The sequence below is a fragment of the Ruditapes philippinarum genome, unplaced genomic scaffold (assembly GCF_026571515.1).
Source record: "Ruditapes philippinarum isolate M1 unplaced genomic scaffold, ASM2657151v2 ctg3361_1_1_1_1, whole genome shotgun sequence".
Classification (NCBI taxonomy): Eukaryota; Metazoa; Mollusca; class Bivalvia; order Venerida; family Veneridae; genus Ruditapes; species Ruditapes philippinarum.
Window position 1 is genome coordinate 18,859 of NW_026859734.1, and position 72,089 is coordinate 90,947.

General features: G+C 33.4%; 2 protein-coding genes across 4 annotated transcripts in view; both read right to left on the minus strand.

The window, feature by feature from the left end:
* Positions 1-2,778: 2,778 nt before the first annotated feature.
* Positions 2,779-35,231, minus strand: LOC132757707 (inactive tyrosine-protein kinase 7-like). Its single transcript, XM_060749063.1, has 14 exons — positions 34,343-35,231; positions 32,342-32,462; positions 23,604-23,731; positions 23,065-23,176; positions 14,972-15,092; positions 10,970-11,125; positions 8,324-8,543; positions 7,812-7,958; positions 7,024-7,177; positions 6,620-6,730; positions 5,833-5,902; positions 5,104-5,291; positions 3,999-4,127; positions 2,779-3,019 (listed from the first exon to the last, which is right to left on the minus strand). Exons 1-14 carry the CDS (start codon positions 34,477-34,479, stop codon positions 2,885-2,887), a joined length of 1,929 nt encoding a protein of 642 aa, XP_060605046.1. The 5' UTR covers positions 34,480-35,231; the 3' UTR covers positions 2,779-2,884.
* Positions 35,232-45,959: 10,728 nt separating this feature from the next.
* LOC132757710 (protein dispatched homolog 3-like) overlaps positions 45,960-72,089 on the minus strand; it is a 41,719-nt gene continuing 15,589 nt past the window's right edge. For all 3 annotated transcript variants that reach the window (XM_060749065.1, XM_060749066.1, XM_060749067.1), the window contains exons 5-19: positions 71,924-72,020; positions 66,956-67,227; positions 66,181-66,341; positions 61,994-62,136; positions 61,443-61,618; positions 59,765-59,929; positions 58,746-58,930; positions 57,669-57,867; positions 57,085-57,320; positions 54,761-54,914; positions 54,000-54,166; positions 51,453-51,593; positions 50,808-50,940; positions 49,845-50,005; positions 45,960-48,256 (exon numbers count right to left, since the gene is read on the minus strand). In XM_060749065.1, coding sequence (XP_060605048.1) covers positions 47,885-48,256; positions 49,845-50,005; positions 50,808-50,940; positions 51,453-51,593; positions 54,000-54,166; positions 54,761-54,914; positions 57,085-57,320; positions 57,669-57,867; positions 58,746-58,930; positions 59,765-59,929; positions 61,443-61,618; positions 61,994-62,136; positions 66,181-66,341; positions 66,956-67,227; positions 71,924-72,020 — 2,762 coding nt within the window. In that variant the 3' untranslated portion in view covers positions 45,960-47,884. The remainder of the gene's footprint in view (positions 48,257-49,844; positions 50,006-50,807; positions 50,941-51,452; positions 51,594-53,999; positions 54,167-54,760; positions 54,915-57,084; positions 57,321-57,668; positions 57,868-58,745; positions 58,931-59,764; positions 59,930-61,442; positions 61,619-61,993; positions 62,137-66,180; positions 66,342-66,955; positions 67,228-71,923; positions 72,021-72,089) is intronic.

The window sequence follows — 72,089 nt, forward strand, 5'->3', positions numbered from 1 at the left end:
ATCTAAACAAAAATAACCAGTGATAGTATTTTTTACATTGTAATTGTTGTATATATAAGATTTTATTGTTAGAAAATTAGTTTGAAAATCATTAACAACTAAATATACATAAATATATAGAGGATACTCAAGTTTTTCCTATAAATACTGGATTTTTTTTCATTGGATGGTATGAAAATAAATATTTCACAAATGACAGTAGTAAAAGTGAAATATTATAATTTTCATATCACAAGATGAAAATAAATCCTGTACTGTAGTTAAAACTTGAATTTTCTGTTTATTAAATACTTTCTCTCTTTTTTGAACTAACAATTCTTAAGACTTCTTTAATTTTGGTATTGGCTGGATTAAGAAGAAAGTAGACTGGCAAGAAACCAGCAGTGAAAATACGGAAAACATGTTTCACTGCAGTGAAAAATATTTTTTTACAGTGAAAATTTTATTTCATCAATATTTCATTTATAAGAAAATAATTAAAAAAATATTGCCTTTTTTTGCCATTATGACACCTGTCCTGAACACAACAATACATAGAGATAATTTATATATTGATAGTATTTCTTTAAAAGGTCATTTTTTACTGTAACAGTCTGCAGGCACTTCACTGAGCCCACCATCAAGGCGAGTATGGCTCTATAACCTGTTTGTGAAATTTCACGTCAATCACTCATTTAGTATTTCAAGAAAAATTATTTTACTTGTGCAAAACAACCCAAAAAAAAATAATTTCAACACTTAAAATTCAACATGTATATATGGGATAAGAATCGCACAAAAGATCGCTGCTCAATTTATTCTCAGTTTTCTTTGTAAACTTGTTTGTTTTTTATTTCCATTTTAATTTGTCCAACCTATCTACATATGAATTTCAAATTATCTGTTTTTAGGCCTTTGGGCCTCTGCGACTACCCTTAAACGAAATAGCTAATGAACTAGTTAAAAATATTTGCTATGTTAAAAAAAACTGTTGGTGTACTATTGCACTATTTAATGCAACATTCCCAGTTTTACTGGCAGAGGAAGTGATCCATTGTGGTTTCCTTTTTGCAAGAGAGAGCAAATCGGTAATTTGTATACCTTAAATAAAATGATCCGATTAAAGATTTTGATGACTAATCATGGAAAAACAACATAACTGTGGAGAATGGGGCACTATTGATCAGAAACACATTATTATTTAAAACTTATAATAGCTTTGTATTTCATACACAATACACGAAATATAGAATAATTTTGATATGAAATATACATAATATTGCATCTTTGTATGATATGAAATATATATAATATTGCATCTTTGTATTAAATACATATTAAACTGATTATTAAATGCTAATACACACTATCTTATAACACAAAGCAAAAAAGTGATTGGCGGCATTGCCGAGTGGTAAATGCATCAAACTAGTAATCTAATGATCGCTAGCCATATTGGTTCAGACCCTGGTCAGGGGCAAGTCAGGTTGTTGTTTTTTCTTGAGCAAGAAACTTTACATTCATTGCTCAGTACTGGTTGGTTCCAGGAACAGATTCTAAAGTCTATCTATAAGTTTATAGCTTCTTCCATAATCAAGCTAAAATAAATTCTGTATAAACCAAAGCGAAAAAAATATATACAACTTTGTCAGTTCAAATCAAAACATAATGTAAATAATTCATTTTTTTTTACACTTACTCAGACTCATGGCTACCCTATATCAGCAGCTGATTCTGTTAATGCCATCTAATGAAATGCAAGGAATACATTATGCCAAGTGTTGACAGTAATAAAGAAGCAGTATAAATGCAAAATTTCCTTATAGATTTTTTTTTTTAAATCACAATTTTCATAATCAAATAAGCTATACTAAAAATGTAAAGTAATTTTCACAGGAACTTGAAATTATATCAAATAACCAATATTAATGATAATATCCAAATATACCCCCTATATACTATAAATAATGTGTTTTTTTTATATAATATGGGGGTATATTTTGCATATTATCTTTAATATTGATAGGATTTCAAATTCCTGTGGTAATTTTATACACATGACTGGCTAAATGTCAAGAAGGGACTAATTTGAATTCTTCAAAACTTTGCAGCATTTGCTGTCAAAGAATTCACTAGTGCTCTGATATCATAAGTTACTTGCCCTTGATATATATGGTATCTGATTCCACATCAAAAAGAGGAAAACTACTGCTATTTTAACAAAAGTTACTTCCCCTTTATATAATTCCTCCATTTGCATCAATATTATCAAATAAAGAGGGAAACAACTCCTATTTTAATCAAAAGTTTATTTCCCTTTACATGATTTCTCCATTTGTGTCAATATTCTCAAATGAAGAGGGAAACAACTCCTGTTTTAATCAAAAGTTTCTTCCCCTTTACATTATTCCTCCATTTGTTACTTTATCAATGGAATGGAAAATTGTAACTGCTGGTTTATCACAAGTTACTTCCCCTTTGCATTTTTCCTCCATTTGTTTCAATAGTTCAATAATCATGGAAGATGAAAATATTAATAGACTACTAGTACCTTCTAACTGTTATCATAATTCTTTAGCAATTTTCCATGCACTGTAAAAACCTTGCAGGATATGCAGTCATTTTTTTTTTTTGTTCAGTCACTTTTTATTTAAATGTTATGTACGAATATAATCATAATTACAGACAAATTAATGAACACGACAGAAGTCACTCCCCTTTTGCTGACTGCACGAATGCTAGCTGTTCTCGTTGCACCAAGGACATTTTTAAAGTCCATGCATATTGTCTATTATACTCTTCTGTTGTTTTTTTTTTTCTGGCATTTATTCTTAATCCTATATCTCACACATCAGTTTGATTGCCTTGTCACATCCCATACACAGATCTAAAGTATTTCATGCAACTAGGCATTTTCATTATTTTCCGTAAAACTTACACGCATTGATTTGGAGCTTGTTCGTCTTCTATTGCTACGCTGACTTAAATCTTTCTGAAACATTTTGGCTTGATGTAGAATTTCCTTTAGTTGAACAGTTATCTAAAATAAAATAAAGGTATAACCTATGATTATTTCTTCTCTGTTTGTGGGTAAATGCCTAATTCATAGAGTTATCAATATGATTAAACAAGTAACAAAAAATGTTTCAATGAGACAAACTGTGAAACACAACCTTTAAAAAACAACTTAAATATATATGGGCATGTTCCTTTAAATATTTGTGTAAAAATAATGCAGGTGTCATACTTTACAACTGTTTAAAAATTTCCAGAAACAGGAAAGGCAAGTAAGATTTTGAGTTGCATTAAAACTAAATATGTGTGGGCAAAACATCTGGTTTCAAAATTGTAAATCATTGTCTAAGGTAATTCATTTGACAGGTGAAAAAAAATACACCAGAACATATTCTGCTTTCTGTCATTTGCCTACCAAACAATAACAATATATTAGGACAATAATTATGCAAGTCAATATGAACAGAAGCTTCCAAGTGGTTGAGATTTTTGAGACTTTGGGTCACTTTGGTCCCAAGAACTAACATAATGAAAAGACCGAAAAATGGCCGATATGTCTTAGGGGCACATTTTTGCAATGGGGATGATTTGGTTAGGGGCCGAAACATCCTGTTTGCGCTGGTTGAGAGCCTGCGCTGGTTGAGAGCCTGAGCACAAAATTGGGAAATAAATTTTTATCGCCATATGATGTCACAGAAATGATCTCAAAATAAACCAAAATTAATGATGTCATGAAAATTACTTTTCCGCGCAATGACAGTTCGATATCATTTTATTAACTCTTTCTAAAAGCTTTTTCTAACAGATAGCAATGATACGTTAGTATAATAATGCTGGTACCAAAACATGATTAGCCTTTGCCACCAGTATAGGGACAGGTCAGGTCAGCCTGCACATTCGTGTAGTCTGAACACGCTATGTACTGTTGGTTACTTAATTTATTTTAAACTAAACAACAGGAGACGGAAAGGGAATATTTCATTAAAAAAAAGTAAAAATCTTACCTGTTTAAAGCTTGGTCTTTCAGCGACAGTACTGTCCCAACATTTTGTCATTAGCAAGTTGTATGGCCTCAGTATTTTGGTACCTTGTGGCACTTCTGGTCTACCACCTGATGTTACATAATCAATCACCTTTAAAGGAAAGAAGCATTTTATTTCAAATCTTTCAATGCTAAAGGACTGAATACAGCTAGGTCAGTGAAGTCAATCACATGTAATATGTGTCAGTGCTGTGGCTAAGTGGTTCAGGTGTCTACCTCTCAACCCCAGGATCATGGACTTGAGCCGTACTGGGGTGACGATCATGTCTGATAACACACCAGCACTGGTGTAATTTCCAAGATACTGACCAGGGACTGAATCAAATAAGATTTGAGCCGCGTCATGACAAAACCAACATAATGGGTTTGCGACAAGCATGGATCCAGACCAGCCTGCGCATTGGCACAGTCTGATCAGGATCCATGTTGTTTGCTTACAAACCCTATAGCAAGTAGAGAAACTGATAGCGAACAGCATGGATCCTGATCAGATTGCGCGTATGCGTACTATGTTGGTTTTGTCATGGCGCGGCTAATTTAAAGTTTCCATTACAACTGAGCTCAAACAAAGATGTTTTAACTAAAAACAAAAACAACTGATGTTAACCCTTAACTTTGCACCATCTGATTTGTCTTGACCTTTGACCTTCAAGTTGACATGTGGCAGCAGGAGTTCTGCACATCACCTTGTTAGGGTGGACACTAGAGAATTCTTCAAGGGGTGTAGGACTGACACAAATTTATTTGACCTTTTACCTTCACGAGTGACCTGGACCTGAAGAAGGCACAGCTGGAGCATAAGTTCTGCATATTGCCTTGTTGGGTATACAGTTATTTTAGCCAATTTCAAAGAAAAAAGGTTTAAGAGGTAAAGGATTTATAGAGATCACACCGTGTAGAAGGACAGACTTACAAACAGACTGATGGAGCAAGTGTACATAATGATTCCAATATAGGCCCCTCTACAATTATCTGATGGGGAATAAAAATGGACGCTGGAAAATTCTATGTAATAAATTTAGCAGATTAATGATCAGGTATGATCACTTTACATAATGGTATCAGACCTCTTGAGCAGTATTCATCTCCTCATATGGATCATCACATAAAACAAGTTCCCACATGACCACAGCGTAGGAATACACGTCTGCTGCTGTGGTAATATACCCCTCGTTCTCCTGAGAGTTGGGATGTTCCAACACTTCTGGTGCAGTCCAACCTATCCATGGTGGACAGGCACTATACAGACCTTGACCTGGAAAAATTTAAGAAAAAAAAAAGGTTCAGGAAAGAATGTGAATTCATGTTATATACATGACTGTAGTATGCATACAGATATAAATAAGTAAAGAGGAGCAAATAGGTATGTGCATCATAAACTTATGACGGAACATTTTTCGTTCCCTTTTTTCAATTTTTCACAAGACCTCATCTGGAAAACAAGTAAAATTCCAAACCTCCTCTGGATTACACATAACCCCTTGTCGAAAGTTTCAGACTCTGTCTGGTGTAAAATCCTGAAATATTGTATTTTTTTCTATCTGTATTTTCATACAACTTAAACATTGTCCACTATGATGTCTCCATCCTATTAATTAATTAACCCTCAACCTTCTGGAACTAGAAGTGTTCAGTATTTGCCACCAGTATAGAGCCAGGCCAATCTGCACATTGATGCAGCCTGACCTGGCTCTATACTGGAATTGGTAGCTCAATTTTTGTATTTTGATATTGAAATCTGGACTGTCTCAAATTCAAAGATAACTTCCAACGTAAATACTTTTTTTTTAACTTACAACAGCAGTCCTCTAGTTGACAGCCTGTCCTCAAAGGTTGTGTTATATTCACAATGCCAAAGTCACATATCTGAAATAAAGTCAGTCTTATTGTTGAAACACAGATCTGAAATAAAGTCAGTAACATGCCGGTAGTCAACAATGCCAAAGTCACATATCTAAAATAAAATCAGTCTTAAAGTAAACCCAATACCAAAATCTGGAAACAAAGTGATCCCTCAGAAGCATTAATCACAACAGAATTACATGAAAATAGCAGACTCGGTTTGATTGAGTCTGTACACAAGGGATAATGATTAACATCCCTCATGCCCCCTAGCACCGGTTTGAGTGGTACTCTATTCTCAACACTTAATAATGCTGGCATCAATGATCCCGAAGGACCAGAAAAATATAACAACACTGAAGTGAAGTACGGGGCATCTTTTTACAGCTATCACATATCTAAAATTAATGAACACAATATCACAGTAACATATCTAAAATAAAGTCAGTAGCATAGTCAACAATGCCAAAGTCACATACATGTATCTACCAAAATCATGTACATGTATCTGAAGTAAAGTCTCAGTATCATATAAATAAATAAATCACATATAAGATCACATTTCAATGCCATACAAACATATTGAGAGTGACGAAGCTTAGGGAGAACAGAGACTGCAATGTTTCCAATTTTAGCTTGAAGGTTGATGCCTTCACACATCTATATAGAGTTGCCCATGTGATATGTTCAAGTAATGACTACTTACAGATGGAATCGAATAACAAATTTGAACCTACATACCTTGACAACGTCATTGTTTGTGATAAACAAATTTCCACAACGAAGATCTCTATGGAGTATAGGAGGTTGGGTTGAATGTAGGAAGGCCATACCGTCAGCCACTTGTGATAACTGGAAAAAGTTAGGGACATAATGTAAGACCTGTTTGCATTAAGTCAGAGCTCATCACTGAATATTGTAAGAATTCATTAGCAAATTTAAATGGCAATAGTAGCTTATTAAGGTATTAAAGGCTAATCCAAGTTGATAAAAAAATCTAAAGGAAAATTCAAGTTCATTAGCAAATTTAAATGCTAAGTGAACTTTCTTAGAAACTTTTTAGGCTAAACTACCATTTGAGAATTGTAACACTAATTCAAGTTCAATAGAGAATGCTGTAAGGCTAATTGATTTGATAAACTTACAATTTTAACTCTATGAGGCCATGTTAATTGTTCTCCAGCTGTTTTGATGAAATCTTTCAGAATTTGTCCAGTTATATATTCAGATATAATATATGGGTGCGTGGACTCGGCACAGTATCCTAGTAGAGCAACTATATTTCTATGTCTCTGCTGACTGAAAAAAAAACAATAAATTATCTCCCTTTATATATAACTTCATCTCAATTACCTCCCTTTAAATTCTCTCCCTATAAATTATCCCCCTTTATTCAATCATATTCCTCCCTTGAACATTGATAACTAGAACTACATGTATTGCTGAATTTGATTCATATCCAACCAACATCTTTGACTGAAGTTGGTTTGGATAATAAAATGGAATTATTTAATAAGTGGCAAAAATGTTAAAGAAAAAGAAATTGTTTCTAGCCAACAATAACATTATAAAGTTAATAATATTGAAAGATTTTAATTCTTCCAATTATATTTTGAACAAATAGCAATTAAACATTCAGTTGTGTCCATCGTTACAGTACTGTTAAGAAACAAAAAAGAGTTTTAAATAGCTAGTGGCATTCTTAATATAGCCTATCCGTATGTTTCGTGGGTATATTATTACCATACACAAAAGATTTTCATTCTTGCAATAAGGTTTTAAACAAATAGTAGTAAACTTTTATACATTTGCCCATTTACTAGAAATAAGAACAATAGCAAAAGAGTTAGAATAGAGGCATTTCTATATAGTCCCTTTGGTATGTTATGTGTGTTAATATAAATACCATACAGACAAACAGTAGAAATCTTACCTGAGGAAGGAAACTTGAGCTTTTAGCTGCCCTATGTTTTCCTTATCAATCTGGTATTTATGAACACTCAGTGTGATACGTTTTACAGATACAGTGATACCCGTCCATTTAGCTATATAAGTGTCGCCAAATATACTCCCACCAAGTCTGTAAAATAATTACCCTAGACACTTTCATTTTAGTTTAGTATGTAAAAAAGACACAAAGGTTCGTAATTCTGCAAAAAATGTTTGCAAGACATCCGAGTGAACAATAAAAGCCAGAGCTCTTGCTAATGCTGCTTCTGTTAAAGCCAAGTGAAAGGCAATTAAGAAATGTAGTATAGGAATTGAGCGCATAAGTGTATTTCTCTGTCTCAAAAAACAAAGGGCCATCATCTACTATTATGTTGAAGTGATCTAAAAAGAATTTGCATTTGCTTCCCTTTATCAGTAGCAGGAATCAGAATGGTTATAAGCATGCATTCAAGATTTTACAGATATGTTGTTTTTCAAAAAATCACCAGCACTGACCTTTGACCTAAAGACAAACAATCTTCTGGTATCCCACAATGCTCCAGGACAGGAAAACACACTGACTTCCTTTTAGTACTTGGAGCCCCATCTCTGAAATCAGATTTAACTGAAGATGACAACATACGACCTGGGTGGGCAGCGGAACTGATCCGGCCTGAACCGACTTGTTCATCATCATCTAGATGCCACAGTGTTGGATCTGGTACAGTACGAACTCCTTGAAATACCAAATATGAAAATGAACAATCTAAAAAATCTATTGTAGTATGTGTGATATAATTATGTGCTTTAAATGCTGGCAGTAATCACAGTCATTGACAATAATTTAATTAAAGTCTAAGACACAGTGAAATTTGTATGGTTTAATAAATAGAGCTTTCATCGTTAAAAACAATTTTGATGTATCGTTGATATTTTTTTCAAAAAGTAACCATTATGCGTTTGAAAAAAATTGCTAATTTTGACTTCAGAAACTAATTAAATGTCAAAAATTTATGAAATTTCACCTAAAACATTTACAGAACTAGGTATCCATGTCTTACACTTATATATATAATGCTGTTGTTCAGTATGAAATGGAAATATGTCATAGCAGTGATGTAAGGACAAATTCGTGCAATAGGCATTTATAAACAAGAGACATCATAATTCTATGAACAGAACATGTATTTTACTGAAATCACTTTAGCTGATATGAAAGTGAATTATAGAAAAGTAATTATAAGCAATTATTGATATATTGGTGTTTTGTCGAAATTTGTCAATACAATGTATATTCTTGATATGCATCGCACCGAATCAATGACAAGTCTGATTTAAAGTAAAGTAACTTCCTAAAAGAAGATCATAATTTATTTTAACACTTCATTCCTTTTTTGTATGTTCTGGGAAAACACTTTCAAGTTATACAATATTACTTTTTTGCACCACTTTAATTTTGACCTTCAAACAAACTGCAGGGGATTATCAATCTATGTTTTCCCCTTTTTGAACTGAAAATACAGTTCAAACTGGTTCAGATATGTTTTATTATCTAACCGACATGCACACTTGATAAACATTTTGCCACATTTAGCATGAAAATCTGAAAGGATCATAAATATTACTCTTAACATCTTTTGACTTTTTTTCTAATATATCAAACACTTCTGATACTTTGATAAAAAAGGAAATCATCTCTGCAGACAGAGATTATTGAGCAGCTTTTGTCCGATGACAATTAACGTGACATGTTTAGCAAGTTATTTGAAATATCACTGCCAGCTGAAATCTTATATTTATGGACACCAGTGAACCCGGATCTAGATATTTTAACTTACTATTTTAATGTAGAGGGGCGATTGCAAAATGTTGACAAGGGGTATTGCCTATTCCAGAGTGGGGTAGCGATTTTACTGGATTTCTAGACAGGTTGTGGCAGGATTTTCACAAGTTATTGCAGGATTTTCACCAAATCCCTGCAACAGTAAGAGAAGGGGAGTGATCAGGAATTATTACAGTAGATCATTGACCTTTAAATAATAATCTTTAATAATTTAACATCATAAAAACCCTGAGATACTTATGAATGAACATTTGCCTTAATTAGATATCCACAGATCTTTTTTTTTCTATGTTGAGATGAAACGGTTATCTGTTCACAATCATTGCATGTGTAAATGCACGTCATCACAATATCAGTGTGTCATACTTGAAAATCAAGAATTTCAATGATCCACACACTATAGAACCATGCCAGCTAGCAATATCATAACTGTTTAAATCTTTCCTCCTCTGAATTTATGTATTGATTTTCATTTCCAGTCTTTGAATTTTTGATCTGTCAACTATATATAATTTCAGACCATTTTTTTTATTTACACGCTAAAATATTCTGAAAATGTCTACAACAGTGTCATGTACAAGCCAACCAAACTGCCTAGCACCAGTATGTGTGACAGGCTTGGCATTGCTCTTAAACTTATTGTATACCACTTGTCATATAATTATACCTACTATTTTTTTTCAGCCATTAGTGTCACATTCCTACCTGTTACTCACAGGCTTTCCAATAGTTCTTGCCTGTATTAAATTTTCAACTCTTTTTTGGTTCAGCACTTAATCCACTTTACATTAAACATGCACACCATTCATAAAAGGCATTGTACATGCTTGGTACTTCGTATAATCATAATTATACACAGCTACTTGGTATTGCTGTTGCAAACATTTCAAACACTGTCAAGGTCACATGGCATTTTTCTAGCTTTTCTGGTGGAGTAAGACCTCACTGTGCCCTACTGGCATTATTTCAAGCGCATTTTACAGGCACCTAAGTTAAGAACCATCAACACTCAGCAAGCTTGCTGCAAGTTCAGCAGGTTAAATGTACATATAACCCTAATTCCACGGCCAAGTGTTAAGTATTAATGAAATGTTGACTTTAAACCACATGCCTCTCACCGCAGTGAGCCACAAAAGCGTCTTTTCATCCTTTCATGTGAAAAAGTTACTCAGGTGCCTGTTTGCAATTGTGCCTGAGATAATGTACAGAGGTGCACCTGGGGTCTTCCTCCACCAGTTAAGCTGAAAAGTCATCATATGACCTATACTGTCTTGGCTTGATGTGAAACCCAATCAAAAAGACAAAAAAGATTCACTCACCTGGAAGTTTGCTATAAAAGTCAATATGGGATCTCTTGTTGTAACACATAAACCCGATGAATCCAGCAACAAAAATAATGCCAACATTTACGCCAACTATGATCATCACCTTTGTTCTGTCTGTAGCAACTTTGTCATCCTGCAGCACTGCAACATCTAAATATAGAATAAAATAAAGGGAGGTAAATCCTGACAGTTCTGCAAGATCCCAAGTGGTAATTCTTGCAGTTACAACTAAAATATCAGATTAAAATAATTATTATATAAAACAAAGTTTGTAAAGAAGTTCTATTTATAGTTCTGTCATATCTAATAAATCAGTTGGTTTTTTTTTGGTTTTTTGTTGTTGTTTTTTTTAAGAAATGTTTGTTGTGTCTCTGAATTTTATCATTAACTTAATGGTACATTTTTTTCAAAATAATGGGAAATAGTTATTAAATTTTTTTATCAGTATCTTATCTTTGTGTCATCTATAGATTCGAGAAAGCAATTTTTAAAAAGTGGTATCGCAACATTTCAATTCTAAGCCAAGCAACGAAACATTGATATAGAAAACATTCAGAGAGGTAAAATCTTGATTGTTACAATATTGAAATCATAATAATAGTGGGGAGTAATTCTAAAGAGCTAAAATATTTAAAAATTTAAATGTAAGATAACTCTTGTACAACTTTTGTGCAAATATGCTCATAAATTAAGGGGAAGTAACTGTTGTAGTACATACTGCATAAATCTGAATATCAAGAAAAGGGGGACAACTGATGTCATGCAGTATGATATAAATATCAGTTACAGGGAAATAATTGTAGTGGCATTGCTTCATCAAAAAAGGGAGATTACTCTTGTGATAACTCATAACTGAAAAGTTTGATCTGGAAATTAAATAATCTCATTAGTAAGGAGAGAGAAACATAAAGGAGGGTAACTGTTGTATTTCTGTAACTTGTATATAAAAAACATAATGGTACAATGTAATTTAAAGACAACACAAAATATAGATTTAACAATACAGTCATGGATGTTTAAAGGCCCATTAAGCCTTAAAGTACCATTATTTCTATTTCTCTAAAACATTTATTCATGGTGTTCTGTTGCAATTTCTCATTAAATGTCTTTGGCAATTAGTACTGCTGTATTGATTTATTATTTCACATGGAAGTCAAAACTCTGAGTTTATTTATGTTGAGCTACCTGAATGTCAAACAAGTTCTCTTTCAGCACTACTTCCTTACAGTGATATGCATTTTATATGCTTTAATCTAATTACTAAATATCTTCAACCTTTCTAAAGAAAAACAAAAGAGGTATGTGTGCAATTATGCCTCCAGATTCATGCTAATTTTCATGAAAGTTTTTAGTACATATTTTGAAGTAAATCATTGTGAATAGACATTATCCCAAAAACTCAGCAAATATGAGTTTTTCCCAGCAAATCCATAGGTACAAACTAGGGATGGCAACGAATACAAAAATCAATACTCGAGTACTCGGTCATTTTTCCGATCGAGTACTCGGTTACTCGGATGATTTCCAATGATCTCATAATATCAACACCGTCCGCATGCTACTTTCGTTTTCTATTTAAATTAATAGAATTCGTAACTATAAATAGGACTGCACGGGAGACAAATTAAACAACATCATATTTTACAACGTTTTAATGAATCCAATTGCATCTTGAAATAATATAGACTGATCGGCGGCAACAAAGTTTAAAAAGGTGTCTAAATACTAGTTATCCTTATCGGCCTTTTTTTATTTTCAAAATAGTTACTTCCGCTACAAACTGTTACTGAATATCATAAGAGCTGGATGACATAAGCGACACAGGTGCGGGTGTCAACTGTTGATCGCCTATCATTTTCGCACCTCTGCAAGGATGTTTTGATTACATTTAACAGGTATTTAATGAAGATACATGCATATCTCCGAATTTCTGAACTAATTGGACACACCAATTCTTCTTAATGGTAAAAATATGAATTATATATTTTTTCCGAGTAATCGAATATCAATCGAGTACTCGGTTAACCGGTTACTCGTTGCCATCCCTAGTACAAACAAATTTTACTATCGTCACAATAGATTATTCAACCTGTTTCATTTATTTTCAAAGCTGTAACTGTAAAAGTTTGTTGGTACATACAGATTTAGAGCTGGAACAAAACCCAAATATTCTTGATTACAGACTTAGTCTATTGAACAAAGAACACATTACAATCCATGTAAATTACCAGATTACTGTGTAATGGTCATACAGTAGAAATATGGTGATAAATGTACAGCAAAATAAGTCATTAATCGCAGAAAACATGTAAATTATTACTCAAATCTTGAATCTTTTTACATTTCTTAAGATTTTAGTATATTTTTCTCAAGTTTGATTTTCTTGAAATATTAATTTTGGTTCATCTGGAGGCATGCAGCTTTAAATATACATGATAATATAACTTTATTACTTTATCTCTCTCAGTGAATTAGTATGAAGCATGATAAAATGATGACAATAAAACCTAGCTTGCTTAAACTAATACACAAGCCATACAAAATATCTGTGATCAGATCTTTGATTTTAAAGGGACTCCACTGAGTATTTATTTGTTTGGGTCGTCAGACCAAACAAATAATGGTAGCGAAATTTCAGAGCCTAATGCTGTTAATTGCAAATGCCTAAAGTAGTCCACTTTTTTGAAGCGGTCACTTCCCTTTATATGTACCCTCACGCCGAAAAATTCAGGGGAGATCCATGCGTAAAGATTGTCATTTGACAGGCGCATTAATTTTCAAGCAAAGTAGTTCCCGAATGGTCGAAGATTTCTAATATTGTTTCATTCTTTATAGATGTACATGCTTTCAGTAAGCTCCATGATTATTTACATCTGTGTTAGACAACAGGTTTAGCGTCGAAATAATAAGAGTTACAAACCCTCATTTAGAATAATATGGTTTTCTTCAGGCCGTTAACATATAACTTCACCGTGGCCGAAAGGTTTGCACGCTCGCTTATGAATCGAGAGGTCTGGAGTTCAATTCCCAGTTAATGCAACTATTTTTGTTTAAGTCAAATAAACATTGAATTGACTATCAGTGTTGCAATTAGTCTTATAGCCATATAACTACAGTTAAAACACTGGAAAGCATTGGTGGCACTATACAAAAACAAATTGGTTTATAATCTCACAACCTTCACCTTTCTGACATTCTGAGACCCAAACAAATTCAGCGCCTTCTGTGCTTTGATTTTTTTACATAACAGAACTGGAAATAATTTTCCAAAATTTGTCTACCATTTGATGAAGGTTTGTGTGCAAATTTTCAGATCATTACTTTATCCTGTTTTTTCCAGAATGCCAATTTTCATTGTGTAAATTGACCCAAAAATCAAAAGCGTTGCAACGCTTTTCACTCATATTGGGCTATTGAGAATTGCATAAACTAATGATTTTCAATAAAATTCTGAGTGAATTTCTTAATTTGCAAATTTTTCCATTTTAATTGTTTCACCTGATTGTTTTAAAAAATCAAATTTTATGGACATCTGAGTTGAGTTCCTTTAAAGTCAAGGCTGTCATGATTTCATTGATCTAACCTTGATACAGATAAAGAGTGACTTAAATACAAGACACATATTTTACATAATTATCTAAGTTTGACCACATGGTTTTATATCTACCAGTGTTTAAAGATAAAATAATTAATAATTAAAAAAAATAAAAAACATTACCGAACAGTTAAACATTTTCATTGCTGTTATTTAAAGTTTTATTTGCAAAACATAAGTTTCTAAAAGAAACATAATATATGGGCAATCAAATTCAACAGTAAATGAACCCAAAGGACAAAAATATCAAAAAGTGCCTGGTCAGACTACATAGTTATATAGCTGGCATGACACTGTTACTGCTGGCAAGTTAGAAAAGTAAGTCAATATTTTCTTCAGCATTAAAATTGTTTAAAAGTATCTAAACAAATGGAAAGTTTACTTTTTCAGCTTTAACTTACCTGACTCAGTGTTATTTGATCTATTGTTTGTGGTAAAATTGGACAGGTGTTCATCTTGGTCAGTGTCTTCCATTTGAAGGTATCCATCCGGACAACAGCTTACATGCTCTAATGTTGCATACTAAAATATTTCAACAACACAACTTATATAATAAAATCAAAGTTGACATACCTTTTATATCCTTGAAAAAATAGCGACCTTGAAAAATAACTAATTACTGTACAACATTCATCCTTGAAAAATAACTAATTACCTTGAAATAAAAAAAAAACACACTAATATACCATATTCAACCTTGAAAAAACTAATTAATATATGATATATAACCTTAAAACTAATTAATTTACAATATTCAACCTTGAAAAAAAAAAAATTGATGTTCAATATTCAACCTTAAAAAATAACTTATTAATGTTCAATATTCAACCTTGAAAAATAACTAATTAATGTTCAATATTCAACCGTGAAAAATAACTTTTTACTGTACAACATTCTTCCGTAAAAAATAATCAATTACTGTACAGTACAATAATCAAAACACCAATGTACAATAATTCAACCTTGAAAAAAACACCAATATACAATATTCAACCTTGAAAAAAACTAATTAATGTATGATATATAACCTTGAAAAAAAAAAATTAATTTACAATATTCAACCTTGAAAAAAAAAATAATTGATGTACAATATTCAATCTTGAAAAAAAATCCCAAATAATAAATGTACAGTATTCAACCTTGAAAAAAATTCCACCTAATTAATGTATACTATTCAACCTTGAAAAAAAAACTTGACTTACAATACTTAACCTTGGATACAATATTCAACTTTGAAAAAAAAGACTGACTTACAATATTCAACTTTGAAATAAAAACTAATGCACAATATTCAACCTTGAAAAAAATAATCAATGTGCAATATTCAACCTTGCAAAATATCTAGTGCACATTATCAAACATTGCAAAAAAAGAGAGAGTAGATTAACACATACTTGAACCACTTGCCTGTCGTGATATAATCATTATCAAACAGTGTCTAGAATAAGTTACTACATGTAAAGATGAAATAAATCATTTATTTCACTTGTAAGCTCTTGCAATGGATCTAAATTTGAAGATACAATTTCCCTATGTTTTCAGAAATGATAAAAACAAAACAAATTATTGATATATTCTTGTTTAGAACTTTCAAATGACAGAAGTAATATCCTACTGGAAGGAAACATGCCAATGAAAAGAAATGTAGATTGGTCACTGTGTTTTTTGTTACCATGGTGTCACAATTATCCATTTAAACCGGTATGGTCAGTTTTTAGGTAAACACCAGTTAGACAAGAGGGCCATGATGGCCCTGAGGTCGCTCACCTGTATATAGCCCCCCCCCCCCCCCCAGGCCAATTTTTACCAAAGGGTTTATATTTGTTTATTTGAACAGACTTGGTAGACACCCATAAGAAGATGTTTCATGCTAAACATCTAAGTTCTAGCTCATTGGGTTTTTTAAAAGAAGATTTTTAAAGTTTTTACTATACACATATAGTAAAAAACAATGACACCCCTGGGGCAGGGCCAGTTTTGACCCCCGGGCTTTTATTTGAACAAACTTTGTAGATATTTACTTAAAGATGTTTCATGCTTAATATCTAAACTCTAGCTATTTGGGTTTTTTCAAAGAAGATTTTTAAGTTTTTGCTTTACACTTATAAGGAAAATCAATGACCCCCCCCCCCCCGGGCGGGGCCAGTTTTGACCCCAGGGCTTTTATTTGAACATACTTGGTAGACACCCATTAGAACATGTTTCATGCTAAATTTCTTAGCTCTAGCTCTTTGAGTTCTTTAAAAGAAGATTTTTTAAGTTTTTACTATATGCATATAGGGAAAATCAATGACCCCCTGGGCGGGGCCAATTTTGACCCCAGGGCTTTTATTTGAACAAACTTGGTAGACACTCATTAGAAGATGTTTCATGCTAAATATCTTAGCTCTAGCTCTTTGGGTTCTTTAAAAGAAGATTTTTTTAAGTTTTTACTATATGCATATAGGGAAAATCTATGACCCCCTGGGGCGGGGTCAATTTTGACCCCAGGGCTTTTATTTGAACAAACTTGGTAGACATTCACTAGAAGATGTTTCATGCCAAATATCTAAGCTCTAGCTCTTATGGTTCTTTTAAAGAAGATTTTTTAAGTTTTTACTATATGCATATAGGGAAAATCAATGACCCCCTGGGGCGGGGCCAATTTTGACCGCATGGCTTTTGTTTGAACAAACTTGGTAGACATTCACTAGAAGATGTTTCATGCCAAATATCTAAGCTCTAGCTCTTATGGTTCTTTAAAAGAAGTTTTTTTAAGTTTTTACTATATGCATATAGGGAAAATCAATGACCCCCCTATGCGGGGCCAATTTTGACCGCATGGCTTTTATTTGAACATACTTGGTAGACACTCACTAGAAGATGTTTCATGCCAAATATCTTAGCTCTAGCTCTTTGAGTTCTTTAAAAGAAGATTTTTTAAGTTTTTACTATATGCATGCATATAGGGAAAATCAATGACCCCCTGGGGCGGGGCCAATTTTGACCCCAGGGCTTTTATTTGAACAAACTTGGTAGACACTCATTAGAAGATGTTTCATGCTAAATATCTTAGCTCTAGCTCTTTGGGTTCTTTAAAAGAAGATTTTTTAAAGTTTTTACTATATGCATATAGGGAAAATCTATGACCCCCTGGGGCGGGGTCAATTTTGACCCCAGGGCTTTTATTTGAACAAACATGGTAGACATTCACTAGAAGATGTTTCATGCCAAATATCTAAGCTCTAGCTCTTATGGTTCTTTAAAAGAAGATTTTTTAAGTTTTTACTATATGCATATAGGGAAAATCTATGACCCCCTGGGGCGGGGCCAATTTTGACCGCATGGCTTTAATTTGAACAAACTTGGTAGACATTCACTAGAAGATGTTTCATGCCAAATATCTAAGCTCTAGCTCTTATGGTTCTTTAAAAGAAGTTTTTTTAAGTTTTTACTATATGCATATAGGGAAAATCAATGACCCCCCGGGGCGGGGCCAATTTTGACCCAAGGGCTTTTATTTGAACAAACTTGGTAGACACTCACTAGAAGATGTTTCATGCCAAATATCTTAGCTCTAGCTCTTTGGGTTCTTTAAAAGAAGATTTTTTAAGTTTTTACTATATGCATATAGGGAAAATCAATGACCCCCTGGGGCGGGGCCAATTTTGACCCCAGGGCTTTTATTTGAACAAACTTGGTAGACACTCACTAGAAGATGTTTCATGCCAAATATCTAAGCTCTAACTCTTAGGGTTGTTTAAAAGAAGATATTTAAAGATTTTTCTTTCGGTTGCCATGGCAACCAGAGTTCTGCATGGAATTAAATTCTTTGAACAATTTTTAAAGGTGACCACCAAAGGAACATTCCTGTGAAGTTTGGATGAAATTGGCTCAGTGGTTTATGAGGAGATGTCATTTAAAGCAAAAGTTTACGGACGGACGACGGACGGACGGACGGACGCCGGACGAAATTCGATCACAAAAGCTCACCCTGTCACTTTGTGACAGGTGAGCTAAAAATTCAATGATAGTATTTGATAATTGATTTTAAGTTAATCTTTTTTATAACAAGATATGAAAACTTTAAGTTGCACTCAACAGGATATATTTTCTGATCTTGACGCATATGGTATGACCATATCGTAACGGATATGTATTGTAATCATTTTGAGTATAATAAAATACAAACAAGAAAATGTCTTGGCATAAATAAACAGAGTTAATGTTGAAAATCTCAACAACAAAATTATCAGTACCAACGGTTAAACGTTTTATACAGCTATAAGGCCACATACTATTTCAACAGTTAGAATTTTTCTAAGCATGACCATTTTAAAAATGTTTTTAAGGAATTTAAAATTCATCTATATAAACAAATGAATAAGGCTTTTATTGACCATCATATTTTTTAATATATGTTTAATGCAAAATACTTGGATAATTATATGGCATTTTTTTTATATATCAGATGCTCAATTAATTATGCACAGGTCATGGTTTTATCAAATGAGGTGAAAATCTGTTTCAAACACTGAATATTTATTACTTTACCCTGTATTTTTCTCCATTTGAATAAAAATTCGGTGAAACCATACCTTAAAGGCACATTATGCCTCAGAAACAAATAAATGTTTACTTCTTTAGAAAGGGCAAACATAAATTTTATAATGTTTTAATAATGGCTTTAGATGATGCTAATGTAACATGAAGAGAGTAAAGATTAATGCCAAATAATTTATCATAAAAGAAAAAAAATGTAAAGAAAATAGTATTTTGACTTACATACAAAATACCAATGTACTATTATTGTACTTATTGCCAAAAAGCAACAGATGAAAAAAGTGGATCAAGTTAAATTTGTCAATGAGAACTAATAAGTTACAAAAATTAAAAAAAAAAAAAGCTTTTGAAAAATGAATTTATATAATTTATTTTTTGAGGCATTATGGGCCTTTAAGTGAATACTGACAATTACATCAGCTAAAGAAAAAGTTAATAAATCAGCAAGTGAAGGACATTATGATCCTAAATCAAAACTTATTCTATATAAAGTAAAGCACAGTCATATATAAAAGCTTTTAAAAGCCTCTTGTCTCAAGGCAAAGCACTTACAAAATAAGTCATAAAATATGATAAATACTTGCGCAAAAATTGCAGATTGGCATAACTTTAAAGGTACCAGTGCTTTGTTTTTAAAAAAAATGACATTAACCAAAAATAATTTTAAGCTCTCAAAGTAAAACTGATCTAACTTATTTAATTTATCAAACATCAAAGTTTATAAAAAAAAATTGAGTGATAAACCAGTCCTAAAACTGTGATAAATTTTTAATTTATAAATAAAAAAAACATGCCATGCTTTATACACTTTCTAGATGTATTCTGAAATATTCTTTGAACCTTAAGTCTTATCCAAAATATCTTAAACTAACTTGCCCATCCTTCATGCGGACAAAACCTGGTTCACCATTTTAAGGTGAAATTTCAACATACCATATTGTTTCCTTTAATTAGCGTTCCCTCCACCCCCCCCCACCCCCCACCCCCTTGCCCCACATTTTATGGAAGAAAAAATCTCACTTTATAATTCATAATGAAAGAACAATTGAAAATATTCAAATATTTTTATCTTAAAAAATAACAATTAATGGCAATCCACTGAGTAATGTAAAATCATTAAAACATAAAGTCCTGTATTATATATTCGATCATATTAATGAATAATGATTTTTTATAATTGAATTGTCCCTAATAAAAAATATTTTAAAGCACATTATTATAGTTCTAATAAACGCCCAACTTTTGAAAAAAAAAATGCAAGACTCCAGGGATATTAAATGGAAACAATACAGTATATACTGATTGAATTGTGAACAAGGCCATGATCACGCAGAAGACATGGATGTGCCAGTCCTGATCTTGGTTTGCAATGGTCGTACAAACCCTGAGGTATTTGTGTGACTTGGAGAACAATGGGTAACAGTAAATTCTCTTTGATCCTATTCATTCCGTTTTTACTTGTGTGTCTTTTTTTAAGCCTTGTGTGACTAAAAATGGCTAAAAAGATCAAAGGAAAAGTCACATATTAAGTACCATTTTGTAAGTATGTCCGCATAGGTAACTGACACCAGCAGGCTTAAACAGATATAATTTTATAGGTATACAGCATTGTTTTGTTCATTACAAAAATCAACAAGAGCTGTCGGTAGGACAGCACGCTCGACTATTCTAAGTGCTTGATAATAAAAGAGCCTTGATAATGTTAAATTTTTTAAGTTCACAAAAGGGCTAATTTTTTTTTATAAATTCATGTTATAGGCCTAAGAGAGAGTCTAATTATACAGTAATGTCACAAGGGTGTTTTATTGAGTATAATAATACTAATTACCTATGAATAAATAAATTTGACAGAAAAGGTACAAAGGCTTGTTATTAAGATGTTTTATCAAGTAAATCACTGCTTTATTATTATGAATGCATAAAATTGTCCCAAAAAAGGCACAAACCTTTCAGTAGTTATTGAGATAACAGCTTACAAGCAAAACTTTACCATGAATTTCTAAGTTGAAAAAGGGGAGAAAAATCAGCCTAAATGCAAGATAGAATTATGGATCTTTGTCAGTGACCTACAATTATGACCCTAAATGCATATGTGAAGTTTTAAATAAATATCTTTAATAGTTATTGAGATATGTAAAACTTGCATGTAAACATTAACCAAAAGACTAAGTAGAAAAGGGGATATGAATCAGCCTTAATGCAAGATAGAGTTATGGAACTTGGTCAGTGACATACAATCATGACCCTCCAATTATGACCCTAAGTGCATGTGTAAAGTTTCAAGTAAATATCTTTGAAGACCTTTAATCTTTTACCAAAATTTCTAAGTTTCAAAGGGGCAAATAATTCTGCAAATATTTTAGGCAGAGTTATGCAATTTTGCAAACAGATGTACATTGTCACTATAAATAAGTATTTTAAATTTCAAGCAATCATTGAGATATTTGACTTTACAAAAAAACTTTAACCAAAATTTCTAAGTTCCAAAGGGGCATAATTCTGTCAATATTGTAGGCAGAGTTATCCAACTTGTCAATCTGATGTACCTTGTCACTATAAATAAGTATTGTAAGTTTCAATTGAATATCTCAAGCAATAATTGAGATATTTGACTTTACAAAAAACATTAACCAAAATTTCTAAGTTAAAAGGGGCGTAATTCTGTCAATATTGTAGGCAGAGTTATCCAACTTGTCAATCTGATGTACCTTGTTACTATAAATAAGTATTGTAAGTTTCAATTGAATATCTCAAGCAATCATTGAGATATTTGACTTTACAAAAAACTTTAACCAAAATTTCTAAGTTAAAAAGGGGCATAATTCTGTCAATATTGTAGGCAGAGTTATCCAACTTGTCAATCTGATGTACCTTGTTACTATAAATAAGTATTGTAAGTTTCAATTGAATATCTCAAGTAATAATTGAGATATTTGACTTTACAAAAAACTTTAACCAACGCAGACGCCGACGCGGACGCTGACGCCGATGCCGGGGCGACTACAATAGCTCTCATATTCTTCGAATAGTCGAGCTAAAAATAGAAAAATCGAAATTGGGTTTTGGTGAACAAATAATGATTTTGGTTTGAAATAAGACTTTTTTTAAACTTGTGCATTTTCTACCATCATTTTTAACATTTCTTAACATTTTTATATAAAGTGAATACATGTCATAAGTTTCTGTCGCTTGCAATTCATATTATTTTCCCTTCAAGTTGATGGTTATTTTATAATGATGATTTCTGGCAGAAAATTGTTAATGGGACTTAAGGTACTCACAGTATAGGACAAGTCTAAATGCTCTGTGTCTAAATGCTCTGTGTCTAAATGCTCTGATATACATTGCTAAAGTGAATCTACCTAGGTTTTTGCAGAATAATAATTCCATTTGCCTAAAATGACCCAAAATTGAAAAGCATTGCAATACTTTACACTCAAATCAGGATAAGAATAGCACAAAAATACATTTTTACATTTTACATTTTACATTTATTTCTGAGTATATTTTTCTTAATATTCATTTGCATATCTTTCTGTTTAAAGTGCCGTAGTTGATCTATGTAAGAAATTCAACTTTGATGCTTGGGAAATGGACAAAAGTCCTCCCGGACACAAGCTTTCCTGTCCTTAAATTACGGGAGGGATTTTGTCGGCTAGGGCTTTAATGTCCTACACTCTTGATGTTTTTAGGCTTTTGAACCTCCCTTTCGGAGACTTAGTGGTGGCATGACTGAGTGGTCAAGACATCAGACTACTGATCTAATGATCGCTAGCAGCATAGGTTTAAACCATGTCAAGCACAAGTTGTTGTTTCCTTGAGCAAAACACTTTGTATACTTATTGCTCAGTACTGGTTGGTTCCAGGAAAGGATTCGAAAGTGTGTCTATAAGCTTATAGCTTCCTAGACAATCGAACTGAAATAATTTCTGTATAAACTAAGGAGACTTACCACATTTCCTAGACCTTTCATATCTTTGAGCACAGTGAACCTTGCCTGATCTGGTAGTAATCTCTCCCTGTCACAGATTAGTCTAACATACGTCTGTTTACCTTTCATGGACCTGAAAATATAGAAATTCAAGAAACACTTTTACTTCACTGACTTAAATATGTGTTTAAACAATGTATAATTATATTAGTATGGGTATAAATATGGTTCAAATTTAATGCCAATTATATACTCTGTTCTGTTCTGTTAAATTAAACAAACAATGCTAGACTTTGAAAATGAAAATAAAAATTTGAGTCGCATCATGACAAAACCCACATAATGGGTTTGCGACCAGCATGGATCCAGACCAGCCTGCGCATCCGTGCAGTCTGATCAGGATCCATGTTGTTCGCTTAAAAACCCTATTACAAGTAGAGAAACTGATAGCGAACAGCATGGATCCTGATCAGACTGCGAAGATGCGCAGGCTGGTCTGGATCCATGCTGGTCGCAAACACATTATGTTGGTTTTGTCATGACCCGGCACATTTTTTTACCTAAATCCATCATAATAGATCAACACATTTGTATTATTGCCATCATTCTGAGCAACAAATTCAGCATCGCCATGGAAACCCAAAGTGTAATAATACTCTCTCTTGTTTTGCCGACCATACTTACATAACTGAAATATTAAACAAAATAAATTACGCTGATATAATATTGAGTTACTGATAAATAAAAAAAATCTGCAGGAAATTAACAATTTAACCATGCATTTAAACATAGTAACAGTAATTGTCACAACCTTGCGTAAGCGACATTGTATAAAAAAGCTAATCAAAGGCAAATTACCGCTCTATTAACGATGGTTAAAAATTTGACAAGGGGGCTAATATCCAGGGTTTAAAAAACCAAAGGAGTGCAAATTGTAAAGGCTCCTTCTGTCTTTGTAAATATACACAACTGTATAGGTTAAATTAGTTTAAAAGAAATTTTTTGACAGGTTTGGCCCACATAAATGATTGTTTTCCTGTAAAACCCTAGTGGCCCGAGCCCCAAAGGGCTTATAATAAAGCCCCATATAAACCCTTAATGGCAACCCAAGGCCCCCAAGGGGTTAGTATTTAAGGCCTGGATACAAACCTATCTAAAAATCTTTTAACGAAATTTATAATACACAAACTTCCCTTATTTAGAGGAAAAAGTGAGATTTTTTTTACAAAAAGAATAAACCCTGAATTAAAAAACTATATAAAAATCATGAAATTTGCCAAAAAACCTACAAAAATGCAGTAATATAAAAAAAAATGGGGAAATTTTTGGGTTTTATTCTATAAAATTTTTGTGGGGAAAACCCTTTAGGGGTAATCACTTTAAAGGGTTCCCGCAGGGGAAAGAAAAAAAACAAAAGTGAATATTTTAAATATGACAATTTACTCATTAATATGAAAATTTAGGGTAATAAAATGGAAAAACCAGGGTAATAAAAAATTTTAATTTTTTAAGTAATCAAATGGAGTAAATTTTAAAAAAAAGGGATTTTTAAAAAATTCAATTTTAAAAGTTTTAAAATGACAAACAGTTTTAAACCGTATATACAATGTGGGTCAATATATAATATAACAATTTTAGTGTCCATAATTTAGTTCATTCTTAATTTTTTTTTGGATATAATCTAGTTTTAAACCTCAGAACTTGTAAATGTATCTTGACTTACTTTATACATATTTAAAGTCAATTAATTGTATAATCTTAAAATATAGACATTTAACAAGAGCTGTCAGTAGGACAGCACGCTCGACTAAATTTCTTAGTGCTTGATAGTAAAAAAGCCTTGATAATGTAACATTTTAGTTCACAAAAGGGCCAATTTTTTTTTACAAATCCATGTTACAGTTATATGCCTTGGAGAGAGTCCAATAATGCTCTCAAAGAAGTGTATAGAATTTCAACTTGTTTCAAAGCAAGATGTCAATAAAATATGAAAATATCTGAGGTGGTACACAAACTTTAACGTAAATTCTAAGTCAAAAAAGGGGCTTTATTCTGTCAAAATGCTTAATAGAGTTACCTCCTCCTGTCTGCAGGTTGGGGTCATGATGGTGAACATTAGTGTGCAAAGTGTCAAAGCCATGTGTCAATGGACTTTGAAAATATTTTAGGTAGTACGCAATCTTTAACGTAAATTCTAAGTCGAAAAAGGGCATAATTCAGTCAAAATGCTTAATAGAGTTACCTCCTCCTATCAATGGACTTTAAAAAAATTTGAGGTGTCATAAACGGTTACGCTTACGCCGACACTGAGCCGACGCTCAGGTGACTAGGATAGCTCTACTTATTCTTATCAAATAGTCAAGCTAAAAAAACATATAAATTCTGATTATCCCTGAAATAGCGGTTAAATTTTACATAGATTTTATAATGTAATAAAGCCTAAATTTTAAGAATTTTTTGTAATATTTGTTATATGAACAGCTAATGAAACCAAATATGACATAAAAGATTTAATTTGTTATTTTGATACTTAATGTTAAAATATAAACAAGTTAGAATCTGATCCTTGACATGGATGACAATTTAAAAAATATTGCAGTATAGTTTAGCTCAGGAACAGTCGAAATCTTTAATCTTTTTGTAAGGTTTATGACCGCTTTTGAACTTATTTTGACCCAGCTTATCATTTTTAATGTAAATATTTTGAAGTTAGACCTGCACTTTAATGGCTGAGTATTAGTTAGATCAAATTCAATTATTAACAAGGCTGTCATTTAGTTTAGGTCAGACTTGTAACTTAAGTTCAATAATTGGCAAGACTGTCATCAGCTAAGGTCAGACTACTTAAGTTCAATAATTGGCAAGACTGTCATTAGCTAAGGTCAGACTACTTAAGTTCAATAATTGGCAAGACTGTCATCAGCTAAGGTCAGACTACTCAAGTTCAATAATTGGCAACACTGTCATTAGTTAAGGTCAGACTACTCAAGTTCAATAATTGACAAGACTGTCATTAGCTAAGGTCAGACTTACTCAGGTTCAATAATTTGCAACACTGTAATTAGCTAAGGTCAGGCTACTCAAGTTCAATAATTGGCAAGACTGTCATTAGCTAAGATCAGAGTACTCAAGTTCAATAATTGGCAACACTGTCATTAGCTAAGGTCAGACTACTTAAGTTCAATAGTTGGCAAGACTGTCATTAGCTAAGATCAGACTACTCAAGTTCATTAGCTAAGGTCAGACTACTCAAGTACAATAATTGGCAAGACTGTCATTAGCTAAGGTCAGACTACTCAAGTTCAATAATTGGCAAGACTGTCATTAGCTAAGGTCAGACTACTCAAGTTCAATAATTGGCAAGACTGTCATTAGCTAAGATCAGACTACTCAAGTACAATAATTGGCAACACTGTCATTAGCTAAGATCAGACTACTCAAGTTCAATAATTGGCAAGACTTTCATTAGCTAAGGTCAGACTACTCAAGTTCAATAATTGGCAAGACTGTCATTAGCTAAGATCAGACTACTCAAGTTAATAATTGGTAAGACTGTCATCAGCTAAGGTCAGACTACTCAAGTTCAATAATGGCAACACTGTCATTAGCTAAGGTCAGACTACTCAAGTACAATAATTGGCAAGACTGTCATTAGCTAAGATCAGACTACTCAAGTTCAATAATTGGTAAGACTGTCATCAGCTAAGGTCAGAACTACTCAAGTTCAATAATTGGCAAGACTGTCATCAGCTAAGGTCAGACTACTGAAGTTCAATAATTGGCAACACTGTCATTAGCTAGATCAGACTACTCAAGTTCAATATATTGGCAAGACTGTCATGAGCTAAGGTCAGACTACTGAAGTTCAATAATTGGCAACACTGTCATTAGCTAAGGTCAGACTACTGAAGTTCAATAATTGGCAACACTGTCATTAGCTAAGGTCAGACTACTCAAGTAGCAATAATTGGCAAGACTGTCATTAGCTAAGATCAGACTACTCAAGTTCAATAATTGGCAAGACTGTCATCAGCTAAGGTCAGACTACTCAAGTTCAATAATTGGCAAGACTGTCATTAGCTAAGGTCAGACTACTGAAGTTCAATAATTGGCAACACTGTCATTAGCTAAGATCAGACTACTCAAGTTCAATAATTGGCAAAGACTGTCATTAGCTAAGGTCAGACTACTGAAGTTCAATAATTGGCAACACTGTCATTAGCTAAGGTCAGACTACTCAAGTTCAATAATTGGCAACACTGTCATTAGCTAAGGTCAGACTACTCAAGTACAATGAATTGGCAAGACTTTCATTAGCTAAGGTCAGACTACTCAAGTACAATAATTGGCAAAGACTTTCATTAGCTAAGGTCAGACTACTCAAGTAATAATCATTGGCAACACTGTCATTAGCTAAGGTCAGACTACATCAAGTACAATAATTGGCAAGACTGTCATTAGCTAAGGTCAGAACTACTCAAGTACAATAATGGGCAACACTGTCATTAGCTAAGGTCAGACTACTCAAGTACAATAGATTGGCAAGACTGTCATTAGCTAAGATCAGACTACTCAAGTTCAATAATTGGTAAGACTGTCATTCAGCTAAGGTAAGACTACTCAAGTTCAATAATTGGCAAGACTGTCCATTAGCTAAGGTCAGACTACTGAAGTTCAATAATTGGCAACAACTGTCATTAGCTAAGATCAGACTTACTCAAGTTCAATAATTGGCAAGCACTGTCATTAGCTAAGGTCAGACTACTGAAAGTTCAATAATTGGCAACACTGTCATTAGCTAAGGTCAGACTAACTGAAGTTCAATAATTAGGCAACACTGTCATTAGCTAAGGTCAGACTACTCAAGTACAATAATTGGCAAGACTTTCATTAGCTAAGGTCAGACTACTCAAGTACAATAATTGGCAAGACTTTCATTAGCTAAGGTCAGACTACTCAAGTATAATCATTGGCAACACTGTCATTAGCTAAGGTCAGACTACTCAAGTACAATCATTGGCAAAACTATCATTAGCTAAGGTCAGACTACTCAAGTACAAAAATTGACAACACTGTCATTAGCAAAGGTCAGACTACTCAAGTACAATAATTGGCAAGACTGTCATTAGCTAAGGTCAGACTACTCAAGTTCAATAATTGGCAAGACTGTCATTAGCTAAGGTCAGACTACTCAAGTTCAATAATTGCAACCACTGTCATTAGCTAAGGTCAGACTAACTCAAGTTCAATAATTGGCAACACTGTCATCTAGCTAAGGTCAGACTACTCAAGTTCAATAATTGGCTTAAAGACTGTCATTAGCTAAGAATCAGACTACTCAAGTTCAATAATTGGCAAGACTGTCAATCAGCTATGGTCAGACTACTCAAGTTCAATAATTGCAAGACTGTCATTAGCTAAAGTCAGACTACTCAAGTTCAATAATTGGCAAGCACTACGTCATTAGCTAAGATCAGACTACTCAAGTCAATTATTGCAAGACTGTTCATCAGCTATGGTCAGACTACTCAAGTTCAATAATTGGCAAGCACGCGTCATCAGCTAAAGTCAGACTTACTTCAAGTTCAATAATTGGCAAGAGACGTCATTTAGCTAAAGTCAGACTACTCAAGTTCAATAATTGGCAACACTGTCATCAGCTAAGGTCAGACTACTCAAGTTCAATAATTGGCAACACTGTCATCAGCTAAGATCAGACTACTCAAGTACAATAATTGACAAGACTGTCATCAGCTATGGTCAGACTACTCAAGTTCAATAATTGGCAATACCGTCATTAGCTAAAGTCAGACTACTCAAGTTCAATAATTGGCAAGACCGTCATTAGCTAAGATCAGACTACTCAAGTACAATAATTGACAAGACTGTCATTAGTTAAGGTCAGACTACTCAAGTTCAATAATTGGCAACACTGTCATTAGCTAAGGTCAGGCTACTCAAGTACAATAATTGTCAAGACCGTCATTAGTTAAGGTCAGACTACTCAAGTTCAATAATTGGCAAGACCGTCATTAGTAAAGGTCAGACTACTCAAGTACAATAATTGGCAACACTGTCATTAGCTAAGGTCAGACTACTCAAGTTCAATAATTGGCAACACTGTCATTAGCTAAGGTCAGACTACTCAAGTACCAATCATTGGCAAGACTTGTCAATGGTTAAGGTTAGACTACTGAAAGTTCAATAATTGGCAAGACTTCGTCATTAGCTAAGGTCAGACTACTCAAGTTTAATAATCTGGCAAGACTGTCATTAGCTAAGGTTCAGACTACTCAAGTACAATAATTGGCAACACTGTCATTTTACCTAAGGTCAGGACTTCTCAAGTTCAATAATTGGCAAGACTGTCATTAGCTAAGGTCAGACTACTCAAGTACAATAATTGGCAACACTGTCATTAGCTAAGATCAGACTACTCAAGTACAATAATTGGCAAGATTGTCATTAGCTAAGGTCAGACTACTTAAGTTCAATAACTGGCAAGACTGTCATTAGCTAAGGTCAGACTACTTAAGTTCAATAATTGGCAAGACTGTCATCAGCTAAGGTCAGCCTACTTAAGTTCAATAATTGGCAAGACTGTCATTAGCTAAGGTCAGACTACTCAAGTACAATAATTGGCAACACTGTCATTAGCTAAGGTCAGACTACTCAAGTACAATCATTGGCAAGACTGTCAATGGTTAAGGTTAGACTACTGAAGTTCAATTAAACAATATTTCGAGATCTAAACATTTAGAAAATAATGACATCTCTAGATTTTAGCCATTAGCACAAATTTGTACCATTTGAATATCAATAGATTTTAGTAGTTAACAAAAAATTTATTACCTCTAGAATTTAGTAATTTATAAAAGTCAATAAATCTTTAAGATTTAGTAGTTCATAAAAATCTTGATATCGGCAGATTTAATACATTTGCAAAAATCAGGCAGTTGCTAGCTTAAAGCAGCATGTCCATACATGTGAACCCTCCCACTTTAAGCAGGAGACACCCACTTTCTGCAGCCATAGCTTCAAAGACTTTTCTTAAAATAAGGGGTATTTAGAAATCTCCCTCTTTTTGATATCAGAACATTCTTCTTTGTTTATTCCAAATTCTATAATCTCCCTCTTTTTGAAGAAAAATCTCCCACTTGATCATTGAAAAAAGTTCACATGTATAATGCATGTCTCCAAAAGTGAATAGAAAATCTATTTATAAATTGTAAGAATTTCAAAATTTTCTCTTCAACTATATAAGATAGCTAGTGGAAAGAAATCAATTTTTTTTTTTTTTAAATGTGCATATTTTGACAGACTGCTTTAAAAACATACACATCACTAGCTTTTCTTGGAGACCTAGATATACTTTTTTTTAAATTATTAAAATGAATTCCTTGCATCAAAGTTGTGTTTAGTACCACATGACAGTGGTTGAAAACTCCTATTATTGTTTTTTTAACATATAGGAAAATTAATAATTCATATTACATCAAATACATAGTGACAAAATCAAGATTTAGAATATAATTAGAGTTATCAGGTTATACCAGCCTAAATTTTGACATTTTTAAATTATTTGAAATAATTAAGATCCAGGGTCCTGGGCATCCCCAGTCCTTGGATCTTCTATATCACTGTTATGACAAAATGCCTTTAAAATCTATTAAATAAAATGTATATTTGTCAATTCCAGCACATGACTTGTACTTATCATATTATTTTTTTATATCATAAGCTGTTTTGAAAAAAAATCATATTTCAACGTCTATTATATAGATGTTGAAATAATTTTATGATTTTTTTTTTCAAAACAGCTTATATTAAGATTTTTTTGACATCATATTTGCAAGCACTCATATCTGTGTATAATACATGTATACCTTAAACCTGCTATATTGGCTGCTTATTGGTTTTATTAATGGGTTTGACCTTCTTTGAATTTTAAAAAAAGTTTATGAATTTCTGTATTAAAATTCAACAAGGGCCATCAGTGATGACACATGTCGCCCTATGATAGCCATAAATTGGCAAAAAATCATTCAACCTAAAAATTTGAGCTGTTGATCAATCCAGTGTAAAGTTTCATTGAAATTGCATAAGTGGTATAACAGGAGTTACAATAAGTCTAGACAAATTTTAAAATTAAAATCATGAAAGGGCAAAAATTCTGACAAAAATTAATGAACGGAAAAATGTTGATGTGATGCACAACAACTACTAGACACTGTATTGATCATTCCCCTAAAATTTTGATGAAATTACACCAGTAGTTTCTGAGGAAACTTCTGCGTAGCTGGCAACACAAAAAACACCTTTTTTATTCAAGGGCAATAACTCAGCCAAAAATAATTCAAGCAAAAAAACTTGTGTATAATGCACAAGTACTTGACCTACAAGTCAATCCTGTAAAGTTTCATTGAAATTGCATTAATGGCATATGAGAAGTATTCCAGACATCTAGATTTGGTATTGATCATTCCTGTAAAGTTTGGATGAAATTGCACCAGTAGTTTTTGAGAAGTAGTCCGGGTTTTTGTGTATCTGGCAACACACAGAAAAAAAACACTTTTTTTATTAAAGGGCAATAACTCGGCCAAAAATCATTCAACAGGAAAACCAGTATGCAATATGTGCAAGGACTTGAGCTACATATCAATCCATTAAAGTTTTATTGAAATTGTAGTAGTGGTATAAGAGGAGTAATCCACACAAACTTTAAAAATAAAAATTATAAAAGGGCCATAACTCGGACAAAAATCATTGAACCTGAAAATGCTAATGATATGCACATCTAGACTTGGTACTGATTATTCCTGTAAACTTTAGATGAAATTGCACCAGTAGTTTATGAGGAGTTGTCTGGACAAGATTTTTGACAGACAGACAGACAGAAATGGAATAAGGGGCCATTTCTTTTGTTATTTTCTTTTGTTTAATAGAGGGCCGATGACCCCTTACTCTATTGTTACGTATAACTCTATTGTTCTCTTTTGTTCTGTTTACAGTTAGATGGCCCCCTATCCCTATTCGGTAGTGTGGTCACACGGTTGAAGTGATCCCTATATGTCGCCACTTCTCCGTAAAGGCGACACAAAATTTATACTGGTAGCAATAGCTTAAATCACCTTCTAGCTAAAGAGGCTTAAGTGAACAGATTTTATAGTATTGCTAACCCTGTTTACTGCTCTACAATGTCAAAATTATAGCGACATTAAATGTTATGGATTTTAGCCAGAACTACTTCAGTTCCAGCAGATACAAAGAGAAAATAAAAATCATCGAATAAACTTACCGATACAGCCAAGCATTTATCACCAAACCCGTCATTGGCTCGCTCCGGTTTGCTGAACTTAAAACAAGGGTTGTAAGTATAATTCCATTGGTTAGGCTCTTCACCATATTTCCCATTTAGACTGAAATTATATACATTATTTTATCATTTTATCAATATCAATTGACAGCCTCATCCGCCTGGTTGAGAAAACACCCCTAAACGTCATGTTCTATTTTCCGATTCACTTATTTTGAATTCTTTATCATGTTTATGATATTCAATTCCATATCTCTTGAAATAAATAAATAACTTATGAAATTTGCTTATTGTTACATATTTGTATTCAAGAGTAATTTCCCTTTTTTTATATTTAACGTCAATGTCAATATTAACATCTTTTGACATCATTTATAAAATAACGCTAAGGGTCATTTTCTCAAGCTGGCGTTCAATTTATTTATATATATCATAAAAACAACTTATATAATGGCAAATGCTTTCATATATAAAAAAAGAAGCTAATTTATATTTTTATTTTATAAATTTTGACATAATCATGAACAGAATAATGCCAAGACTGTACCATTTTTATAAATCTATCATGATCATTGTGTCAGATCTCCTGAATTATATCATGGATACTTTTCACTATTTCATACTGCTTGCTGTCATCAATTTTAGAATTTTTGATACAAAAATCCCTCACATTTAAACCATGGAATGTCCCATTAATTGGCAAAAGGGCAAGTCCACTTTGAAATGTAGGTTTGCTTATACCTACTGAATTTTCGTAATCGAAGGGAACAGTGGCCAAGTGGTTAATGATGAAAGATGAAAATATGACAACATTACACAGTCATATGAATGATATAAACAACAACAAAGAATGATAAAAAATCATGTAAAAACATCATCTAAAGTACAGACAGAATAGCGCAGTATCTTCTTCAAGACTTATGGAATAATTCCTCAGTCACTAAAGATAATTATTTCCACAAACCTGTACATGCTCTCTAATAATATACTAACAATATACTGGCTGAATTTTAGTAGTAATAAATAAAACCTGACAATAATACATTACTAGTTACCTGCAAAAAATGTTTTTTATCACATGCTCTGCAAAAACATAAGCCTTATAAAATAGAGAAAGTCGTCATTAATATAATATGAACAAGATAGATGTGGTAATTTTACTAATTTATAACATTAGTACTTGTAAAGTCTGCCAAAATTGTTAACAATTGGATAATAAGGAGGTGGCCTTTTGTGAGAGGTTACTATAAAATACATGATGTATTTAGTCAGGGTGGTTTGTTTTGTAGTTTTGAATCAAATTTCTATCAAGACTTCAGTTATCAATAAAATTTTTAATTTATATGGATTCTTTCCCAAAAATTTTGCACAGGGCCTGGCTCTAAAAAAAGAATAGATGGGGTAATAAAATTAAAACATTAGAACTTAGGTAAGTCTGCAAAATTGTAAACAATTGGATTGTAATAAGGACGTGGCCTTTTGTGAGAGGTTACTACATACATGATGTATCAAGTCTGGGTTGTTTGTTTTGCAGAAAATGTAATAGGGCTTCTTTCCCATAGGGTAGGGCCTTTCTGATTTGTGGAACACTAGCATCACATTTTTTCTTGAAATTGTGAAATTTCAAAGCATTTTTTAAGGCATTTTTTCTTTAAATTGTGAGAGCAATAGCAATATGTATATACTTTGTTAAAACTTAATTTATAACTCCTTTATTTCCATGGTTAAACAAAAAACATTAGCTTGCAATACATATGTCAACTTACTCTGGCATCATAATTATGTAAAAAAATCTATTTTAACATACCGTAATTGGAAAAAATTGCTTCAAATAAAGCCTTGAAATTTTTTTGTAACACTAATTTACTTTCAGTTGTGAAGCTAGCATTTTTGGAAATGTTAAGAGGTCCTTCTTCAAGTTGTAAAAGCGGCTCACATTTATATGGATAGAAAAAATGTCTTGTGCAGTATTAGTGTCATTACCTGTGTTTGATATATTGTAAGCTGATTATTTTCCCGTCAATTTTTGCCGAACATGGAGTCAGCTGTGAAATCTCCGTTCCTCCAACAAATAAACAACACCACCATACAGTTAACAGTATATTAGAATATAACTCCATAACACCTTTCAGAATCAGTAGCACAGAAAAATTAATTCATCATAATATAAATGTTAATATCATTCAACCTTTCTGCTCTATCTATATCTTGCAAATTTATTCCAAACAATGTTATAATGTTTTTGCAATATTTCAAATTGATAAACAATTAAGATACCAGTTTGTCATCAATTACGATATCATTATTGCAATTCCTTTCAAGCAAAAATTGTGTTTTCTATTTAAAAATACAAAGCAACTAAACTATCCTTTACTTTCAATACATTTTCATACATAAGGGTATCATGAAACAAGATTAAAGTGTACGCAGATTTTAATATAATATAAATATCCATGTAGTGTAATGTTATAAACATTTATTGTTCAATATTAGGTTAACTTAAAAAGATGTTATAATAACTAGCTATACATAAATAATTCCAGATAAAAGTAATCTTAATACTTTTATAATTATAGCTTTAAAAAATTTAAACAATTCAAATGTGATGTTTCTATTATCTATCTCTGCAGAACACAATTCATGAACTTGCACACAAAATTAAATTAAAACTTCATAAGAAAATGGTCCTCTGATTAGATCATAAATTTTGCAGACACAGTCAACAGTCTGTTTGATTATAATTCACTTAGAACAGTGCTTTACTCCATTTTCTCTGCACACAATATAAATCATTAATTGAGTCGAGAGGTTAACCATAAATAACAATCCTGTGTTAAAGTTTTATAAAACATGCATCCGACTACTGTCAGCTGATAACTAGAAGTGCATATTCATTGTACATAAATTAGTACAACATGACCTACTTAGATAGCAGGATAGCTTAGTGTGACTGTAAGTGTTACCTCCCTTGATTTAGGCCAAAATATAAATAAAATTTCAATGAGGATATGGCCATCTCAACATCTGGTTTTTAAACACCAAGAACTTTGTTCATATTTATTTATTGTGGTCAGTAAAGGGTGTGGGGTGGGTGGAAAAAAAGGGATTGGGGTGGCTCGGGGTTGTCATGGCCACTGTTATAATCAATCTGTGCATAAATCAACTGAATGGTTAAGTCCAGCATGTTAACAAAAAATTAAGAATTATTTAATTAGTCCTCAATAGAGAGATTATTTATCACCATACAATACCTTTACAAACATATTAGATCACACGATAATAAAGTGTCATGGTAAAAAACTGTTTACTAATAGCAGAAGAAAACATGTTAGTCATGGTAATCAGAGGGTACCTGGCTTGAGACCCTATCAGGCTCCAAATTTTTCTCACCCAGTGTGACACATGTGCCCAACAATGGGCTTTGCTGGTTTATAGTTCCAAAGTCCATGAAAGACTTCTCTGTATCCTTGAGAAATTTGTGGAACAATTTCAATAATTTGATGAAAATTTGTCACGGTACAGAAAATTTGTCATGGTACAGACCTATATTCACTAATAAGGGGACTGATTGCTTCGTTGGTTACGAACAATGCTGCTGTAATCTCAAGGTCCCCGGTTTGAGTTCAAGTCAGGCTGCCCTATAATCTGGCACCCATCAGGGGACAGTGAATCTTTAAAGCTCTGAGTCAATTCACGTTGTCCCCCTTTTTCCAGCAGAAATTTCAGGACAATACACCTGGTCTTTTCAGTGACATTAGAAAATTCAATATCAATTCAAATGTAATTTTACTTATGCCAAGGAGTATCTTTTTGGAAACTGTAATAGAGCACTACGGTATCTATAATAAAAATCTATTGAACAATAAAAACACTAGCATTTTAGGCTTAAATGGACCAACCATTAATTAAAAAGACATCATTTTTATCTCAATTCATGGACAAGATTTTAAATAATGAAAATATCATGTCATATCAAAATCAGTAATATTGCATTTTGTACAATGTGCATCCGAGTAATTTGCTACAAAATAAGTTTCAGTTGTATTTAATCCTTGTTTAATATTACAAAAGGTAACTATACTACTATGTAAAACTTGACTGTAAGCAACACAATACATGTATTAAGTATCAAAAACAGACAAAAGAATTAGAGCAGGCATGAGTGCTTTGAAACTTCAAAGAATATAGATTGTATTGAGTTATATAAGTAAAGTATTACTTTCTATGTAACAGCTTGAATAATAAATAAAATTTTATAAGAGTCTCACACCAGTGGCATAAAGACCAGGGTCGAAGGTTATAAAAAAATTCTCTTAGCTCAAACTCAGATCTCAGGTATCTGATTGGTCAAAAAATGCCACAGAATATACACTGACCAATGGAAATCATGAGATTTGAGACAGAACTCAGAAAAAAAGTTTTATAACCTTGAGGCCAGATTTGACTGGACTCTTTTGTTTCTATGCAATTTAGCTAAAAATGCTTCTTTTCATCCTTTATTGTCATAACTTATACTTCTTTTACAATATGTCATTAGAAATTCAACTGAGTCACAGGATAATCTTGCATGAGGGTATACAGCAGTTAAACATTAGGCTCTGAAAAGAAAGTTATGTTCAAATTTCCACAACTCCCAACTAAACATTTTAAATTCAATATACTTTGCAAGAAGAAATGTCAATAAAAAAAATCCTTTTCATAATGCTTAATTAATTTTTAATCATCATTTCATCCACAGGCTTTGTTATTTTCTGTATTACAGTTACGCAAGATTACAAATTTGAACTACGCTTATTAATTGTAAAAGTTTCATGACACAGTCCCTTAAGGCTGAAATGTTAATTAACTAGTTTAAGCCAGGTTAGGTGGCAAATGGAAAAATACCTATGCAACTAGTGCAGACCAAGATCAGCCAGCATGTCTGTGTTATCTTATCATGGTCTGCACTGTTCACTATTCAGTCAATAAATATTGTTAAATTTTTGCCAAAAAATCATGGTTTTGTTAAAAGAATGAAAAATGGAAAAGTCCATTGAAGATAATGTAGCTTTGTTAGGGAAAAGGCTAATTAAGTCGCAAAAATTATATTATTTTTATTTCTCAAAAGTTTTTAATCTTTCCTGTTTTGTCATATTTTCTGAAATGTTATTAGTTGTTCATTTATCTGAATGATCTTGAATTTTATTTTTGGTCTTAATGGTTATACAAAAGTAATACTAATTTAGTATTTTGCATAGAAGAACTAGAAATGTATCCATAGGACATGGGTGCCCCCACACTCCACTGTTTTGTCAATGTTATGATTTAGGTCAAATATTTTTTAGGCAACATGTGCCACAAGTTGAAAACTAAAAATCGTTTACTAAGCCAAGGGCAAAAACTTAACAAATACTGAATAAATCCACAAGCAAACCCCAAGGTGTGCTGACCAACATTCTTGTAAACCTTCAGACCTACAGGTCAAATATTTTATGAGTTATGCATGAACAAGTTGAAAATTGCAAATTTATACCAAGTCAAGGGCAATAACTCTAACAAAACTGAAAAAAAAAACATCCACATGGCAAACCCCAGGTGCATAGCTTCACAGTGATGTTGATCATTATTCCTGTAAAGTTGGTTGATTCTAACTTGGGCACTCGAGGAACAAATAACCGGCATAATGGAGCAATTTTCACTAAGTAAAGGGCAATAAAGCTGACAAAACAGAATAAATCCACAAGTGAAACCCCAGGTGCTCAACTTCATATGCTGAGCAACAATCCTGTAAAGTTTCATGACACTAGATTAAATACTTTTTGAGTTATGTGCGCCAAAAGTTGAAAATCTTAAATTTTCAAGAAGTCAAGGGCAATAACTCTTAAAAAACTAAACATATCCACAAGAAAATACCGAGGTGCACAACTACAAATGCTGTTCATCATTACTGTAAAGTTTCATGACACTAGGTCAAATTTGTTTGAGTTATGAGCGACACAAGTTGAAAATTCTAAATTTTTACTAAGTCAAGGGCAATAACTCTAAAAATTCTAAATAAATGTGATATCCACCTGAAGTTACCCCGGTGCACATCTGCACATACTGATCAACATTTTTCTTTAAGTTTCATGATTCTATGTCAAATGCTTTTTGAGCTATGTGCGACACAATAGAGAACAGATGGACGGACGGACAAGGGTATATCTAAATGCCCCACCCCCCTAAAGTGGGGGCACACAAACAAATCATTTAACGACTATTATTTTGCTACTTTTTATGACAAATTATTTCATATTCTTCTTTCTCTTCACCTGCCCAGAGTCAAACAAGTTCCTTATGCATTATCATAAAAATGGCATGATCTGTGGCAAAATCATAAATCCTGATGTGCTGATACTTCACAGTAAACTTAAACAAGAGCTGTCGGTAGGACAGCATGCTCGACTATTCTTAGTGCTTGATAGTAAAAAAAATGCCTGATACAGTTACCTCCTCCTGTTTACAGGTTGGGGTCATGATGGTGAACAAGTGTGCAAAGTTTCAAAGCCATATGTCAATGGACTTTGAAAATATTTGAACTATTACAAAAACTTTAACGTAAATTCTAAGTCGAAAAAGGGGCATAATTCTGTCCAAATGCTTGATAGAGTTACCTCCTCCTGTCTACAGGTTGGGGTCATGATGTTGAACAAGTGTGCAAAGTTTCAAAGCCATATGTCAATGGACTTTGAAAATATTTGAACTATTACAAAAACTTTAACGTAAATTCTAAGTCGAAAAAGGGGCATAATTCTGTCAAAATGCTTAATAGAGTTACCTCCTGCTGTCTACAGGTTGGGGTCATGATGTTGAACAAGTGTGCAAAGTTTCAAAGCCATATGTCTATGGACTTTGAAAATATTTGAACTATTACAAAAACTTTAACGTAAATTCTAAGTCGAAAAAGGGGCATAATTCTGTCAAAATGCTTGATAGAGTTACCTCCTCCTGTCTACAGGTTGGGGTCATGATGGTGAACAAGTGTGCAAAGTTTCAAAGCCATATGTCAATGGACTTTGAAAATATTTGAACTATTACAAAAACTTTAACGTAAATTCTAAGTCGAAAAAGGGGCATAATTCTGTCAAAATACTTGATAGAGTTACCTCCTCCTTTCTACAGGTTGGGGTCATGATGGTGAACAAGTGTGCAAAGTTTCAAAGCCATATGTCAATGGACTTTGAAAATATTTGAACTATTACAAAAACTTTAACGTAAATTCTAAGTCGAAAAAGGGGCATAATTCTGTCAAAATGCTTGATAGAGTTACCTCCTCCTGTCTACAGGTTGGGGTCATGATGGTGAACAAGTGTGCAAAGTTTCAAAGCCATATGTCAATGGACTTTGAAAATATTTGAACTATTACAAAAACTTTAACATAAGTGGTTACGCCGACGCCGACGCTCGGGTGACTGCAATAGCTCTACTTATTCTTATCGAATAGTCGAGCTAAAAATCAGATTTTCTTTTGAATTATTTTTCTGATTTTAAGACAATGTTCAATTGGGATGTGTCTGTAAAATGGCAGTAAGACAATTACCTTACCTTTTAGTTATTATCATATATTTTATTTATTTATTGGGGGAGGGGTGGAGGGGTAATTCTTAGCCTCCTGGCCACAACAGATTCAAACCATAATTCAACCAGTACACACCATGGATCAGAACTGATGACTGATCTTGGTCTGTACTGGTAGAATGATTTGAATCTGTTTGCTATAATCAGCCAGTTTATATCTTGAAATTTTCTTTAAAAATAAGAAATGGTGCAGATGGGCAATTTAGTTTAAAGTATTAAGTGGAGTTCAGGGTTAATTAACAATAGTACAGTAAAGGTCCTATGGCAAGTTTCCAGCTTTACTGGTCAAGGGGGCTTGCGGTGCCCCTATAAATAATAATAAACAGTAAATTACACTGAATTTTTATTTCAACAAAGCTCTTCACAAAAAGCATAATATACACAACTTTCTCAGCTGACAAACAACAGAATTACCTTCATGTATTCATCAGATCATAAAATCAGTAACAGTCAAACCTGTATTAAAAGTTCACCCCTTAAATAAAAACCACCCTGTAAATAGAAGCCATTCCTTGACAACCCTTCATGGAGAAAATAAACAACAGATTAACCTCGAAATAAAGACCACTTGTTTACAAAGGTTATATTCAGTCACTCCAATGGATGGACTCTGTTAACAGGTTTGACTGTAGATTTAAAAAAAACAAACCCACACATACAAATACATGTATTTTCAAGTTAGAACTACTGAAAAATTAGTCAATTTAGAGTACAAAATTTTAATATCACTGTACTAATATACATACATATTGTACTTTTAAAATCTTATTACATGTTTCACCTGAAATTCTTTTACAATGTATAAAGAAGCTAATGCATATAGAAGCTGCTACAAGGGCTGTATGTAGGACAGCATGCCCATCTTTTCTCCGTGCTTGATAGTCAAACAAGAGTCTGGATAATGAAGAATTTTCTACATTCAAAAAGGGCTTTTATTTTGTCAAAATTCATGTAAGAGTTATAGGCCTTGGACCTCCTGTTATGCTCTGAAAAAAAAAATGTGTGAACATTTTGCCGGCTGACTAACTTTAAAGTTTTTATCCTGTTACCCCCAAAATTGAAAATGACCAGTTCCAAAAACAGAAGCTGGACAAGTCCATTTAGCAGGATAAGGGTTACGGTAATGTAAAACAGCACAGGGTTTTTCATGTGCATGTGTGAAAAATTACCATTTAACATAGACATACAATTATGTATATATTAGTTCCACAACACAGGGGAAAAAAATGAAAACAGTTGGATTTCCATAATATGTAAGTTATTTTTTACAATTCAAAAATATTCATCATGTGAATAAAGTAAAGAGAAAACAATTTAAACATGATTAATACAAATATTTTCACCAATACATCAAATAAAAAGTGTTTTATTGGTCAATATAAAAAATAAATCAGATTTTATGATTCTGGTCAATATCTTGTAGTTTTTTTTGTTTGTTTTTTTCACTACATCCCATTAACAAGTTGTCTCCCTTTGAAAACTTAGGTTCAACAAATAAATGTGAAAAAACAAATGATAATAGTGATATGTTCCCCATTTCAAAGTAAGTTTGTCTCCCTTTGAAACAACTAGTCAATAATGAGTTGTTTCCCTTAGATAAACAATTTAATTATATTACATGTATTAGATACACACGTCTTTTCATAATATTCAATAAACACATTCATTCAATAATAAAAAACATACAACACTGTACAGACTGTACATAAAACAAAAATCACTGGTTACTTAAAGTAAGAGAAATATCACAAAAGTAAGAATGCAAAAGGCTATAAACATGGTACAGTTCGAGAAATAAAGGTAGAAAAACTACAAGCATGAAATAACTATAAATAAATCACAAAAAACCCTCTGAAAGACTTGAAAAATAGAAAAGAAATTGTTTAAACTATAAACATCAAAAAGATGACTTCTTTTATAAAGCAAAGAAAAAAGAAGAAGAAAAGACGTATGTAATCAAAATTAAAACCTGTCTCTCAGGTAATATTCCCTTGTTTTGTTTTATACATTACATGTTAAAGTTTGCAGATTTTACTTAAATCTGGACATTTATGTCAAAATATGAGCTTAAATCACAGAAAATAACAGAATGATTATAATATTGTGTCTTTCATACATTGTATATCTAATTCATTGCAGATTTTTCTTCCAGAAAATATTGTGACATTCATATACATGTACATAACTAATTCATTGGAGATTTTTTTTCTCCAGAAAATATTGTGACATTCATATACATAACTTATTCATTGCAGATTTGTTTTCCAGAAAATATAGTGACATTCATATATACATAGTTCAGAATTTTTTTCAAAATTTTTATATCAACATAGAAAAATGAGGTACATTGCGCTGTTTAGTTCATTAACATAGTTTATTTAGTTTATTAACTAATATAAAAGGACACATATGTGTAGTATATTTTTTCATAAACTGTTTTTCTTTTAGTAATCGGTGGGTGGGTGGAGGGGGTATTGATGTATATATAGACATACTGGCTATATGACTATGGTAAGGTCATATGAGACTTTTCAGGATTTAAACCCGTAACTTGATAAATTAAAGATAAATTAGTTACTCATGGTTATGGAGACGCTTATTCAACCTAAAGTGTAACTAGTACAAAAGATAAATTAGTTACTCATGGTAATGGAGACGCTTATTCAATCTATACTGTGACTAGTACAAAAGATAAATTAGTTACTCATGGTTATGGAGACGCTTATTCAACCTAAACTGTAACTAGTACAAAAGATAAATTAGTTACTCATGGTTATGGAGACGCTTATTCAATCTAAACTGTAACTAGTACAAAAGATAAATTAGTTACTCATGGTTATGGAGACGCTTATTCAATCTATATAACATTCAGCAAGTGTATAAAAATGCCACTTAACGAATGTCTCATCTTAAGAAATGAAAATTTTCCCATTTAATATCTGACACCCTTTAAAGCCTGACTTTGAGTAGTGATCAGACCATATTAGTCTTATGTCACGATCATGAAGGACCAAAGTTACATTAAAGGAACTCCACTATGACTAAAAAGTCAAAAACCATAAATTTTGATATTCATGCATGGATCAAGTGAAGCACATTTAACGAAATATATGCAAAAGATAATAAAGAAATATAGCCTGGAACCCCGTTGTATCGATCTATTTACCAATAAAACACAACTGCAGTTAAAAAATTTAAATCATCCTGAATCTTTATTTTGTATAATCTATTTTGATCCTTTGGTCATAATATTTACATGATAAACATCACTGATATATAGTATTAAGCTTTAGAATATACGGATATTTACAGACATGTCAAACAGGTTGCAGAATTAGGTCACGCCATTATATCGATGCATTGTGAGAATCGCTCAGTTAGTCAAAGTTTGGGAAGCATGAGCCATCTATATGTTAAATTTTTTAATCAAAAAGTCTGTTTTAGAATGTCAGCATAAATCTAGGAACTTTTTACAGACAGTAAATGTACTTTTAATAAGAACACATTATCTATAAGTCTATTTATTATCTACAAATCAAGGCCGTCGTTGATGGTCCGGCCGGTCCGGCCTTGGCCGGACCAATATTTTGGCCAAAAATGAGTGAAAAAAAAACAACAAAAAAACACGCATCGCTGATAAGCAATTTCTAATTTACTTAAGTATTCTTCAAAACGTGACAGTCTCTTGAGATCTAGCACCTGATACGCCGGGTTTTAGAACTCTACACTGTACTACAGGACCTATGGGACGAGTGTAACGCTAAGAACTCTGAGACCAGGGCGCGAATTCTGGGTGTTTCTGCTCAGATGAGGACGTTCGAGTACTTTTTCGGTGTAATGCTTGCACACGACATCCTAGCATTTACAGACAACCTCAGCAAATCTCTTCCAACAAGTTTCATTGTCAGCATCCGAGGGCCAGCGGTTAGAAAAGCAGACTCTATATAGTTTGATAGACAGGAGGTCAGACGACAGTTTTGATTCTTTTTGGATTAAAGTTCAAAGTGAGAGTGATCGCGTCGATATTAACGATCCAAGTTTTCCCCGGAAGAGAAAGGCGCCCACACGATTCGAGATGGGGCACGGTGTTGGCTACCACCCCATTACACTGCAGGACGTGATTCGGCCTAAGTACTTTGAAGCAATCGATATTGCCTTGGTCAGTGTAAAAGAGAGATTTGACCAACCGGGATATCGCGTACTTCAGAACGTGGAGGATTTACTTATTAAGGCCGCACAGCCTTTGAAGACCGAGTACACTAGAGAACTTGGTTTTTGTTTGTGATTTTTATGGTAACGATATTAACCGAGACATCTTAGAGGTGCAGCTTCAGCTGCTACGTTCACATTTTGACAAATCAGAAAATAGTACTGTTACTTTACCTGACGTTTTGAAATTTGTGTCAGAACAGTTGGTGCTAGAACGAGCACTGTTCTCTGAGGTTGTTGTGTTGTTAAAGATTTTGTAAGTAATACCTGCTACTAATGCTACCAGTGAAAGGACATTTTCGGCGTTCAGAAGAATAAAGACATACACGAGATCTACAATGTACGCTTGAACAATCTAATGGTGTTACATATTCACAAGTACAGGACAGATTTACTCAACTTACGTGTAATTGCCGATGAGCTCATTACCACCAGAGAACGACGGCGATGCTTTTTTTGGAAAATTTACATAAAATGAGACTCTGTTGTATAAGATTCTTGTGAATAAGTTACTGCTAAACAAAAAGTGGTACTGTAATATTTCTTGTAATTGTTTATTTGTAATTATCAGATAAAAATGCATCTAAAGAGTTAAAACAACATCAGTTATTGTTTATTTTTCATTTGCCAAATATCAATTACATGTATTCATCTTTTATGTACACCTATCCGTCCGTTATGCGAACCTTAAATTTCACCCTTAAAACTTACCACGCACTTAAATCTGTAAAAAAATCGTTGACATATTACTATAACATGTACTTGCGGCAGGCTGTAAACTGTGCCAAATATACGGGAAAACGGCCCTGAGAGCATCCTAGAATAAAAAAATTTCCGGGGGAGCATGCCCCCGTACCCCCCTAGATTCTTGCTAAATCCAACCAGATTGGCCGCACCATTCACAAAATCGTGACGACGGGCCTGCAAATGTCTTACGGTACTGGAAACATGTTTTTGATCATTTTTACAGCACAAAAACAAATGTGAAAGATTTTTGTGACATTGTTGTGAATGTAAACAATCAGTAGGTGGCACATTTTGCAAGAAATTGAAAGATTTGTAAATAGATCGATAAAAAGAATAGCATGATACAATGGGGTTTCACTATACTCAGAATTAAATTGAAAACCAATTTTTTTGCAAAATATTTTTACAGTAGCCCAGCTTGAGTGAGAAGCATTGAACGCATTTTGTTTTTATTGTTATTTTGCACAGTACAAATATTTATTCTTGGAAAATTAGGTGAAGGAACAAACTGAAATTTTGCCAACAAGTTATTTACTATCAAATGATGCTGAAGTCTTGGAAATAAAATCCAGCGCCTTCATGTAAAAAGAAAAACCTCAGTGGAGTCCCTTTAAGCTTTGTAAACCTCAGTGGAGTCCCTTTAAGCATTGTAAACCTAAGTGGTGTCCCTTGAAGCTTTCTAAACCTAAGTGGTGTCCCTATAAGCTTTGTAAACCTTAGTGGAGTCCCTATAAGCTTTGTAAATCTTAGTGGAGTCCCTTTAAGCTTTGTAAACCTTAGTGGAGACTCTTTAAGCTTTGTAAACATAAGCAGAGTCCCTATAAGCTTTGTAAACCTTAGTGGAGTCCCTATAAGCTTTGTAAACCTTAGTGGAGTCCCTATAAGCTTTGTAAACCTTAGTGGAGTCCCTATAAGCTTTGTAAACCTTAGTGGAGTCCCTATAAGCTTTGAAAAACCTTAGTGGAGTCCCTATAAGCTTTGTAAACCCTAGTGGAGTCCCTATAAGCTTTGTAAACCCTAGTTGAGTCCTATAAGCTTTGTAAACACCTAGTGAGTCCCTATAAGCTTTGTAAATCTTAGTGGAGTCCCTATAAGCTTTGTAAATCTTAGTGGAGTCCCTATAAGCTTTGGAAACCTCAGTGGAGTCCCTATAAGCTTTGTAAATCCTAGTGGAGTCCCTATAAGCTTTGGAAACCTAAGTGGTGTCCCTTGAAGCTTTCTAAACCTATGTGGTGTCCATTGAAGCTTTGTAAACATAATAATGCATTGGCATGCAGAGCATTTTCATCAGCTAAATTGAATTAAACAAATTGGAAACTGTATATTGCATCTACCCTATCTTCAAATAAATAAACTAACCGATCTACTTTAAATTATTTGCATAAAAGAGATTCTTTAAACATAAGTATAAAAGACCTATTGTGCTAAGGTATTGTGTAAAATTTGTTCTATAACATTAAATTTTTTAATCAAAATACATGTTTACAAATAATTGTATGGTTTTGCTGATAAAATAACATTTGAAACAAAATACAGTAGAACTTCTATGAGTCAAACTTCGATTAGTTGATTTTCTCGAATGAAAGTCCCAATTTTTTCCCCTATAAATTTTTATCAAAACCTATACATGAGTCAAAATTTTATGTGTCGAATTTTTCTTGTGGTCCGTATAGAAGAAATCGAGTACAATTTACCTTAAATAAGTCAAAAGTCCTTCGATTAATTTGACATCTTGGATCTCAAGACATTTTTCACACCTTTTCTGGCCACGAAGATGATTTTCGATCAACTTGTGTGACAGGTGTTAAATACACAGCCGTGTGTTCTAACAGCCTATGTATGCGTCCACACATATGATAAAATATTCTTATTGTTATTATTCCAATTGCCGTAGGTGCTGTAGTTGTATTTAAAAATGAATAGTACACATTAGTTTTGTTTGGGAACTTCCCTGACCCTGTGTCACATGATAATCAAACTAGACATAATTATTATAAGCTGGTTTAGTTATCGCCCTTTCATTTTCTTTCATCTTTTGTAACTTGATAGTAAACATCGAATGCTGGAAATTTTGTCATTTAATTGAGACCGAATCATAAGTCAAAGTCCCGATGTGTTGAGGTTTTTACACAAGTCCCTTCAACTTCAACTTATCGAAGTTCTACTGTATTTTGTAATAAAACAGCTGAACACCTTTAAAATTATTTAAATGGGATCTCTCACATAAAACAAGATTATATTTTCTTTGTAAAATCATTGTAAAATCTTTGTGTCAGAAAAGTAATAAAACAGTGCCAACCTAGTAACATAATTATAGATATACTAAATATTATTGAACAAGTTGAATTAAATCATAGATACAGCAACCATAATATTGTTTTATTCAACAAGTTTAATCTACACGAATATAATATTTCATTGATCACATATCTAAAATAAGAACGGTTCACAATTAAAAACAGTCATTTTTCATTGATGCGCCCATAGTATAAGCCTTTTAACGCTATGTTTGTATAAAATGCAAATGACGTCACATCAAATTGTTATCACATTTGTGTAATATTGTTTTTATTAAGATTTAAATGGATTTATTACACAGTTGCTATATAGTTTATGTAAAATATAAAATTTTGGAATATTTTCCTTTGAGAAAATCCCTTAATATTCAAAATAACTATGACTACTAAACAAAATTAATGCCTTTAATTAAAATAAACATAAATTTAAAAACCAAGCTAAATCATTAAAATATCCCTTAAAATAAATTTTTGAAGGGCAAGAGGTGGGTTTGAATAAATAAATGCCATAAAAAAGATCTCTTTGTGTAAAAGTCATGGTGATTTTAATACAAAAATTTTCATGAAATACAAAACTTTTTTACTAAACAGACTGGTATATATAAAAGATGTTTTTAAGTAAAAAACAAACTAAGAGCAGTTGTAACAGGTAGGTAGATAAAAGTTTCATATTTGTCTATTTCGGGAATAAAGAGCCCCCGTTGGGTCCCGGTATGTAGACACCGGCTTTTGACATAATAAACATGGCAAGAATACTTAGGACAATAACAACATTGGTACCGAGTGCCGATTTTAGCGTCGATTTCCAAGAGGGGTTAAAAAAGGCCGGTGCTATCGTACTAAGTAAGGCCGTACACACGGTCAACGAATATAAAATACAGACTGAAGTGTTGATTGCAATGATTTGGCCGAACTTTGCAAATGGTTGAATCGTGGTTTGTGTCAGTGGTAATGCAGCAATAATCGTGGTAAGGGCGGAGCTTATAACTGACACGCCTATATGACTGAAAGTTGCCCTTGTCCTCCATCTTCTAGCTTTACCAGCATCCTGTAATACACAAATAATTACAAAATATTTATTAGAACTAGTTTGTAAGTGGATTATCAAAGAGCACACACACACATAAATGAAATTCAAAACAAATACTGTAAAACACTTATTATTCGCGAGAAATTTATTTTCGCTAATATTCGCGAGTTTTTTAAGACGCGAATTCATATTTCTCGCGAATATTTCACTTTATCTATACACTTGTCCGAAAATGAACACTATCCGAAAATGCGTACACATGGATTTATTTCTGCGGGAAAGTATCGAAGCCATTTCTAGTTACATCACGTAGCTATTCAAGTGTTTCAGAATGACTGTTTTGGTATTTGGTACAAATGCTTTAGCACCTGCGAGTTGTTTGTATCATTTCTATTTATTGTATCCTTTTGTATTGTACATAGTTGAAGCCGGAGGGTAAACATAATTGTTTACTACAGGTTAGGCAAATTATAGTACCGTTTAATTGATTTTCGTCTGCTTGCCTTTGAATGGCTAATCAGTTAAACTTTAACACTTTGCATTATTCGTAACAATGCTAGAGGTACGGAGTATAATCAAGGACAATACATGGGAAACACAGTGAACACATATCTAATAATTATCAAACTTTGTTGACATATTTTTAGACAGAAGGTTTCACTTAACAAGAAGATTAGCAAGCTATCAGAAAAATCAATATGGATATAAATGCATCGTCGCACAATAAACGACGCAAAGTTATTGAACGGACAGGACAGAAATTATCCGAATCACATCGGGTTTCCGGTTTCACATTTTTCGGGAAGACGCGAATTCATGTTGACGCGAAATAATTATTTTGGACATTTTGCCTCAAATTCGCGAAATAAGGTTCTCGCGAAAAATAAATGTTTTACAATACTTAAGATTTCAATTTTGTTCATTTTTGGGGGTTTGTAATAAAATCAATTCAAGACTTTAAATATCATATGGCTATTTCTAGCATTACTAATGAAGGAATACATCAAGTGTCCTCTAGTGTCTTATTTCAGGCACAAGTGGTCGTGTAAAAAAAACCATGATCTTCCATCAGGTAGCTGGTTAACTTTCTCATATGAAAGAACTTAAAAGTCCCTGGCATGATTCAAACTAACAAATTGTTTGACATCATCAAAAATAGTCCAGCTAAAAAAATGAACAAATTATATTTGAATAAAGAACCTGCCTTATAATTGATCAGAGTATAAGGTGAATACAAAATGCCGACATAGGCAAAGAAACTAATGTTAAAGGGTGTAAGGCAATAATTGGTGAAATACACTATAAATATTTTGAGAAATATAAATGTCAAAAATTATAATAATGCTATGAACATTTCCTAATACCTTAATATAAAGTTCACAGAATAAAAGAAGTTTCCTTACAACTGGAATAAATCCACTGCTATGTTAAAAAGTGTAAAGACATAACTATGTTCTGTATTAATGCCATACAGTTTCACAAAACTTTACAAATATTATTCCTTCATATCTAATACTTCAATAAAACTCCTGTAAAGATACATGTATAAACAATTACACTTACAATTTCATACAGCCGAGATATGACTTTTTATAATTTTACTTACATTTTTAATGGGACAAGATTTACATGCCAGTATGTAGCCTTCTACCAGATGAACACAATAATCGACCGACGAGCCGACCAATATTGATAAAGAAATAGCTTCCACACCGCCAATCTCCCAGCCAAGGACATAAAATATCCCCACTACCAAACATACCATTTCTATAATGAAAAGACAAAATGAGCCGCGTCAAGACAAAACCAACATAATGGGTTTTCGACCAGCATGGATCCAGACCAGCCTTCGCATCTGCGCAGTCTGATCAGGATCCATGCTGTTTGCTATCATTTTCTCTACTTGTTATAGGGTTTGTAAGCGAACAGCATGTATCCTGATCAGACTGCATGGATATGCAGGCTGGTCTGGATCCATGCTGGTCGCCAACCCATTTTGTTGGTTTTGTCATGACGCGGCTCAAATACAGTTATTTGGCACTTATATCAAAACTAAGTTGAATAACCTAATTTATACATCATTAAGGCTAATCACAACAAAAGAATGATCATTATAAAAAAAAATTTTTTTGCATGATTTAAACCACAATAATACTGTCTTTAGACGTAGATTCAAGATAAGTCACATGAACGAATTGCAAAATTTCGACACGAGATAATGCATATTCCAAAGGGGAGCCTGGGTGTCAACATTTTTCAAGTATTCCAAAGTGTGTCATGAGTCAAAATTTTGCTGATTTTCACTAGTTTTTGTATGGTTTTATAATTGTCTATAAAGGCCACGATCAGCCTTTCCCTTGTATGGCCTTGACCACAGGTTTGACTGTATATGCATTTTATATAAATAAATGTAAATATTAAGAAAACGTGGAAGGGATGAAGAAAACACATTAGGACCACCAGAGTAGGTTTAAGCTACCATACTTTATCTATCAACCAGATTCGGTCAAACAATGACCTTCATCTGGAAAATACCCCAACAAAAATGTAAATATTGTACAAAATTTACCTGTTATACTAATAAAGATGACCAGAAGTAATATAATATGTCTAGTAAACAGCATCACTGCTACCATACATATAACCATCGACAAAACTACCCCATAGATGGCGCTGTTCACAGCAACAATCTCCATCAATACCTGTAACATTAACATGGCAACATTATCAGTTAACAGGTTTATCTGACATTCTGACATTTACAGTATTATAGACATTTTTCATCTGACATTCTGAAGTGAAGAAATCTTTAATCTGACAGTCTTTATTAAATTAATATACATGTTTATTAGCTGTAAGTTATAATAGAGCTATAATGATTATGCAGATATTCGGTTATTGGCAAATCAGACCTTGACAATACGGATCATGTAATCTCTAGTTCTATGATCACTAAATCAGTGATCACACCTAGATCTATATAATTTTATATATAATTTTTTTTGTTGAGTTCAATGTCGCGCCAAGACATTATAGGTCATATGGCAACTTTTCAGCTTTACTGGTGGGGGAAGTGTTTTTTTAAAGCAGAGCGTTATTTCAGAGTTGATTTTAATCAAGACAGCAAACAATACCAATAAAACAAAGGAATAATATTCTACTCAGAACAATTCCAAAATTTAATCGAGCAAAAAATGAATAATCTGTGACAGACCTCTGGCCAGAATTCTGATGTTTGGAACATATCAACTAAAGGACTGTTGGGGTCCAGCCCCTTTTTCACTTCATCTAAATAGTCCTCCCACTGCTGGTACTCTTTGTAAGCCTCAAAGTAAGATTTACTCTTTGATGTTTTCTGTAGAAAAAAATTCACAGAGTACAGTAAATGTACATTGGATTAGCCATGTCAAATTAATATACATGCACAATAAAATATGTCAACAAAAACTAAATCTGAAAAACAGTGAAATCATTCGTCATCAAATTGTTTCTTCCATGACAAATATAACATTTTCCTAGTTTATCTGTTGAAACGTCTTAAAGAAGGTCACCCTTGAATTATTTCAGTTCACTGCTGTTTACTGTGTCAAACCACAGAGTCAAACCACTGACCTGTAAGCTAGCTTGATAGCTTCCCTTTTATGATGCTCACGTAAGGTCCTTTGCAGGATTAGAATAATCAGTGGTGAGAGGCAAGTGATGCCAAATTTAGAAACTCCCACCCTGAACAACTTGGTCATTGAGGGCCATACAGTTTAATCCATTACATGGGAAACAAGAGCACCGCTAGGCGGAGCAGTATATGCCCGAAAGTGATTTTTTTTAGTAAGCATAAAGCATTATGGGAAATAAATAAAGTATGACCTCCTTCAAAAATCAATCCTCCTTTAAAGCTGAAGAACTTTGTAAGTAAAAGTGACGGATGGACAGAAAAACACCAGGGCTATAACATTAGCACATTTTTTAGGGCATATAATTAATATACTTAATATAAATGATCATGAAGTTAGACAGTTGTAAAAGGGGTCATGTTTTTGACTTTGCTGTTTATCATATAAAATGTTACAGCTGTAGGTTGATTAATACTTAAGTTATACAGGGGAAACTGTTTTTAGTTTTAAGGTAATACAATGTAAAAATGACCTTGACCTTGTGACCCCAAAATCATTAGGGGTCTTCTACCAAATATGGACAATAATCCTATGAAGTTTGAATATTGTGGGCCAAATGGAAATTAAGTTATGCTCCAGAAACTGTTTTCAGTTTTAAGGTAATAGTAACCTTGACACTGTTTGATTACATCTTAATAATGAAAGTGCATATTGTATTCATGATTAAAACAGCACTTTTTTTAGTATAACACATTCATTTTTAGTATATTTTGGCTAATAGCGAGCTCGACGAGCTGGCCCGAAGGGCCTGCTCGCAAAGCGAGCTTTACGGTAACGCGAGTACCTGCTAAGTGATGGTTTTGAAAACTTTCGTCCAAAGTATCGAATTGGACACATCGCAACCTTTCGAATTTAAAGCTAACGATCAAAACTGAGGAATTCTGACTGAAAACGGATGTGTAGACTGGTCACCCGCGCACGTCTATGGGAACCATAATTGGACAGGGAACCAGAATAACGGAAGCTGTGTATAAAAAAATGAAAATCGAAGGCGCCATTTTGTTTGAAATCTGATAAATAAAAACAATTTTTTGTCGAATTTTGTTGTGAAAACTATCTAGAATGAAAGAAAATGGTCTAACTAAGAAAATGAATCCGAACACCAATATCTTTTATTCAGTCGTTAACGCTGTACAGACGTTTAAAGTATTGTTTACGTATCGTCACAATGTAGCGCCAAACAGCACGTGCAAAACAAACAAATCATGTACGCTATTTTAATGTCGCAAACGTTTTAAGTTTTACATTTATTTCACTTTAAATAATCTTTATTTCGCTTGAAAAATTATAGAGTGAAATAAAATAAACAAAGTTTTATCAACGTTTTCAAAACTCGTTATTCATTACACGACAGGAGTGGAGCCATATTTAACACAGTACGTAGTACGTGTGACGTCACACGCACTCGTCACTGCATTTGAAATAAAAATGAGCGATTATTTCATACTATTTCACGTAAAAAGTACATCGAGCTCGCTTTGAGGCTTTGCCTTTTTCATATTATTTGGGTATTTCTTGCTACCCAAATATGGTGTGGCCAACTGGCTGTGCTCTGCCTTGACAATAGTTCATGTATGTAATACTTTTGTTTATTTTATATTGATTTACCTTTGGCTTTTAGCATGGTTGTGAGCAATAAGGTTAAACAAATTGCCCAAGGAAGCAACCAGACCTGTGAACTTTCATGTTTCTTAGCACGGGCCAATCAAGCAAACTTGTGGTCGATTTGTGACTGTCTAAATTCTTATAACATTTTCCAAACAAAACCGCCATAGTAACCATAAAATAAATGTTAAATCTTATAAATGTCAAACTTGGCCTCCCAAAACACATGTAAATCGAAAAATCATCAACATTCAAGATGCGGAAGTCAATATACTGTGCTAAGACCGCCATTTTGGTTGTTTGATTTACCTCCCCTTTTCCAGACTAATTCCCGTACCTTCCCGGACTTTTTTATGTATCAACACTAATTCCCGGACTTTTCAAGGCCGGGAGCTCCTGTTTTCAAATTCACGGACATTTCCCGTTTTCCCGGACAGCGTGGGAACCCTGTGTGTAATTATGCTAATAAACGTAATCACACTTACTGATTCAAAAGCAAATGCCAGCCATAATATAGCCGTCCCATCAGTGGTTAGTGCACCTAGAGCATGAGCAGGTTGCTGACTGTTATAGATATAGCCCACTTTTGGTAAATCTCGACATTCTTGTACGTTGCTCAGTAACAAGGCCTTTAATGTGAACGGTAATGAATCTGAAATATAAATTGCATACTCTTTTTATTATATTATGACAGTAAGTTATGCAGAAGAAGAAATAAGTTACATTATTTGATGACATACGAATAAACATGAAAATACAGCCAAAATGAAATAATTATGACCCATCATGCTAGCATAATATAGATCTCCGATGGTTTAATTCTCCAATAAATCCTGTAAATAAATTACAGAATGTTCCAATGAAAAGCATGTCCCCACGGACATCATGGTAATCTGAATATGTACCAATAATATAAACGTTTCTATGGTTTTTGACCTATGATTCGTACTAAATGATACAATAGTTATTATCAGTAAAAAAAACTTTTTGAATTCCATATAAGTTCATCTTAGTACTATAATTTTTTCGAAAATCCAAAAAATTTTAGTACCATGATACCCAGGGCAACAACCTATATAATAAAGTAAAAATACTGCACATTTTTTTTGGTGGATAACAATTTTGATAGAATGATCTAGCTTTATTGGGGGGGATGGTCATTTAATATTTAACAGAATCAATCTGCAGCATATCAAATTAAACTCCTATGTAAACAAATAGATGTATAACATAATAATAAAATTACCCATAGGTAAACACTGGGCACTGCCATTTCTGACTAGACGATCATTTCCAGCTATCTTCTTACACAGTTTACACAACTGTCTCATTCCCTCTAATATACCGCTATGACTGAAGTTAAATAATGATGAAAACCTGTCGTCAAACTTCAACTTGCCCTGAAAGTACACAAATCAAAATTTAATACAAATGTAGTCTAAAAATAGCTCTGAAAACAAAATCTTAATCATTTAAAGGGACTCCACTGAGTTTTTTTGATATGACTGTACTGTAATTTTCTCGAGATACATGTTACATCTAATGACAGTCTAGACCAAAATACTTTGTGTGCAAAATGTCAGATCATTAATTTTGCTCTCTCCAATTTTCCAGAATAATTTTTTTCAATTGTGAAAATAATCCAAAATTGAAAAGTGTAATGCAACCCCTTTGAAGTTTCCATTCCACCCCTTTTTTTGATTCAATTCGGACCAATAATAGCACAAACATATGATTTGCAATTTTTTACTGAGTATACTTCTAAATATTTTTTTTTCATATCTTAAAGGGAGACACAGGCAAAATTTTCATTTCTTAATTTTAGAATTTTTCATTCATTATTCTGTAATGCCCTCAAAATAAATCTATTAGACAGTCAAAGGAACAAAACTTTTCTCCATATAAAGAATAAAATAGTGGTTTCCTAACTTGACCCGCGTGGGTCAGGTTAGAGCGCTAGCATTTCACAATAATTGTCAAAGTGAACTCTGGAAACGTTAAAGAACATGTCAAATGAATGACTTAGGCTTGTTTCAATCATACTGTATCCACAATATCTGTTATTGTAACTTCAAGGGTTTGTTCAAGTCACCTGACTTGATTTAAAACTATTTGGTGATTCTATTGGTGTCTAAATTTTATTCAACATATATAGATATATTTACCCTTCAATCCCAAAATATAAAGAATTTAAACAGAAATTCATACTGAAACTTCAACAAAAGTCATTTTTGGATGATTTAAGTACATAAGATCATTTTAATATTTTTGTCATTATTTTGCCTGAAACACCCTTTAAAGTTTTAGGTGCCTCTGTTGATCTATGTGTACAATTCAAATCTTATGTTCTAAGGCGACCGCCTCCGTGGTCGAGGGGTTAGAGTCGATGACTTCTAATCCAGTTTCCTCTCTGGCGTGGGTTCGATCCCCGGGAGATGCTTTGGTAGTTTAGCGCAGAGGAAGGTAGTCTAGTACTGGTGTAACTCTCAAGGAACGATGGTTAGGAAACTACCCGCCTATATGACTGAAATACTGTTGGAAAAAGGCGTAACATGAAACAAACAAACAAACAAACAAACAATGTTCTAAGGCATTTGGACCTCAGTTGAGTTCCTTTAACATAACTTGGAACTGTTCATACACTCACATTAAAATGATAATGAAATAAATTCAACATTTTCTTTAAAGGCATTTGATCGTTAAATCGTCAAACAATGGGCATGGTCAGCAATTTAAAAACCAATACCACTAGAACAAAACAAATGTTAATATACTAAATGATTGGCAGATGAAAATGGATTCATTCTTTAATTGTTTAGAATGACAAAAAGTGTATCATCGCTCGTTCTTGCATAAAAAACTAAGAAGAAAACATGTATAAGTAGTAAATAAAATCATAAAAGCAAGCACCATTTTTGCAAGTTTTTAATAAGCATGACTCAGGGCACCATGTAAAAAAATATAGCAGACTGCACTGACAGCCCTGGTAACTTTATTATCAAAACATAACTAGACATCAAACTTGCACAGGACACCAATTTAAACTCTTACCCCACTAAAATTATGTAATGGCCTTTCCTTGCTTTGTATATTTGACAGCTTATTATCTTTTATATTTTCAGTCAGCAGTTAAGATCCAAATCAAATGGCATGAACAAATATGTGCATAGGTTTGCCATCTTTAATGGAATATTAATTGAGCTTGATTTCAGAACTATTAGATAGGGATATCACCTAGGGTTTTGTGAGCTATATTCCCTAAGGCTATGGGCATGGTTTAATTTAAGATAAGAACCATTAGATATATCACCATTGGTTTTGTGAGCTTTACTGTGTTCTCTTAGGCAATTGCTGTGAGTTAATCTGAGATAAAAACCATTAGAAAGGGCTATCACTGTGAGTTATATGGGCTTAATTGTATTTCCAGAGGCTTTCCCTGTGAGTTAATTTAAGATAAGAACCATTAGATAGGGATATCACACAGGGTTGTTAGAGCTTTACTATATTCCTTGAGACTATTACCATGGGCCCCAATTATAAATGGTAAAACTGATGAAAATGAAAACATACCACATTACTTGACATAACATGAGCAACATCAGATGCCAACCAATGAAAGTCTTTCACTCCAAAAACAACATACACAGTTGCGCCAGACTCCAGCAACGGTCGTTCTTTAGGATGACTACAGTCTCGGTCCTTACAAACATCATAATCCTCAGGTAGAGATTTTGCTGTAACTTTGGTTTCCTGGTCTGGTTTGCTGGGATAATTTGGTTCTGGAGCTAATGTCACCCAGGGCTTTGCTATAAAAATGATTCAAAGATTTCAATGAAGTGAAATTGATGCCAAATATAAATGTATGCATATTTTTGTTCCTCTCAATTGACACAATTATTGAAAACCACAAATGAAACCTGGAAAATTCAAAAAGAATTTTCACACTAGCATGATTTTTATAGATATCCCCATCTGAAAATTGGACAGAAATGGCTTTGATGACCATCATCCTTTGAGTTAACTATCAAAAGTTTTGATTAAAGTTTCTAAAATTTTTAAGGTTATTGTACTTAAAATGGCAAAGGCATTTGGGACATTGAGTGGGCAACCTTTCACACTTGCAAAAAAAATATCTGTTATTAAAAAACACTTACCTGTGATAATATCAGGTTTTCTTGTCGTGGTGGGGCGCTTTTCTGTGGTCACATGATAGGTGGGTGGTATTTTATGGGTGGGTTTTGCTGTAGTTGATATTAAAGGAGCCTTGGTTTCGGATTTGGTTATGGGTTCCATCCAAGGGACTGTCTGGGCTGTAGATACTGGTGCTGGAGTTGTCTGTTTGATTTGTGTTTGCTGAAAAATATTAAAGGCCCATTATGCCCCAAATTGCTTTTTTATTAAAGGCCCATTATGTCCCAAATTGCTTTTTTATTAAAGGCCCATTATGCCCCAAATTGCTTTTTTTTTTATTAAAGGCCCATTATGCCCCAAATTGCTTTTTTTATTAAAGGCCCATAATGCCCCAAATTGCTTTTTTATTAAAGGCCCATTATGCCCCAAATTGCTTTTTTTATTCAAGGACCATTATGCCCCAAATTGCTTTTTTATTTCTAAAAAATCATTTGAGCCGCGTCATGACAAAAACAACATAATGGGTTTGCGACCAGCATGGATCCAGACCAGCCTGCACATCCGCACATGATCAGGATACATGCTGTTCGCTTACCAACTCTATTACAAGTAGAGAAACTAATGGCGAACAGCATGGATCCCGATCAGACTGCACGGATGCGCAGGCTGGTCTGGATCCATGCTGGTCGCAAACGCATTACGTTGGTTTTGTCATGACGCGGCTCATTTTATTTTTTGGTGTCCTGTCATAGTTTCCTGAAAAAGTAACTCATTGATTACATAGCTGATCTATCGTTTGTTTTGATTGCTTATTAGAAATTTTAACAGTTATAGTGTATGGTAGTCAAAATACTACTTTTTTTTGGTGAAATTTTATTTCATCGAGTGAGCTTTAAATACAGTATTCTATTAGTCATGTCAGCTTCTGACATTTTCAAAAGTTGTTTATTTCACACAAGATCAGTATAAAATGTGTTTGATTTTTTAGGATTTCATTTGAATTTGATAATTTTACTTTTATTTATAAGGAAGAAAACATATTTAAAAATTATTACATATTATTTTGTCACAGCCAGGTTTGATATGTGTTGTTCACTTACTTTATTGACATTATAGATGGCCGAACAGTCGTAGCATTCGACTGTGTCTATTGCACTAAATTTGGATTTCAGATCAAGCAGTCGCTGCATGTTGGTGTCCTCTCGGAAGAACTGCGGTGGTTTTGTGGATGTCTTCAGTTGAGTCATAAGCCCCACCGACACGCCAAATAAAATGAGCGATACAACTGAAATGAATGAAAATCAAAACAAAAATGAATTTCGTTAATTTTGCTGCGGTTAATTATGACAATGCACTGATAAAGTAAGGTACCTTTAACAACTCTGAAAACTATTAACTATAGAGTAGTTTTAATCAATAAGACAATTCTCAATGCCTATTATCAAAACAAGAGACTGGGTAACGTAAAATTTCTTAAATTCAAAAAGGGCCATAATTCTGTCAAAAGAGCGATCAGTGATCACATGTGTCGCTTCAAGATAGCCGTAACTTGGCCAAAATGATTCAATCTAAAAAAACTGTGTAATATGCACAGGAATTTGAACTATCAATCAATCTTGTAAAATTTCATGGAAATTGCATTAGTGGTATAACAGGAGTAGTCCAGACAAATTTAAAAATTAAAATCATTAAAGGGCGAAAACTTTGACAAAAATCAATGAACTAAAAATGTTGATGAGATGCACATCTAAACATGGTATTAATCATTCTCCTTCATTGATGAAATTGCACCAGTAGGTTACTGAGGAGTAGTCCAGTCAAACTTCTGTGTAGCTGGCAACACAAGGGCAATAACTCGAACAAAATTCATTAAAGCAAAAAAGTGTATATTATGAACAAGTACTTGACCTCCTAATCAATCCTGTAAAGTTTCATTGAAATTATATTAGTGGTATAAGAGGAGAAGTCCAGACAAGCTTTATGAATATGAACTTTTCATTCAAGGGCCATAACTGGGCCAAAAATAATTCAAGTGGAAAACCTGTGTAATATGCCACTTCACCACTTGTCAAATAATAAAATGTTATACAGTTACAAAATGCACATTATAATACCTTACCTAAAATGATATATCTGACTCTAATGATCGGTTTGGCCATGCCGTGGTAAAGTAAAGCTTGTAGTTTATTCCCCGTCTGTTCTTCTGTCTTTCCTGCTCTATTATCTCTGAGTACTACCAGAGGATCTGGATCCACATGTACCAACTGTTCATCTTCAGTGCCGTCTGCAGCAGAAAATAAGCTGTTAATAAACAACTGTTTTTTTACACTGATTTTAACACATTGTTTTGACTTTACAGTCAAACTTGTTATTAAGCAACTGCTCAAGAGACAAGGGATTGGGGAGAATTTAAACTAGTTGCTACAGATAAAAGTCACTTAATGCAAACAATTGCATGAGCAAGATTGTATGTTGGTGGGTTGATCCAACAAACCGGTTTGCCTAGAAGACAAACCAGTAATTACAAATTCATGCAAGTATTTTACTTCTAACTCACATGATTTCTGAATCATTCTGATTCAGCGTAAAGAATGAAATGAGCCCAGCAAGACAAAACCAACATAATGGGTTTGCGACCAGCATGGATCCAGACAAGCCTGCGCATCCGCTCAGTCTGATTAGAATCCATGCTGTTAGTTTACAAACCCTATTACAAGTAGAGAAACTGATAGCGAACAGCATGGATCCTGATCAGACTACCCAGATGCGCAGGCTGGTCTGGATTCACGCTGGTCGCAAACGCACTATATTGGTTTTGTCATGGCACGGCTCAAATAATCGTAAAACTCAGTGTCCGAAATCAATGGTAATGGAGAAATTACGCCTTGCGGAGGATGGAACAAGCCACCACTGGATAACTTATTCTTAGGCTTCCCTATTGTACTATGAGGGCAGACTGAAGAAGAAATTTCATGATGAAAATCTGATATCCACCTGCCTTTGCATTTCCAAATTGTAAATTTCTAAATTTTATTTTTATAATAATTATTTGTTCAATTTGCTTTTCTAATGTGAAATACAACTGTAATAGAAAGAGCATCCAAACACAAGGCTATCTGATTTGTATGAGAAAAATGTAGTCAATCAATGAGCAAGCCCTATTTTGATCCCAGAAAGACAGTGCTGTAACTTGAGTGCCGGTAACTTATACCTGCACTCCAGTTAACACACTATGCATGTATGGGTATATGATTTAACTCTTACACAGTTCCAATACGAAGTTTGCCAAACTATGATACAAATTATGTTTAGAGGACATTTTTGATACAGTGCTTTGATTTGTTTCAAAAATATTTACAGACGGTTGAAAAAAAGCAAACATTTAAATTGGTGATCTATTCAACTTTCTCAAAGTATACCAGCAAGCCAAAATTGCTGACCATAACTGACCAAATACAATCCACTTTAAAAGAATATAAGTCACTGATCAATATACAGACACCCTGTTGGTCAGACCCTATCTATCCCCGGCTGGAACCGCCCCTGTGAAAGGTCAATTTAAAACCTTAATTAATCATATATATTGTTTTTAAACCATTTCCACAAGAGCAAAAAAAAATCCAATGAACCGTCAAGTCTCGAAAATATTTGAGACCTATTATCTATTTACTAGAGTGGTTCAAACCATGGGGATAGGGCCTGACATCCAAAATCAATATACTTTTGCAGTAAGCCTAAAATCATATTTGTGTCAAAGACATATCATGAAACTTTCACATGTAATTTTGTGACCATACCAACATAAAACGGAGAATCTTCCATTGTAAGCATGGGTACATCATCATCATCTTCATCATCAACAGTGGTCTCCCTTGGTATGGACACCTGGTTGCTATGGTTATTGTCCATAAAGTGGGCCACATCAGAAGGCAAGGTCAATTTACTGCACATGCTTGATGGCAGACAGCAGCAACTGCAATGAAAAATATTGAAGTTACCATGACTTAACTGTGATATATATATAATCTCATGAGGAAATATGGTTGGTAACTCCAGCACAGCTCATACCCATAATCCATTGGTTAAGAAGCAGATATCTTTACCTTAATGCCATTCGTCCCTCATAATTTGTCTTAATTTCATTGACGAAAATAGAACTGTGAAACAGATTATTTATGCCACCAACGCCATAGTGACACACTATTATACAAACACATCTTAATATATATGATGAATTTTTGAAATAATTGATTACATTCTCTCATACAACTTGGGGCAAACATTTCAAAGTGAGTTAAAGATACCTTTGGAGACAGTAAAATCTTGCAATGAGAAATCAATTACTTACATGACTCGAGCAATGGCTGCCTCACATTTACGGAAGGAGATGTACCATATATACAAGACAGGTGGCATTATCAGCATCACTGTGATCCAACAGTTAGCAACTATCAGTGACATAAACAAGCCAAAGTCATGTACAGCAGGTATCTTAAATATAAAACCATTTAACATTAGCTTTAAACCATACAAGATTTACACAAACCATATAAAATGAATGCAAACCATACAAAATTAATCCAAAATTTTCAAAATTATTGCAAATCTTACAAAATTATCCAAAATCATATAAAATTAACCCAAACCTTTCAAAATTATCGAAAATCATACAAAATTATCATAAATGATACAAAATTAACCAACACTTTTAAAAATTATTGCAAATCATACACAATTATCCCAAAATTTTCAAAATTATTGCAATCATACAAAATTATCCCAAATCATACCAAATTAACCAAAACCTTTCAAAATTATTACAAATCATACTAAATTATCCCAAATCATACAAAATTAACCCAAAGCATTCAAAATCATTGGAAATCATACAAAATTATCCCAAATCTTACAAAATTTACCTAAACCTTTCAAAATTATTGCAAATCATACAAAATTATCTCAAATCATACAAAATTAAGTATAAAGATTCAAAATTATTGAAATTCATACAAAATTATCCAAAATCATACAAAATTTACCCAAACCTTCCAAAATTATTGCAAATCATACAAAATATAGCTCAACAGTCTGACTAGTTTCTTTATTTTGGTTACATGGTACAGGCACCAAATGAGTAGGCTCTAGACTTGATCCCATAACATATAATACAAGAACTGTCGGAGGACAGTAACGCTCGACTATTCGAAAATTTGTCACAAGGGTGTTTCATTGAGTATAATAATGCTTACCTATATGAATACATAAAATTGTCCGAAAAGGTACAAACTCTTCAAGTTTCAATACATTCCCTTCAGTAGTTATGGAGAGACAAGCTTACATGCAAAAACTTTACCAAGAATTCATGAGTCGAAAAAGGGGCATAATTATGCAAAAAAAGCAAATCAGAGTTATGGGACTTGTACCAATCATCTTAGATAATCACAGAGACCAAGTGTGTGAAGTTTCAATCCAATCCCTTCAGTAGTTATGGAGATACCAGCTTACATGCAAAAACTTAAGCAAGAATTTCTAAGTCGAAAAAGGGGCATAATTATGTTAAAAAGCAAATCAGAGTTATGGGACTTGTGCCAATCATCTTAGATAATCACAGAGAACAAGTGTGTGAAGTTTCAATCCATTCCCTTCAGTAGTTATGGAGATACCAGCTTACATGCAAAAACTTAACCAAGAATTTCTAAGTCGAAAAAGGGGCATAATTATGTAAAAAAGCAAATCAGAGTTATGGGACTTGTGGCAATTATCTTAGATAATCACAGGGAACAAGTGTGTGAAGTTTCAATCCATTCCCTTCAGTAGTTATGGAGATACCAGCTTACACGCAAAAACTTAACCAAGAATTTCTAAGTCGAAAAAGGGGCATAATTATGTAAAAAAGCAAATCAGAGTTATGGGACTTGTGCCAATCATCTTAGATAATCACAGAGAACAAGTGTGTGAAGTTTCAATCAATTCCCTTCAGTAGTTATGGAGATAACAGCTTACATACAAAAACTTAACCAAGAATTTCTAAGCATAATTATCGAACAAGAGGGCCATGATGGCCCAAAGTCGCTCACCTGTATATAGGCCCCTGGAGCGGGGCCAGTTTAAACCCCAGGGCTTTTATTTGAACAAACTTGGTTGTATATGTATGCATGTATGTGTATATATATATATATATATATATATATATATATATATATATATATACATATACATACATACATATATATATATATATATATATATATATATATATATATATATATATATATATATATACATAATATGTATATATATATCTATATATATATATATATATATATATATATACACATTATATATATATATTATATATATATATATATATATATATATATATATATATATATATATATATATATATATATATATATATATATATATATATATATAATATATATATATATATATATATATATTAAATATATATGTATATATATAATATGTATATATCGAAAAAAAAAAAAGTCAAGCTAATGAATGACCCCCGGGGCGGGGCCAATTTTGACCCCAGGGCTTTTATTTGAACAAACTTGGTAGACACCCATGAGAACATGTTTCATGCTAAATATCTTAGCTCTAGCTCTTTGAGTTCTTTAAAAGAAGATTTTTTAAGTTTTTACTATATGCACATAGGGAAAATCAATGACCCCCGGGGGGCGGGGCCAATTTTGACCCTAGGGCTTTTATTTGAACAAACTTTGTAGACACTCATTAGAACATGTTTCATGCTAAATATCTTAGCTCTAGCTCTTTGGGTTCTTTAAAAGAAGATTTTTTAAGTTTTAACTATATGCATATAGGGAAAATCAAAGACACCCTGGGGCGGGGCCAATTTTGACCCTAGGGCTTTTATTTGAACAAACTTGGTAGACACTCACTAGAAGATGTTTCATGCTTTATATCTAAACACTAGCTATCTGGGTTTTTTCAAAGAAGATTTTTAAGTTTTTGCTATACACAGTCATATAAGGAAAATCAATGACCCCCGGGGCGGGGCCAATTTTGACCCTAGGGCTTTGATTTGAACAAACTTTGTAAACACTCACTAGAAGATGTTTCATGCTTAATAGCTAAACTCCAGCTATTTGGGTTTTTTTAAAGAGATTTTTTTAAGTTTTTGCTATACACATATAAGGAAAATCAATGACCCCCGGGGCGGAGCCAATTTTGACCCCAGGGCTTTTATTTGAACAAACTTGGTAGACACCCATGAGAACATGTTTCATGCTAAATATCTTAGCTCTAGCTCTTTGAGTTCTTTAAAAGAAGATTTTTTAAGTTTTTACTATATGCACATAGGGAAAATCAATGACCCCCGGGGCGGGGCCAATTTTGACCCCAGGGCTTTTATTTGAACAAACTTGGTAGACACCCATTAGAACATGTTTCATGCCAAATATCTAAGCTCTAGCTCTTACGGTTTTTTAGAAGAAGATTTTTTAAGTTTTTCTTATTGGTTGCCATGGCAACCAGAGTTTTTAATGGAATTTAAATTTTTGAACAACTTTGAAAGGGGTCCACCTAAGGATCATTTCTGTAAAGTTTGGTTGCAATTGGCCATGTAGTTTAGGAGGAGATGTTGTTTGAAAAGTTTGACGCCATTTTTTGAAGGACGCACGACGCACGACGCACGACGCACGACGCACGACGGACGCAGAGTGATGACAAAAGCTCACCTTTGAGCACTTCGTGCTCAGGTGAGCTAAAAAGGGGCATTATTATGAAAAAAAGCAAATCAGAGTTATGGGACTTGTGCCAATCATCTTAGATAATCACAGAGAACAAATGTGTGAAGTTTCAATCCATTCCCTTCAGTAGTTATGGAGATACCAGCTTACATACAAAAACTTAACCAAGAATTTCTAAGTCGAAAAAGGGGCATAATTATGTTAAAAAGCAAATCAGAGTTATGGGACTTGTGCCAATCATCTTAGATAATCACAGAGAACAAGTGTTTGAAGTTTCAATCCATTCCCTTCAGTAGTTATGGAGATACCAGCTTACATACAAAAACTTAACCAAGAATTTCTAAGTCGAAAAAGGGGCATAATTATGAAAAAAAGCAAATCAGAGTTATGGGACTTGTGCCAATCATCTTAGATAATCACAGAGAACAAGTGTGTGAAGTTTCAATCCATTCCCTTCAGTAGTTATGGAGATACCAGCTTACATACAAAAACTTAACCACAGGGACGCCGACGCCGACAAATGGGTGACTGCATTAGCTCGATTATTCTGCGAATAGTCGAGCTAAAAATATTAAAAATTATGGCAGAAAATAAAACATCTTTAGTTTTCAGTTTTCCATCCCAGGCAGATCACAAAAAAGGTCAAATGGTAAAGGAACCAACTGAGCATGCTTGCAGGATTCAAACATTAAATTCCAATTTAATCTTAAACTTGTAAAAGAAAAGTCCGTAACTAAAATGACACTCTTGACAAAAATATGAGCCACAAGCTTTTTTAAAATATAGAAGGCCAGGTTCGTACCATCGAGGCAATGTTAGCAGCAAATGCAGCAGCTGTTGTAGATGAAGTAAAGAACGTGGCTATTCCCGCTGTTTTAATGGTGTACCAAGTTCTCTGCCTTGGATCAGTCACATGGTCAGCCTGTCTGAATATGTTGATAAATACAAACACATCGTCCACACCTGTAATATTTAATAGAAAATCCGTAAAAAATCTTGACTATACAATTCAAACAATTTTATTTTAACATAATTAATTTTCAGTTTTAACAGTTGGTTTTCTCCTTAAGAAAAAAAGAAACGATTAAAGGAAACTGATATCTTCTGTAATTATTTTTCCCCTGACAAGAACCACTGACCTTACACAGCTAGCTGGATAGTTTCCTCATTAAAATGTACAGACTTGAATATCAAGCAAGAAGATAATGGTTTACCATGGTAATGAGGCAGTGCTGAGTTTCCCAGTTAGCAGAGAGCTAAAATAATATTTCTATCTGTGACGACAGCCAATATTGGATTCTTTTTTTGGAATATGCCATATAAATCATAATGTGGAAAAAATATTTTCATTTAGCATTTCTTTCTTATATAGTGTATGAATTAACAACTTCATAACAACTAAATGATGTCATCTTTAGCAAGCATTTCATTCATAAAAGGTGCGCAGAAACAACGTCAATAAAAGCATGCAACTTCTTTTACAGAAGAAAATCCACATGTGATATGCAAGAAAACCTATATATATATATTTCCATTCTTATATATCCTTTACCAAATTTCTTCTAAACACTACTCACCTATTCCAATAATAACAAAAGCCGCAGCACCATTCAGAATTCCTAGTCCTACAATTTTGAACACAACACGGTAAAAAAATATCGCAAGTGGCGCGCTAAGCAGTATACTGACTAAACCCCAGAACGTCAGCCATATTGACCCTGACGTCAGAATCAGCATCAATAAGAAAATAGCGACAAATGCGTAGATGGCTAGCTTAACATCGTTCCAAAACGTCTGCTCTACCTCGTAGTCAAATATTTCCTGACCGCCATACAGCACCGACACATCCCTGAAACAGATATTTGTAAGTTAACAAAAAACCAAACCATACTGTAACCTTAGTGCAGTAATGAGTTAACACCTATTGAATTATATATGGAGTTAACATATGACTGCACTAAGGTGATGATACACTACAGTATCATCCCTATCTCTTGTAGTGTCATTTTACAAAGGGTATCAAGCTCTATCAATATTTCTCTATTGAAGTTAAATATGAGCCGCGTCACGACAAAACCAACATAATGGGTTTGCGACCAGCATGGATCCAGACCAGCTTGCGCATCCGTGCAGTCTGATCAGGATCCATGCAGTTCGCTTACCAACCAGGCTGGTCTGGATCCATGCTGGTCGCAAAACCATTATGTTGGTTTTGTCATGACGCGGCTCATATATTCCTTTTGAAACATCTTGGTGTTATAATTTTCTGATCATTAATTTCAATACTTTTAGCTTAAAGTGAATTGATCTACAACTGATGGTCTGCAGTAATTAAGGTAATAATTACCTTGATAGTATTTAGTATCATACATAGCACTAAACCATGAAAAAATAACATGTGAATGTTGTTGGCAAGTGAGATATTATGTACATGATCAGATATTATATAAATCTTTGTAGCAGATGATAAAATGTTCTAGACAAAAATATTATTATTTATCATATAAATGTTTATACTAAATCACCTAGAATCTTCATATCATCACTTTTTTACAACAAATATTGAATTAGAATATTCAAATGATATATATCTATTATTTTAATCAATATTTGAAATATTTATAGAGAATGTTCTTATTATAGACCAATCCACTTTAAAGGACTGAAGTTAATAAGTTATATAGAAGCTGAACAAGTCCAATTAAGAAAACTAGAACTCTGCGAGTCGGATGTGTCCTTGTGAACACAGTATAGCTGTCACTTAGGCTTTTCTTCTTAAATATAGGATATCTAAAAATTCAAAAAAAACTCATAAATTAAGAAGCACAGAGTGAAGACTCTTGTGCATCGCACTTTAGGTCATTGAAAGGAGGACACAATTACCAAGTTTGGAGTCAATCGGACTTAAAGTGACTGGGTTATGCTCCAGACAAGCCTTAGGGGACGCCAACACGGCCAACGCCGCCAACAAAAGTAAACCCTATATGCCGTCTTTTTCAAGGCGACACAATACGAAGGTATAGAGCTAAGCTTTATTTCAGGCCTAAGTTTGCTTACTGATTGAATGGAATGTTACATCATCAAGCTGGATATGAGCCACTTCATGACAAAACCAACTTAATGCGTTTGCAACCAGCATGGATCCAGACCAGCCTGCCCATCCACGCAGTCTGATCAGGATCCATGCTGTTAGCTATCAGTTTCTCTAGGGTTTGTAAGTGAACATCATGGATCCTGATCAGACTGCGCAGATGCACAGGCTGGTCTGGATCCATGCTGGTCGCCAAGACGCAAACCCATTATGTTGGTTTAGTCATGACGCGGCTCATATGTTTTCTCACATGAAAGAATTCTACCTAACATTTGAAAACTGAAACCTTCAGTTATATAATGTTGGACAACAGATTTGAATCAAGCAATTAAAACCCTCAAGTATCACTGAAATCACCCAGCTTAGCATACTAAGAAAGAACACTGGATTTAATCCTCGGGCCAGGTAAATTTTCTCTATGTGACAACTGATCTCTGACATTGAGAACTGATCTCGGACATTTAGTATAATTGTGATCTCATAACCAAAGTGCAGTAAAGGATTAAGTCCTTCTAAATTTAATAGGATTTATTAACCAGTTACTACAGTAAGGTCACGATCTGTCTTATCAGATAAGTAGTCAGTTACTTGCTGAGAAATTGGCAATACTACTAGTAACTGGTTAGTTATCCAGAACAGCCCGGAGTTAGGTGGTCAGACCAATGAGATATGATTCACATTTGAGTTGAAATAAAAAAATTAGCCGCGTCATGACAAAACCAACATAGTGGGTTTGTGACCAGCATGGATCCAGACCAGCCTGCGCAGTCTGATCAGGATCCATGCTGTTCGCTTACTAACTCTATTTCAAGTTGAGAAACTGACAGCGAACAGCACGGATCCTGATCAGACTGTGCGGATGCGCAGGCTGGTCTGGATCCATGCTGGTTGCAAACCCAATATGTTGGTTTTGTCTTGACTTGGCTCAAATACTCAACTCTTAAAATGCATTTTTCAGTGTCTTGTTGTATTTTAATAAATTACCGAGGCCTATTTATTGATGATATAAATACACAGTGAAACTGTTTACATTATTGATAGTCAACATCTGCTGTCCCTGTCAACACACTAACAATGTTTTTTTATTTATTAACACTTTACAGTAACCTCCTTAATAATAAGGTCAAAATCTAGGTCATTAATTACGATGGAATAAGGATAATTATTAAATCTATGACATTTCTGGCAATTAAATTTACCATAAAAATGTTCATATAATATTTATATACTATATTTATCTTGTGTATTATAAACAAAATGTACACCAGTTACTGTAGCCTAGGTATATATATATATATATATATATATATATATATATATATATATATATAAAAAAAACACAAATATCAGCTTTCATCACCTACCAATATATATATATATATATTGGTAGGTGATGAAAGCTAGCCCTTGGGGCAAAAATGATATTGTCATGGTTTTGTTTATGGTTTGTTTACTGTTTTGCTAAAAAGCTTTGATATGAAATCTGTCATCTTAAATCGCAATATAAAAAGTACTTACATAAAATATTTATGAAAATAAATATTTTCTTTTAAGTGGAAAAAAATAAAACACAAATATCTTTCTATCTTCATATTAAAGGAGTGTTGAGGTTAATTTTGGATGGGTAAAATTATTATTAAATTAATAACTTTAAATTGTTCATTTTGATGTTCTTGTTTTTTAAATTTAAAACTATAAAATATCCAATTTTAATCAATAAGTAAAATTTCAAATTCATGTTACACAAATCTACAGTTATGTACATTTAGAGTTATTCTTACAGTTACTCATGCAGTTATGTTTTGCTAACTAAATTCAAATATTCAAAATTTCATTATGATATCTTGCATATGATAAAAAAAGATATATTTTAAGTGTGAAATTTGTCATAAATGAACTGGTTTCAGTCCTGTCAATGTGCAAGCATTCCATATTGATTGTACATATCAGAGATATAGACAACATTGTTATCTACATCTCCGTAAAAACACGCAATTTCCAACATTTTTAATTGCTATATATTTGTTTGTTTGTTTGTTTCATTTTACGCATTTTCCCAACAGTATTTCAGTCATATAGGCAGGTAGTTTCCTAACCATCGTTCCTGGAGAGTTACACCAGTACTAGACTACCTTCCTCCGTGCTAAACTACCAAAGCATCTCCCAGGGATCGAGAGCAAGAGAGGTAACTGGATTAGAAGTCACTGACTCTAACCCCTCGACCACAGAGGCGGTCTATAAATTTAAAGATATTTAGAAAAGGAAAACTGTTCTGAAGCACTATGAGATGAAATCATTTATTTATTTAAATAATTAGATAAAAACAATGGTATGGCGCAGCTACTTTAAATGAATCATTCAAAACAGTGACCAGTCCCATTTTCTCTACAAAAAAAAAACAAACAAAACAAATGAGCCGCGTCACAACAAAACAAACATAGTGCGTTTGCGACCAGCATGGATCCAGACCAGCCTGCTCAGGATAAGGATCCATGCTGTTCGCTATCAGTTTCTCACCTTGTAAAAGGGTTGGTAAGCGAACAGCATGGATCCTGATCAGACTGCATGGATGCGCAGGCTGGTCTCGATCCATGCTGGTCGCAAACGCACTATGTTGGTTTTGTCATGACGCGGCTCAAATGATCTTTGAGAGCATCGTTTGCCACAGTGGATTAACAACATTACTGATGATCACTGTACTATGTCTTGAAAGCCTATAAACTCATTGTGTACATTGTGATTACTAAAACAATTGTTAATTTTGATCTCTGTACTTTTCTTGGTAGCCTATAATTTATATTCTAGCTTGTTCCTGTCTAGCAAAAACAGGAAGTAGACTTGTTAAGACATTTATCCATTGTATCACATCAACTTTAAAAAAAAATATAAGGCCTTGCGAGCGTTTCACTAACATTCTGTAAGTTTAGCTTATCCTTTTACATAAATTTGGACTTAGGGAATACGTAAATTTACGTAAGTTGCGTTTCACTAAACAGAATGTGCAATTTATACCAGCAATAAGTGAGCGTAACTTTAGGTTTTAACCTACGCAAATACGTAGCTAAGAAAGTTTAATGACACGCAAATAAACCGTTAGTTCTGCTTACGCAAAAAGATACGTTCAAACTCGAGTTATGAACACGTAAGTATGTTAGTGAAACGCACCACTGGAAACACCAGGATATTGGTAATTGTATCATATTTGAGCCGCGTCACGACAAAACCAACATAATGGGTTTGCGACCAGCATGGATCCAGACCAGCCTGCGCATCCGCGCAGTCTGATCAGGATCCATGCTGTTCGCTTACAAACCCTATAACAAGTAGAGAAGCTGATAGCGAACAGCATGGATCCTGATCAGACTGTGCGGATGCGCAGGCTGGTCTGGATCCATGCTGGTCGCAAACGCATTATGTTGGTTTTGTCATGACACGGCTCATTTAATGATCTTACTTTGTTGAGGATTTAGACAGGATGTCGATATACGTGATGACAAAATCTTTAAACTTTTGACTTTGTTCACTTCTTTTTGTGTAGGGTGTTCCATATCCTGAAATGTAAAAAAAAAAACACTCGTATTTTTACACTTAATACTGGAAGTTTAAGTAATCAAAATAAG

Coding starts and splice junctions, on each gene's coding strand:
- LOC132757707 (XM_060749063.1), bottom strand. CDS start 34,479: ATGGAGTTATATTCTAATATACTGTTAACTGTATGGTGGTGTTGTTTA. Junction 11,126..14,971: donor ATCAAATAACACTGAGTCAG/GTAAGTTAAAGC, acceptor TTCTATATTTAG/ATGTTGCAGTGCTGCAGGAT. Junction 7,959..8,323: donor TGTTTGTCTTTAGGTCAAAG/GTCAGTGCTGGT, acceptor ATTATTTTACAG/ACTTGGTGGGAGTATATTTG.